Source organism: Salmo trutta, chromosome 29 (assembly GCF_901001165.1).
Source record: "Salmo trutta chromosome 29, fSalTru1.1, whole genome shotgun sequence".
In the NCBI taxonomy this organism is placed as follows: Eukaryota; Metazoa; Chordata; class Actinopteri; order Salmoniformes; family Salmonidae; genus Salmo; species Salmo trutta.
In genome coordinates, this window is record NC_042985.1 from 35,468,135 (window position 1) to 35,539,696 (window position 71,562).

The window sequence follows — 71,562 nt, forward strand, 5'->3', positions numbered from 1 at the left end:
AGCGTTGTCCCTCGTTGTCCCTCCCTGTCGTTTTTGTCAAATTGGTCAGTGTCGCCCACTCAGCCTGTGAGTCTAATTGGTCAGTGTCGCCCACTCAGCCTGTGAGTCTAATTGGTCAGTGTCGCCCACTCAGCCTGTGAGTCTAATTGGTCAGTGTCGCCCACTCAGCCTGTGGGTCTAATTGGTCAGTGTCGCCCACTCAGCCTGTGAGTCTAATTGGTCAGTGTCGCCCACTCAGCCTGTGAGTCTAATTGGTCAGTGTCGCCCACTCAGCCTGTGAGTCTAATTGGTCAGTGTCGCCCACTCAGCCTGTGAGTCTAATTGGTCAGTGTCGCCCACTCAGCCTGTGAGTCTAATTGGTCAGTGTCGCCCACTCAGCCTGTGGGTCTAATTGGTCAGTGTCGCCCACTCAGCCTGTGGGTCTAATTGGTCAGTGTCGCCCACTCAGCCTGTGAGTCTAATTGGTCAGTGTCACCCACTCAGCCTGTGAGTCTAATTGGTCAGTGTCGCCCACTCGGCCTGTGGGTCTAATTGGTCAGTGTCGCCCACTCAGCCTGTGAGTCTCATTGGTCAGTGTCGCCCACTCGGCCTGTGAGTCTAATTGGTCAGTGTCGCCCACTCAGCCTGTGGGTCTAATTGATCAGTGTCGCCCACTCAGCCTGTGGGTCTAATTGGTCAGTGTCGCCCACTCAGCCTGTGAGTCTAATTGGTCAGTGTCGCCCACTCAGCCTGTGAGTCTAATTGGTCAGTGTCGCCCACTCAGCCTGTGGGTCTAATTGGTCAGTGTCGCCCACTCAGCCTGTGAGTCTAATTGGTCAGTGTCGCCCACTCAGCCTGTGAGTCTAATTGGTCAGTGTCGCCCACTCAGCCTGTGAGTCTAATTGGTCAGTGTCGCCCACTCGGCCTGTGGGTCTAATTGGTCAGTGTCGCCCACTCGGCCTGTGGGTCTAATTGGTCAGTGTCGCCCACTCGGCCTGTGGGTCTAATTGGTCAGTGTCGCCCACTCGGCCTGTGGGTCTAATTGGTCAGTGTCGCCCACTCGGCCTGTGGGTCTAATTGGTCAGTGTCGCCCACTCGGCCTGTGGGTCTAATTGGTCAGTGTCGCCCACTCGGCCTGTGGGTCTAATTGGTCAGTGTCGCCCACTCAGCCTGTGAGGTGCAGTCAGTGTGCTATATAGAGCATCACTGTGAATCATACACCCGCATCGCGCTGATAATGATACATTCCAGGGACACACTGTCTTGTCTCTGTTACCTCTCTCTCCTGCACCCCCCCCTTCTGTCTGTCTCTCTCTCTCTCTCTCACACAAAATGGTCACTTAACCCCTTGTTTATTTCCAAAGTGTTCATTATTTCCACCACTATTCTGTCTGGACATCCCTTTTCAAGCACCCGTCTCGGGTACCTGTAAATGAACTAATAGTGAACCCCCCTCCCAGCTCTGTTGTGCGCGACTGGCTCCACAGAGAAGACGAGCCTCTAAGTGTTCCCTTTCTTCTTCTTTACTCCTCAAACATATAAACACACACTTGCTGACAACAGTACAGCGTAAAATAAATTCCTGCTGGCGGAGGGTGGCTGTGTGACACGCTGTCACTCCCTAACGTAGCGACAAATACTGCCCTCTCCCCCCTACTCATTCAGCCCCCCCTCCCGCCTCCCACTCCGTTCCACTCCCATCTCCTGTGTACTACCTCTCTATTTACGAGGCCTTGTCTTTTGCTGCCGATAGAGGATCATAACTCCCCCCGGCTCCCTCTGCAAATGAGATAAGGGCCCTAATGTGATTGAGTGGGACTCTCTCACAGCATAGGGCAGAGAGGGGGCCTGGGACTGAGTGAGCATCCAGAGAGAGAGAGAGAGAGAGAGAGACAGAGAGAGAGAGAGCGAGAGAGAGAGAGCCCTACAGGCTAATTTAATAAAAAACCCATCAGCCTAATGGAGCCTGGGCCCGAAGGACTCAAGGACCACCCACCCTCCTCCCTCGTCCCTCGTCCCTCCTCCCCCTAATCTCCTCCACTCCACTTCCGCGGCGTGGGAATCCATTGGCATTCATCACCATGCGCTCAGACGTCCAACACATGCCAAAGGAGAGACGGAGAGTGGGAGAAGGAGAAAGAGGGGGATGTGGACGACAGGGACATTGGGGTGGGTGAAAGACAGAGGAGGAGAGAGGCACAGAAGCCTAGTCTAGTAATAAAGGATAATAGGATTTAGAGAACAATAGGTTATCATACAGAAAGGGTTGGGGGACTCAAGGGGACTCAACAATGCAGCAACGTGCCTTTCATGAAAGTCAGAACTTCTGCAAAGGATCAGCCTCTCATGACCAGGTACCCATTTCAGCAGGTCCACGGTCTTTGCATTAATAAAAGTATCTTCAAAGAAAAGTGAGATAGGAACTTTCTACACAGTAAGGTTTGTATTCTAGTGTCTGATGTTACAGTACAGAACATATTTTATACAATCACACACCACCCCCCCATCCCCTCTCTCCTTTGTTATCTGTGATATATTTCCACTTGCTTAACCAAGTGAGGAAATTTGGACCAGCGTCAAAAAGTCCGAAGAGGACGTGTCCCTGAGCAGTAAAACCTTTCCTCTTCTCTCTCTCTCCAAATTTCCTCCGATCTCGCTCACACTGTGAGAATGACTATCCTCTATGTGTTCCTCCATCCCAAAATACACTTTAATCTTGTTATTTATTCCCTTCCCTGCTTACTATCTATCGCTATCTTTCCCTCTGGGGGGTTTACAGAGATCACAGTTTATGGACGGTGATTTAAGAATGTGAGGATTTCATGTACAGGGGCTCGCTGAGAACTCAAATGATACCTGATTGACAGGTGGGCTCACTGTTTATAGTGGTCTGTGTTACATGACGGACACAGGATGAGAGGAGTGACGGAATTGATTGGTCAGAGGGTTGTTGCATCATTGTGAACAGGAATTAGGTGCGAGGCACTCCAATCAGGCTCTGCTCTATTCTGGACGTGTGAGTCTGCATGCCTGGCCCTGGGCAGAGGGGCCACACGCTTTCCTACGGAACCGGGAAATGAGGAAGAGGTTAATCTCTTCACTTTTGCCTGGGAATTTTTTTCCTTCGTGCTTTTCTTGGCTTGGAGCTATAAAGGCAGATAAGCATGCATGGTTCGTCCAGAGCTTACGGAAGAAGAGGCAGGGGACTATCATAACAACGTTGTGAGGATAGAGAGGTAGAAAGGGATTTTCTGAAAAGTTGAGTTAGAAAAGTTTAGGCAGTCCTATGTTCTGCTCCAGAGAGGACAGAGAAAGAGAGAAAAACTCGAACGGAGTGATATAAAAGCAGAACATTGAATTAAGCACCTCATAAAACACAATGATGAGCAGTCATGGGCAAAGCTAATGGTTTGGCTTCGCTGTGTGGAGAGACTGAGAGGGTGACGGCAGTGGAGATTCCCTCCAGCCACACACCCACAGCCACACCCTGCTGCTGTGTCCATTTACCCTCTCAGGGACCCACACTACAATACATTACAGCCAGGTCCAGTCCAAACACCAGGAGACAGAAGTCTGGGGTGGAACACATCGCTATGGTAAATCCCAGCCTCTGAGGCGTCCCACCCCATAAGGCTAAGCTAGGCAGGGTGTGATGTGTTTTCCATGGCTGTCCCCATCATCGCAGCTCTGAGATGGCCCATGCAGAGCTAATTATGGTCTTGTTTGTTAGGCGGAGGGTGGCCCTAGTAACAAACCCTACTGTAGCACTCTCCGTGCATCAGGAATTCCACCGAGCTAGCAGCCAAGTTTTATAAAAAGGGATTCAGAAACACAGCAGGCAAACACTCATGTACTTATAGATGTTATTGGGGGATAATGTTGCTCGGCCAAACCCACATATAGTAACAAACACATATGTCAATGCCACACTAGCATCTAGTATTACAGCTTTGAAATATCTCTTTAATACCATACAAAGATAGACAACACATCTCTCACAGACCAGTAATGCTGCCTGTCAAACGGAGAGCGAGAAAGAGAGAGAGTTTAGAGCTCCTGCAGCTCACAGAGTCAGTCAGTTAATCTAGTACACAGCGAGGACTCTGCCTAGTCTGGCAGTGAGCCGCAGCCAGCAGCATCTCTGGCTTGTGATTGGATAAGAAGAGGTTCTGGACTCAGTCAGGCCGCCAGGCTCTCCTCCTCTTTTACTGTCAGCAGTTCACTTTTCCTATACAGGGTATTTGGAAAGAATTCAGACCCCTTCCCTTTTTCCACATTTTGTTACGTTACAGCATTATTCTAAAATGGATTAAATAAAACATTTTCTTCGTCAATCTACACACAATAGCCCATAATGACAAAGCGAAAACAAGTTTTGGGAAATTTGTGCAAATTCAAAATAAAAACAGAAATACCTTATTTACATAAGTAGTCAGACCCTTTGCTATTAGACTCGATATTTAGCTCAGGTGCATCCTGTTTCCATTGATCATGCTTGAGATGTTTCTACTACTTGATTGGAGTCCACCTATGGTAACTTCAATTGATTAGACAAGGTCTCACAGTTGATAGTGCCTGTCAGAGCAAAAACCAAGCCATGAGGTCGAAGAAACTGTCCGCAGAGCTCCGAGACAGGATTGTGTCGAGGCACAGATCTGGAGAAGGGTACCAAAACATTTCTGCAGCACTGAAGGTTCCCAAGAACACAGTGGACTCCATCATTCTTAAATGGAAGAAGTTTGGAACCACCAAGACTCTTCTTAGAGCTGGCCGCTCGGCCAAACTGAGCAATCGGGGGAGAAGGGCCTTGGTCAGGGAGGTGACCAAGAACGCGATGGTCACTCTGACAGAGCTCCAGAGTTCCTCTGTGGAGATGGGAGTACCTTCAGAAGGACAACCATCTCTGCAGCATTCCAACAATCAGGCCTTTATGGTAGAGTGGCCAGACGGAAGCCACACTTCAGTAAAAGGCACATGACAGCCAGCTTGGAGTTTGCCAAAAGGCACCTAAAGGACTCTCAAACCATGAGAAACAAGATTCTCTGGTCTGATGAAACCAAGATTGAACTCTTCAGCCTGGAAGTCAAGCGTCACGTCTGGAGGTGTCACGTCCTGGCCAGTATAAGGGTTAATTACTATTGTAGTTTGGTCAGGACGTGGCAGAGGGTATTTGTTTTATGTGGTTCTGGGTGTTGTATGAGTTAGGAGGGCATTTGATTTAGTATTCCGGGGGTTTTGGGCACTGGGTGAGTTTCATGAATTCTATGTTGAGTCTAGTGTGTCTGTTTCTATGTTTGGATTCATTGGGGTTGGGACTCTCAATTGAAGGCAGGTGTTGTCTATTTGCCTTTGATTGAGAGTCCCATATATGTGGGTGTGTTTGTGTTTGTCTTTTGTGGGAGATTGTTCTGTGTTTAGCCTTGTGCCTTACCAGACTGTTTTTTGATCGTTCGTGTTTTGTTATTTTTGTACGTTCAGTTTGAAAGCAAATAAACATCAAGATGAGCCTGCACATACCTGCTGCGTTTTGGTCCTCCTTAACCGACGACAACCGTGACAGGAGGAAACCTGGCACCGCTCAATCACTTGGCCAATACCATCCCTACGGTGAAGCATGATGGTGACAGCGTCATGCTGTGGGGATGTTTTTCAACGGCACGGACTGGGAGACTAGTCAGGACCTGAAAATAGCTGTGCAGCGACGTCCCCATCCAACCTCACAGAGCTTGAGAGGATCTGCAGAGAAGAATGGGAGAAACTCCCCAAATACAGGTGTGCCAAGCTTGTAGCGTCGTACCCAAGAAAACTCAAGGCTGTAATCGCGACCACAGTTGCTTCAACAAAGTTCTGAGTAAAGGGTCTGAATACTTATGAATGCTAATGAAATATTGATATTTCATTTTTTTGTTGTACAAACATTTCTAAAAATCTGTTTGTGCTTCTTCATTATGGGGTTTTGTGTGTAGATTGATGAGGGGGAAAAAACAATTGAATTAATTTTAGAATAAGGCTGTAACGTAACAAAATGTGGAAAAAGTCAGGGGTCTGAATACTTTCTCAATGCACTGTACACACACTTTCACACACACTTATCCACACACATGGTCCATGCAGTGTGTACAGTATCCAGCTTAACAGCAGGGCACCAGGGGAAGCTTGGACGGAGAATGTGTGGTCATGAAATTACCCAGAATACTGGCAGCCATCCGTTAAAAGAGAGGCCCAGAGAGCATTCTCTGAGGCACTTAGAAAAACACACATAAACCCACACATCCATGTGGGTTGTTCCACCAATTAGGTGCCTTTTGAGCAGTTTACCTTGGGGATTTTTTAACGTTTATTTCACCTAGTTTTAACATTCTGTCATAAAGAGCTTATGTTCAACTTAATAAAAAACATGTTTTCCCATCTGAAGAGTTACAACAACAACAGAAAATACTATAGTAAGTGCCTATTAAGTGCAAAATAAGGTAAGTGGGTTGACCGTAACAGGATTGACCGTAACAGGGTTGACCGTAACAGGGTTGACCGTAACAGGGTTGACGACTTCATCTCAAATCATCCATAAATCCCCTTGTGACAGGGGGAACGGAAGCTGGTGTGTGCAACATGGAAGGGCAATTGAATGCAAGCTTCACAAAAACGTTTCAATTGTTTAAACATTTCCAGCCTGTCTATCTATGGATAACAGGGTTGATGTGTAATTACTAGGGCTTTACAATGATGGTGAAAACTTGGATAAATGTAATGTTGGGGTTAAGTTGGTTAATTGTTCCTAGAAGTCAAATAGGATGCATAGAGGTATAGAATTGTGTCACTTTAGCAAGTCTTTATTCATTTGTAAGTCGCTCTGGATAAGAGCGTCTGCTAAATGACTTAAATGTAAATGTAAATATAAAAAAAATCTGCTTTAATTAATTTTCCATGTGGTCTGTATTAAAGGGCACTACATATACAGTAACAGGCTTTTAAAATTCTATATTTGTGCAGAATTTCTACTTAAAATATCAAAGGGACGCAAAAGGCACTTATTTCATGGAATTACCCACGCACACATGTGCCCACACACATAAACACCCACGCACACACACACACACACACGCATACACACACACACAAATCCCACTCTTCTAGTTTTAATGCTGGTCTCATTAGTGATAGCTTTGCTTGGCTTTTCTCTCTGTTGGTCCTCAGACCCATCAATTCTCCTTATTGAATTTGCCTCATCACAGTACTGATATCCTTATCTGAATCACAACAAGCCTTTATTCTCATTGTCAGAGCGTTGTTTCACCCCCTTTTGGTCAACTTCCAGTCTCTGATCTACAATTTACGACTAAATCAGAAACATGCTTTGTTAGAAGTCCGCCAAATTCAATTTTACACACTAAGCAGGAAAGCTGAAGGCAGATGTTCCACCCTGTTACTGAGGCTTAATAATATTCGTACAAAACCTGAGGATATATTGCGGATCTATACAGTACCACATGCATGCAAAGCCAAAGCACACAACTAAACATAGGCCTGTTGCAAAATGCTGTCATTAAAAGTCTGGATGCAGCTTTAGTCCATGAGTCGGATGTACCATGCTCAGGATAGGATGGCATAGAACTGTAGAACAATAGAGTAGAGTGGCCCACAGAGAGGGAGAGATGGGGGGGGGAAAGGGGGTTTATGTACGTTTAGGGACCTTTCACAGGAAAGCCTGGGCTCTAGCCCTGTCTGTGTCTCTGTCTGGGAAAGGAGAGAGCAGCCGGGCACAAGCCTCGGTCCACTGGCACGGAGCCAAGTTGGAGAAAAGGGGGGAGGGGTCTTTCCAGGCACATATCATGACCACTAAGAGTCTGCTATTGGGGTGGGTGACTTGGATATTGTGTGTTCAGTATTTGAGTGCTTTGTGTCTGTGTATGTGTGATTATACATTGTCTGAATGTTTTTCTCCCTGTGTCTGTGTGCTTAGAGAGGTGAGCAGGGGGCTTTTGACTGTAGTGTATTAAAAGCTCCAGCTGCTTTGGTATCAGTCACAAAGCCAATGACATTCAGTATGGCTAAAAACAGCTCCCGTATAAAGTGAATATATCACATGTCACATTGACTGATGATATTTAAGAATTGGCTTTGCTCTGCCCAGACTGCCAACCGCCTTTCCCACCGGGGCTAAACAACATGCACAGATTTTAATCCCTGATAGATTGATGGGCAGTCGTGGCATCACTAGCCAGAAAGATTTTTATTTTATTTTAAAGTGTGACAATGAGTATATCTTTGATAGAGTCCCTGTTGTATCAGGACACTCATTCACTTCTCCCTCAGTCTTTTCCCCTCATCCTCCTGCCTTGTCGTTTTCTCCCCCCCAAAAACATTGTAAACAGTCCGTTTTAGATAGTTGACTCTTTTTTTCACTCGGCACATTTTTTTCTTCATTTTTTTCCTCCGTCAACCACAAGTGTAAAAGCAGCTTTCCCCCGTTCGACCTGGCCCACATTCACACACTCACATTACAGCTTAGTCAGAAGTGGGTCACATCAGCACTGGGAAGGGGAACAGAGGGGGAAAAAAATGTATGAACCATTTCCTGGAGATCAAAAATCCCCCCCCCCCCAAAAAAACTCTGCATGTCATTGAAAGCTTACAAAGCAGCACTGCCACTGCCGATGCTCCAGAGGAAGCAGGAACTGCGGCTGCTGACGACAATAGTAAAGAAGGTGTGTGTGCGTGTGTGGTGGCTGGGAAAGGGTGTGGAGGGCTGAATCTGGGAGATAGGCATTGTGTGTGCATGTGTTTTGGGTGTGTGTGTTGGGGGAGTTGGGTGGGCATCGGGGTTGGCCGCGTTACTTGCTAGTAATGGGCTTTTAGCATGTGAGCTGTAATAGTTCAAATCAATCAACTGGGGTGTGGCAGCGGGGGGGGGGGGGGGGGGGGGGGGGATCACGCAACAGATGTGATTACTCTAATGGCCTTTGTTAGATAGAAATATGTCACATTCAGACGAGTTCCTTTCTCTCCCTCGATCTTCAACGCTCCTTCACACGGACCACTGAATCCTCATCCGCATGACCAATTGTCAGCATGTCACGAAGAGGATGACGAAGGGGAATTCATGATACTATCATCCATCCATCATCAACCTCTTCCCTTACCAGTAGAGCAGCGCAGTGACGAACGTCATGTGAACAGAAGTCAATAAATGCTGATGAGGCAAGAAACTCTCACACCGGCCCAGGCTCCACCACATCTCATAATAAATAGATAGAGAAGAAGAGAACATGTAGGGGACCGGCAGAGAAAGGGAAAAATAATGAGGTTTAAAGTAAAGGAGCCTGAAAGAGAAAGAGTGGGAGAGGAAGAGGGACCCGAAAAACAAAAAAACAAACAGAAGTGGGAGAGCTGAAGAAAGAGAGGGGGTATAAATAAATGGATGACAGAGGATAAAAGAGTTAGCGACCGGCTAGGTGGGTGGAGAGATTGGGAGGTTACATGGTTAGGGAGTCTCTAAGGACCAGTTTCAGGCTCTTGAAGTAGAGAGAGCCTGAAACTAAGTATGTTTGCTCTTTATATCCAGCACTGATTCTGGCATGAGTTCTCTGGCTCTGTATCAAACCTCAAATGTTCACGCAAAAGGTCACTATCGATAGTATAGCAAGTCAAGAGGTTTTCTTAACCTAAGCCGTTATAAACGGTGTATGGTGTGCAGTATAATCGTCGGGATTCATTTCATGTGTGATTGAGTTTAATGGAAGAATGATCACCCCCCAATGATTTATTAAAGACAGGCCATTAAAGTTGTGCGCTCTTAGAAGCACTTTACTCTGTGGCTCGTTCGATAATGACATCCAGTACAGACCAGACCATTTAACCGCTGGACTGGGCTGAGCCCTGCATGTGGATCACTGGCCAGGTCTCTCTGCCCTGGGTATGGCTCAGTCCTGTCTGCCAGGGTTGAACTGGACGACGGGGTGACCTTGCTTCCTGGTCTCTGCCAAGTTTGGCAACGGGTCCGTGGGCTGTATTACCACTCAGCCCCCCTGGACAGCTGGCCACTGCCCACACACCCGCCCCACCCTTTCACACCCATTCCAGGCCAAATGTCCGCTAGTCTCCTCGATAACCAAACGTGTCGACCTCCTCCCACAGGAAACTCCCCCACCTGTTCCCTGCTGGGAGGAGAGTTATTCATTACGGGGTAAATGCTGCTGGACCAAGGGAGAGAATGGAGAAAAAAAACATCTGAGATAAAGCGAAGTATTGTAGCGTTGCATGTGAATGCAACACATGCTGACCACACGAATGTCAAGTAAGCCTCACATGGCAGAAGCCCATCCCTTGCACCCTCCATCAGAATTGAATGGACTATTTCAGACTGCAGGCCTCCCCAGAGAGGGATTTCGGGTAAGGTCAGTGTCAGGGTGTGTGCGTGCGTACGTACATGAACATGTTTGTGTATAAGGGTGTCTGCATACTGTCAGGATGGGAATGTCCAGGGAAAAATTAATTTGCCGCTCCTGTTGGATTTCTTCGTATTAGTAGAGATTCGGGAAATCTGTCCAGCTAATTATGTATTTCCACAGTAATGTTCTGCCTATAACTCCCAGACCACATGGGAAAGTTCTAATTACAGTATACAGCATGTATAGTTCTACAGCACTATCACATCCTATCAGTGTCAAATACTTCTCAACTACACTGAGCACAATGAGTTCCTCTCCACACCTCCATCTTCCTGGCTTACCCAGCAGCCTTCTCCTGGGATTATTAACACTGTCAGTGGTTAAGGGGATACAGCTGGTTCTATGGTTAGGATCAGAGAGTCAGGGGATGAACATGAGGTTGGAGATACAGTTGGTGCTAGGGTTAGACATGGGATAGGAGTTGGGGACAAGGCTGGGGCTGGGGTGTGTGTGTGTGTGTGTGTGTGTGTGTGTGTGTGTGTGTGTGTGTGTGTGTGTGTGTGTGTGTGTGTGTGTGTGTGTGTGTGTGTGTGTGTGTGTGTGTGTGTGTGTGTGTGTGTGTGTGTGTGTGTGTGTGTGTGTGTGTGTGTGTGGGTGTGTGGTTCTGTTGTACGGAAAGAGACTGAGGTCAGTGTCACTCTGAGGCTAGGTGTGTTTAGTCTGGTTTTTCTCTGGTCATCTCATCACTCCTCATGATGGCAGGGAAGGGCAGGAGAGGGCAGGGCAGGGATCAGAAGTGTAGAGGAGTCCTCAGCTCTTGGCTGTGACAAAGAGATGATCACAGGCTGAGGGGGGGGGGAATGAGAGAGACCTAGGGAGAATCTCAATTGCATACTCCTCGCGTCCTCTCTTCTCGCCCCTCTTTCTCAAAACCTATTGGAGGAGAAGGTCAGAAGGGAGGGACCTCTGGCTTTCTCATCTGATGGGTTTTGAGAAGGAGATGAGGAGAGAGGATGCGAGACGTATTCAATTGAGATTCTCCCACACGCTGTGAGACAAAGAGAAAGTACATTAGCGCTAAATACACCATAGTTCATTCCCAAGAGAAATATAGCAGCCCACTACTCAACATGTCTGCTCCATTAGCTCTTTCCACCAGATCAGTCAGTCAACCAACCCCAATGACCACAATCTGAGATCCTCTGTTCAGGGGCCCATACAGAGGCCTGCTAGAAGGTCACTGCTTTTCTCTGCTAACACACACATCAAGCCCACATCCACCCTCTGCCTCCAAACTCACCTAGAAAACTAATTTGGCCTCTTGGGAAATCATCCAGAGTTTATTCACAGTTGGCACTCAGTCCAAATATTTCCTTGTGCTTTTTGTATATCTTATTTCGTTCCACTCGCTCACACTCTCTCGCTCTTTCTCTTTGTCCGGCTGATCCCCAGTGCTTCGTAGATAAAACCATATTGTCTTTAAAGTCAGAATGAAAAACAGATAAAGAGGAAATGTCAAAAGATATAAAAATGTTCAGGCTGTTTGACAGTATGGTCATTTGGAAGGCATGTGTGGGGTGATATTTGGTTTAATTCTCACAAAACTATCCTTCATAGTTTTTTCTACTCCGTTTTGTAACGAGAATCACCAATGTATACTAGGACATTAGTAATAATGAGAATCAATAATGTATACTAGGACATTAGTAATAATGACAATAATATATACTAGGACATTAGTAATAATGAGAATCAGTAGTGTATACTTGTCACGATTCCTACCGACGGTGGCGCCCCCTCCTGCTCGGGTGGCGCTCGGCGGTCGTCGTCACCGGCCTATTAGTTACCACCGATTCCCTTTTTGGTTTTCCCTTTTTTTATGTTTTCTCACCTGCCCTGAGTTAGTCAATTAAGAGGGCTATTTAGTTCAGCTGGCCCGCTCCCTATTGTGCGGGATTGTCCTTCTGTGTGTCGACTGCGTTTTGTTCGACTGTGCTTGTCGATTGTATTTTCCCTGTTGTTGGGAGACCTTTTATTTTGTACATGTGGTTTTATTAAAATTACCACACAGTGTTCGCTGCTTCCTGCGCTTCTTTCCGCCACACCACAGACAAGCCGTTACAATACTAGGACATTAGTAATAATGAGAATCAATAATGTATACTAGGACATTAGTAATAATGAGAATCAATAATGTATACTAGGACATTAGTAATAATGAGAATCAATAATGTATACTAGGACATTAGTAATAATGAGAATCAATAATGTATACTAGGACATTAGTAATAATGAGAATCAATAATGTATACTAGGACATTAGTAATAATGAGAATCAATAATGTATACTAGGACATTAGTAATAATGACAATAATGTATACTAGGACATTAGTAATAATGAGAATCAATAATGTATACTAGGACATTAGTAATAATGACAATAATGTATACTAGGACATTAGTAATAATGAGAATCAATAATGTATACTAGGACATTAGTAATAATGACAATAATGTATACTAGGACATTAGTAATAATGAGAATCAATAATGTATACTAGGACATTAGTAATAATGACAATAATGTATACTAGGACATTAGTAATAATGACAATAATATATACTAGGACATTAGTAATAATGACAATAATGTATACTAGGACATTAGTAATAATGAGAATCAATAATGTATACTAGGACATTAGTAATAATGACAATAATATATACTAGGACATTAGTAATAATGACAATAATATATACTAGGACATTAGTAATAATGACAATAATATATACTAGGACATTAGTAATAATGACAATAATATATACTAGGACATTAGTAATAATGACAATAATATATACTAGGACATTAGTAATAATGACAATAATATATACTAGGACATTCGTAATAATGACAATAATATATACTAGGACATTAGTAATAATGTCATATTCAGTCTGGTGACGTGGCTTTATCTCTTCTTCTTCAGTTCAGTCATCCTCTAACTGGCATTCATTTAAAAAAAAGAAAAGCAATTTGGTTATATCTAAGGCAATGTAATGAATTTGCTGTACATTGCGTTAACTCTGAATAAAGACAGGGGAAATCGATGCATATTCCATTACCTTAACTGACTTACGTCCATTATTGTCCTTGTGAAGCATCTTATCAGTGGTGTGGTGCAGTCTCTGGGCAAGTGCTTACATTGTGTAATGGGCCATTTAGTCGAATGAGAAATACCCCCCCCCCCCTTCTCCCCCTTGGTTATCGTCATTGGTCATTGGTGTGTGAATGTCTATGTATGGTGTGTAGTTTCACGATTGGGAGTAGTTGTGTCGTTGTGTTTCCGTGGATAGGACATTAGGGTGCAGCGTTTGTTTATTTGTGTCAGTGTGAAAAGGGATGGGAGAGGTGATTGAGTATGTGTGTATGTGACCGACTGAAGAGGGAGTAGAAGAGAGCTCTATGTTTAGTTGTCTAGGTCTGTGTGAATAACGAGTAAAGAGACGTGTGTCTGGGTGAATCATTTGGATCTTTCGTGCTGTCTTTAATGTTCATGTTGATGACATATTCATCATTAGGTGTGCATGCTGAAGGCAAAGCACAACTCTAGATGTCTTACATACTCATGTTGTTATTTGGTTTCTTTAGCCCACTCTAAAGCTTAAGTGATTTACTCCGTGAACACCAAAACCAACAACAGAGCGTACAGACGGCCCCGACTGAGACTGCTTGAGAAAATATTTGTGATAGCATTTATACTTTTTGAACTATAACAATATGTAAATGAGCTACCAATACATTTCAATGGGGGGGAAAAGGGCCGTAGATTTGAATGGTAAAATAAATAAATTCAGGCATATTCTTACTTCAAATTCTTTAAGATCTTTATCAACTATAACTATATACATTTACATAAATGTGCATAAAAGAACTCACCAACAGTTACTCTTGAAACGTTCAAGCTAGGGACACTAAACCAACTCTCACATGTTCAGGCTCGCCTAACTTCCAATGCTTAAGAACTTTATCAACTGTAACTATACATTTGAATACATTAGCATCAATTACCTCACCAACAGTAACTCTTGAACCATTCAAGCTAGACACCAAACCAACTTTCACATGTTCAGGCTCTCCTAACTTCCAATTCTTAAAAAAATTGTATCAACTATAACTATATAAATAAGCATACATTAACTCTCCTAAAGTAACTCTTGAACCGTTCTCATGTTCAGGCTATCCTAACTTCACATTCTTAAGAACTTTATAAACTATAAACAGTGGTAATTAGCATCAGTTAGCATACCACTTCATGGAGTTAATGGAAAAATTAAGAACAGTGGTAAACATTTTAAATGCTACCGCTCTTTAACAATTTCAGCTAAAAACATTAAAACAACATTCATATTTTCAAAACCATAAATACTTTAAAACAAGCTAGCAAGCACACCACATTTTCTTCAGGAAATAGTTTGTTTCCATTGACATTACAAATATTTTCTCTGGGAGGATTAACTCTCTAGGATTGTTTTATTTCCGCTAGATTCTTTCACAACCTGTGTTCTACTGCCCCCTGCTGCTAAATGTCAGATTTGAGGTTACTTTAAATTCAAGTGGGAGGAAGGGATAGAAAGATGAGGATTAGGGAGACATAAGAACAGAGAATAGAGGAAGTAAATAGTAAATGAAGTGAAGGGTGCACTCTTGACGTTAATACAACCACCACCCTTACCAGTGAGTGATCACTGTTATACCCACTCCGAGGGTCTTTCCACCAGCCACCACTTCCACATCCACCTTCCTCTTGTCTGTCAGAGCCTAACATCAGCCTCACATCCAGCTCCAACCGTCTGTGTTTGTTTAACTCTTTTCCTGGCAGCTGTGATGATCAGAAGGGGTCAGGCAGGCCAGTGTGAGAGACAGGAGGCCTGATCAACCTCTTCAGTCACAGCAGGAGGAAATGGTGACCTTCCACAGGAACAACTCTGTGATGTTGCAATGACACCTCTGTCATTGTCATTTCCTCCACTCACACACACAATGCACAAACACGTACCAAAAAAATGTAATTGTTGGAATCAAAGTAAAGAAATCAGAAATGTATTCACCATGTTAGGTTTATTTACTTTTCTAAGTTATCACTTGAGGTAAGGCAGATGAGGTAAAAAAAAAAAAAAAAAGGCAAACAACTGAAATCAAAAGACTGTTGGCTAAAGTAAAAGCACTATTAGCACAAAACTTTAAAATAACAGGTACGGGGTACCTCAAACATATTGACAGGCATAAAGAAAAATGAATTTTAGCAGGAACAATCATTGTAGAGGTGTAGCTGCTTCTTGAACATAATATACTAGTCTGCTGCTAGCATTTCATGTAATGCTGGGCTGACCCCTAAGTAGAAGAAACATTTGTCAACGACAGTGCATTGTCAAAAGATATCTAGATTATTGCTCACTTGTAGCTGTAGTTACTTTACCAACGGCAACTAAGTGCTACTGTATGGTTATGTGATGTTCACGTTGCTACACTACAGTGCACTTCAATACAGATTTGAATTAGAAATCCATTTTGCAGAGTTTCTCATAGCATCTATGTACCATAGTACCAATATTTACGGAGAAATGCTCCTAGGCACCGGTGAGAGCAGTTCTGAGAGTAGCTGAGGATTGCTTCTTAGAGCACAATGCTGGCACTCTTCTGACTACAAGTGAAGATCTCACTCTGAGTACTATGTATTTTCAGACAGAGAAACATGGAAACACACATTGACATCCAAAGACACCATGGCACACACGCACACACGCACACCTTCTCCTTTCCCACGGAATGTGAACAGTCCATTTAAGAGACACCTCCTTCTTCTGTTAAACTTCTTTCAGGATGCAGGGATTCCTTCAACCTCTGTGTCGACTCTAGAAGATCCCAGGCAGCAGGCGATAGGGAACTGCATCCGTGTAGCGCTTCCAGTCTTTGCCGTACTTGCTGCTGCAGCGATGCTCGTCTCTCACACAGCGGTGCACCAGCAGGATGGTCATGTAGACGATGTAGAAGTAGGGATGAATGTGGCCGAAGCCGCAGGCTGCACAGTAGGCCAGCGAGCCCATCAGGTCGCCCGTGTAGTTGAGGTGGCGTGCCACGCCCCAGAAGCCGGAGGTCATGAGCTTGCTGTGGTGCAGGCCGCCGTCACCCGAGCGGTAGGCACACTCAATGAAGGTGGGCTTCTTGCCCCAGATGGAGCACTTCCCCTCGGTACTGCGGAACAGGTCCTTCTGGTGGTTGGTGGAGCGGAAGACGTAGTAACCCACTAGACCCAACAGGAGGACAGCAGCAGCATGGGCTGTGGAGAGCTGGACTGGGTTATAAACCAGGTACAGGCCCTGTAGAAAGAGACACGATGCCAAACATACAGTACGATGTCATGACTGTTGAATAGAAAACAAGAAAGACTGCATAATAGCTATATTTAACTCAGCCAGTATAATAGAAGCACGTCGATGCGTCTGTAATTCCCATTACTTATTCATATTTTTTGCAGTGGATTCTGTGTTGGGTGTCGGACTAGTCCTTTTATGATGATGTGACTTACCTGCAGCGTGTAGAGGAAGGGCAGCCACACACAGTCCCCCCAGCCCAGGTACCAGCCAAAGTGGTCATGGCAGATGTCAATCGTCTTCAGGTACCATGCCTCATTCCAGAAGAAGTCGAGAACATAGATTGCCTGGAGGAGTAGTTATTACATTAGTAGCCATTCATTGGAGGCCAAGCTTGCCTAAACTGGGTTCAGTCAAAGCTACCGCTCTAAGGTCTAATTTAGCTAGCTCACTCGCTAACGTACCCTGCCATCTAGTGGTAAAGGGAGAGGAGTGTCTCACCTGCAGCACATTAACCAGGATCATAGAGTTGGTCACATAGCCATAGAGCTCCTGCTGTTTGGCTGCATAGGAGAGGTTGATTAGAGTCCAGGCAACAATACCAGGTCTCCCGTTGAAGAAGAGCTTGAAGTCGAACCATTTGCCGATGCGGGGATTGAACTCAATGCCCATCATGTAGTTATAGAAGACGTTGCCTGTGAATTTGCTGGAAAATGACAAAGCCAATTCAGATTAACTATGCCCAAAGTGACAAGTTTTATGAAATATTACATATTATTGGATGCGAGTGACAAGTTTGAATATCCTAACATATTATTGGACGCATGTAATCCTCACCAGTCCTCTGCATTGGTGGGGAAGAGGTAGGCCTTGACAAAGGCAAAGGTGGACACAGCATAGCCCAGTATGTTGGTGCACCACAGCAGTGGGATCCAGTTGTCGAAGATTATGGTGGGGGAAAACCAGTGGAAGTATTGAGCGTTGGCATACCACAGGGCATGGGTGATCAGCCACGACTGTAAACCGTTGATCTCATACTTGTTTATGAGGCCTAGGAGAGAACAAACAATGGGGGGGGGGGGGGGGTGAAACAATGACTGCATATGGACAAAGCCATCGATCACGTGACACCATTCATTCCTATGTGAAGACTCAATAACGCATTGAAGCCAAATGAAGTCGTTTAAGACGGCGTCTCATGAAGACAACATGCGCAGTCTGAGCTACTCCAGGAAGTGACGTTGCAGGCCAGCTCAGCGCTGCTCCCTCTCATTGAGTAACTCTTGTTTAAGGCTGACCGGGGTACTGCAGACTGCCATTAGCAACTAAATTACCCTCATAACTTTGTCTGTGTGTGATTTAAAAAGAATCGGCTCAAGGACATACATCAAGTGTATTAGAAGCAATTATTGTTACCATAACGGTCTTCAAATATGATTATTTTTTACACGAAGATTGCCATTTCTTTATTCACTATAATGGGGATCCTGTTTTCTGCAAACCATGCCTGCAGTACCGCGGTCCGTGGCTTCAATGAGAGGGGGCAGTCGTTCTCCTGGGTGGAACAGAGGCCAAGGGTTTGCAGACAACTACATTTAACAGTATTGTGCACATACAATATCTGTAAATATTAATAGAAACCCAATCCTTCATGCTAGAAATCTCCAAAAACAACTTTTTCTTCTCGGGTGCCTTACCTGCCGGGGTGCGAGCTCCGTCCTGAACCCCACCTGCATAGCCAGGCAGGAACTTATGAGTGATATCAGGAACACACATGTAGAGCACTACCTGATGGAGAAACAGTGTCATTCCACAGAACTCCCATCTGTGAAATATTCTGACGCTATAAACCATAATAAAATGTCATTTACACCAACTTTAAAAAAAATACTGTGGCAGCCCAATTCTGATCTTTAGCCCAATTATTTGCTAAATATCTGTTCTGATTGGTCAAAAGACCAATAATCGGGCAAAAGAATTGGGCTGACTGTGTAAACACAGCCTATGTCCCTCTCTTCTCTGGCCCTACCTGGAAGGAGACCCAGATGGTGTAGATCTGAGCAGCGGTCCAGGTGAAGGAGGGGGCCTTTTCCCAGATGGAGCGCAGGGTGACCTCTCCACTGTAGAGCTCCACCAGGGGCTGGCTGACCGAGCACTGGTACTGGTCACACACCATGACGAAGAAGAATACCAGGAAGGGAGCTGTGCACAGTAGCAGGATCACAGCGCTCAGAGAGAACCAGTCCACCTCCCTAACAGAGTGGTAGGTGTGGAGGAGATGGGGGGGAAATAACATACAGAGTTGTAATGGTGCAAATGCATAATCATTGGAGCATTTACAATAATGAATAATTCCTTACATTTTTCCTTTAAAAAAAACACTTGATACTCAAATTTATTCGAGAGTTGTTATTATTAGGCTGTAGATCTAATCTAACATAAACGCTCTGGGCCGAGGACTTTGCATTGTGGTGTTCTGCCAACTTTGCTAGAGTTCACTTTAAAAGATAAGCATGACCGGGTTATCTTACAGGCTCATTTGAATAACACTGATTATATGACAAGAATGATATAGGCCAACATTTTAGTGACTGTCTGTCCATGTAGTGACTGTCCATCAGTGGAGACTGTTGAGGGGAGGACGGCTCATAACAATGGCTGGAACGGAGCAAATACAATGGTAGCAAACACATGGAAACCATGTGTTTGGCGTATTCGACACCATTCTACTTATTCTCCTCCAGCCATTACCACGAGCCCATCCACCCCCATGAAGGTGCCACCAGCCTCCTGTGCTGTCCATGTGCAGCACAAATCAACCGCATGAACAACATAAATCTTGAGAGCTTAGTTTTTCCTTTTTTTTAAAAATTCTGTAGTGAATCCATTCGCTAACCTGAGCTTTGTATGAGAGCTACAACAGCAAAAATATGTATGTCACTTTTTAACTTATTTCAGTGGCAGCGACCCATAACCCAATGACAACTGGAATAGACATATAATGGAAAGATAATGTGCGGAACGATGGAAGCTTGTGAACTGATTCAAACTGGTTGTTTATTTTCCGCAGTCAAATACTTTAGTTCCTTTCCATACTACCGTCGTTGACTGAAGATTGACAGGTCCCCACACACAATCTTGCCCAATGCTTTGAGCTGTTGCCCTCCTCAAAGTAATAGAAGGTCCCACTGTTCAGCAAGAATAGGAGCAGGGCAAATGTAATTCCCGACAGCCATCAGGCTGCTGAACAGCGGGACATAGGACAGATGTAGGCCCGATGGTCAGACAGTAGGCCACAGGGACTGTGATTATGTGTGCATTAACTATGAACTTTCCAGCGTTTTCTGTACTGTGTATTTGTACGCTGACTTGACAAAAATGAATTTCCATATAAAATGGAGATTAATAAAGATGGAATCCGCAGTTGGGGAAACAGCGCCACTCTCCGCCCCACGGCCGTTTCTGTTTTTGTTGACGAAGCAGACTACGTTGTTGTCGTGACATCACAAGCGGATGTGGCAGTTTCACCATTAAGGACAGCAGCTTTACAGTTTTTTCCAATTGCTAACACACTAAAATGACATGCACAGCACAATTATTTAAACTGACACACAGAGTGCAAAACCTCTTCTCAAGTCTCCAAAAGTCTAAACACATTTTCTGCTTTACACACATTTTGCAATTCAAAATGGCACTTTTTAAATGCACTGCACACGGTTCTCTGCATAAGACACAACAATCTGACATAAAGTCACATGTTTGCCATTTCAAAACACTGCCATTCAAAATGACACTACATGAGCTAATTGGCCAAAACATGTGCCACCTGGCCAAACACCTCAATGGTTAATTGTTACCACTTCAATCAGGAAGTAAGCACTATGAAAAGACCACAGGTGAGCACCTTTTGTTTTACAACAACAATGGAAGCCGTTGCAGAGAGAGGAAGAGGAAGAGGGAGGGTGAGAATGAGAGGGGGAGGAAGAGTGAGAGGTAGGGGTAGAGCTGGTAGAGGAGTTCATGGCCAAAGAAGACAACAACTTTCAAATGAAATCAGAGCAACCTTATTTGATCATGTCATCAACCATGGGCTGACAATGCGAGAGGCTGGACAGAGAGTGCAGCCCAACTTGAGCCGTTTTACTGTCGTCTGTGTCATCCGGACATTTAGACTGGAGTACAGGTATGTAACCAAAATTTCTTTCACACTATGTAGTACACCCCATGTCATAGTGTATCAGTTGGGTGACACCTGTTAACTTCATGAATGGCTGATGTCATACACTAACTGCACAAATTTCCTGTAGAATTTACTCTACTGTGGGGGAAATATCTTTAGGCTGCATTGTCCAAGCCCCATATTCTTGTTTTTTTTGTTTTTCTAAAGGCCTGAGAGACGCAACCATGGTGGAGGAAGGGGCCAAATGTTCACCGGGGTACAGGAAGCTGCCATTGTAAACTTGGTTTTGGAAAATAATGAAATCAGATTACGAGAAATTCAAAGCCACATCATCCAAGACAACACCATATTCAACAACATTCAACGAGTCAGTCTGTCCACATTGGCTCGCATTCTCAAGCGAAACCAAATCAGAATGAAACAACTTTATAAGGTGCCGTTTGAGAGAAACTCTCAAAGAAACAGAGGTCAGACGAGCATATGTGGATATAAGTACAATATTGACTGCAGTACACTACACGCAACATTGTTTCCCAGTGTACTGGATAACATCATATTGACTGCTTTTGTTCTTTGTTTTCAGGGAGTACTGGAAATGGATGCTCATGCAATCCCACATGAGTTCATCTTTATAGATGAGGCTGGGTTCAACCTAGCAAAGACCAGAAGAAGGGGGAGAAACGTCATTGGCCACAGAGCCATTATAGATGTTCCTGGCCAACGTGGTGGGAACATCACAATGTGCGGTGCCATCTCCAATACGCATGGTGTCCTCCACCGTCATGCCAACCTTGGACCATACAACACAGCCCATATTCTCACATTTCTGGAGAGACTCCACAACATTCTCATACCACCAGAGCGTATGAATGAACCATCAAAGAACCCGGTATGTTGTAGTATGGGACAACGTGAGCTTTCATCGTGCAGCCCCAGTCCAAAACGGGTTTGCTGACCACCCACCATTTCTCGTGCAATACCTCCCACCATACTCACCATTTCTGAACCCCATAGAAGAGTTATTTTCGGCATGGCGGTGGAAGGTATACGACCGGCAGCCCTTTGTGCGCATGCCTCTTGTGCAGGCTATGGAAGAGGCATGTGATGAGATTGATGTGGGTGCGATTCAGGGATGGATAAGGCACTCAAGGTGCTTCTTCCCTCGATGTCTGGCAAGGGAAGATATTGCCTGTGATGTGGACGAGGCGTTGTGGCCAGACCCAGCTGTGTGGCAAGATGCTAATTATTGTTCTTGACTCTTTTTTTCTATATATATTTTCTGCACATTTTTTCTGCAATTTTCTGTTTTTTTGTGAGCATATTTTTGTTCAGTTCAATGTAAATATATCTGCTGTGCATATGTTGCACTGACTTGTTTGGTGAAAAATAAAAAATTAAATGTTTCAACAGCATGTGTGTGTATCTGCAAATATTTCTGTGCATCTGAAGAATTTTCTACAATTTGAACTATTTTAGTATTATGGCAAAGCATACTAAAGATTAGAGTGCTTTTCATTATGCCCAACAGTGTGTAGTTGGTTAGACAAAAATCTGGTAATATGAATGAAGTGTGTGCCATTTCGTGCAAACGTTTGATTTTGATAATGCTTCATGTAGTTTTGGTTGCAGTGCTTCATTTTGCAGGATATATGAGGTATTGTGCAGTTTGGGTGTGTGGTTTTGTGTTAAGTATTTTGATAAAACCAGCCTAGCTTGCAAAACCGTGTTTTAGCAATTGGGAAAAACTAAGTATATCGTGTCATAAATCAGTCCTGAACCAACAGAGTGAAACCAGTTACCTGAGTAGAGGATTAATGACTATAGGGCTACAGCAGGTCACCTTCATCTTACCATGCTCTTCCCCACTGCCCTGCAGGTTCCTCTGTCGTCTCAGACGCCTCCCCGTTAGAGCTGAGCCTCTGGCGCCTCCGGGTGGCCTCCATGGTCACTGCAGAAGACATCTCTAGGGAAACTGAGAGAGAGTAGAGAGTCATGGTTGTGACCAGGACATAACAGGCCTACTGTACCTTATAAGGTAATGTGGGAAATCAAAGGACATCTGGTGTCCTTGAGGACCTGACATAACACACTCTGTGATGGTGCTGTACATGATGCCTGGTTTGTGAATAGACTTGAGCATGATAATTCTACAATGAGAGGTTTTAGCACAATACAGTTGTGTATGTTAGCAAATCCAATGCAAGTGTTCATTCATATCAAACACATTGGAAAAATGTGTACGTACACTTTAATAAGACCATAACTGTCTATGGTATATGATTACTACATGGGCATAGAACCATACAAGAACCAAACATAGAACCAAACAAACCTTTCCACCCCATTATTAAACTACCCATTAATAATGTTGCATTACTAAGTCGCTTTGATTAAAGTGTCTGCTAAATGGCATATATTATGTTATATTATTATATCATAAATCAAGAGGTAGGCCCTACATATGTACTGTAACAATCCACAGAAAACACTCCACACAGTGTCTGGAGCAGTAAAGCAGACTCACAAGGATAATAGCAGGTCTCAGTGCATAGGTTATGTCAGCTGATACGTTTTTGGACCAAATCCAACAGACAGATACAACGAGAATGCTGAGGGGAACAACAGTTGTACTGGTTGACAAGGACACTTTTGTCTGAGTGACAGCTGTCTCACATTCACACAGACCACTCAAATAATGTTGTGTACAAGACTGATTGAAGTATGGGTTTCATAAAAAGCATAGACTTCATTCTCCACCCTTTTAACGTTACTTAAAATTACCGATGGGCCTACAACAAGCGTCAACTGTTTATATACCCGATTATTGAATAAATATCCGCAAGTCTCTGAAATTGTACTGTCAATAATTCTGCACGACAACGGATCGAATGAATAAATAGACGATCGATAAAGGCTATCACAAAACAATTGATAACGAATTGCCTAACGCAGCCATAACGCACCTCCAGAAAAAGCCATAACTCATACTGACAATGGTCCATGCATAATGTCGAGGATCATAGACGGAAAAATGACATAAACATTATAGCAGACATTGAATTTCAATAGGTCTGTCTTAAAGATAATTTCGTAGGCTACTCACCAACTTCTAGGACCTATGGGAAAACTCTTGGCCCAGATGCTTACGATATAACGAATAAAAGGTTCTATATTAACAACAGCTCCGCCCAAATAATAAATGCGTGTAAGCGTACAGCCAATAACGTCTCAGTAGGGTGCGCCACACTGCCATATCGACCTCTGATTGGGTAACACGGACCTGAAGGCACTACCGCCTGATGAGCTCATGAATAGATGGGCCATTAAAAATGATTCATCTACAGTCAAGAGCCGACACATTACCTGGGTGTAAACCCAAATAACTCCTCAACATATTTTGAGTGGGGGAAAAGGTACCCAATTCTGATACTTGAGTAAAAGTTTTGATACCTTAATAGAAAACTACTCAAATAAAAGATAAAGTCAAACAGTAAAATACTACTTGAGCAAAAGCATTGATACCTTAATGGAAAACTACTCAAGTAAAAGATAAAGTCAAACAGCAAAATACTACTTGAGTAAAAGTCTAAAAGTATTTGGTTCTAAATATATTTAAGTATCAAAAGTAAATGTAATTGCTAAAATATACTTAAGTATCAAAAGTAAAAGTATAAATCACTTCAAATTCCTAGTATTAAGCAAAGCAGAAGGCACCATTTTATTGTTTTTAAAATGTACGGATAGCCAGGGGCACACTCCAACACATCATTTACAAATTAGGCATTTGTGTTAAGTGAATCTGCCAAATCAGAGGCAGTTCTCTTGATAAGTGCATGAATTGGATAATTTTCCTGTCCTGCAAGCATTCAAAATGTATTTACATTTACATTTACATTTAAGTCATTTAGCAGACGCTCTTATCCAGAGCGACTTACAAATTGGTGCATTCACCTTATGATATCCAGTGGAACAACCACTTTACAATAGTGCATCTAAATCTTTTAAGAGGGGGGGGGGGGGGGGGGTTAGAAGGATTACTTTATCCTATCCTAGGTATTCCTTAAAGAGATGGGGTTTCAGGTGTCTCCGGAAGGTGGTGATTGACTCCGCTGTCCTGGCGTCGTGAGGGAGCTTGTTCCACCATTGGGGTGCCAGAGCAGCGAACAGTTTTGACTGGGCTGAGCGGGAACTGTACTTCCTCAGAGGTAGGGAGGCGAGCAGGCCAGAGGTGGATGAACGCAGTGCCCTTGTATTGAGTACTTTTGGGTGTCAGGGAAAATGTATGGAGTAAAAAGTGCATTATATTCTTCAGGAATGTAACAAAGTAAAAGTAAAAGTTGTCAAAAAATAAATAGTAAAGTAAAGTACAGATACCCCAAAAAACGACTTAAGTAGTACTTTAAAGTGTTTTTACTTAATTACTTTACACCACTGCATATTTTGAAACAATAAGTGGACATCACACAGTTTGGATTGAGTAGTAGGATACTTTTATATTGTCATTTTTTTCATGAAGTCACAACTTTGAGACCTACTTTTCACCTTGGTTTTCGACAATATTTTTTATTTATGGAAGCATCACCATTTTTAAGTCTGAAATATGGACAATTTCTAAAACATATGAAGACTACCGGTACTCTCTACAGGTATACTAATTTTGTACAGCAGAGGCGCAAGCAGCTGGTTGTGTGAATGAGCTTCCTGTCTCTTTAATACGATATATGAAAAGGAGGGGCAGCAGTAGCAAAGATTTGTATAACTAACTGGCCAGAATAAGCGAGGTGGGCAGAGCCAAGCACGAGTTAGCGAGATCTTATTGTCGCGTTCTAGCAATGTTTTGAATCCACTCTGTTCGTAACATGTTCTAGGTTTGGGAACAGAAAGCAGTATTGATATCAAATGTTTCATCGATGAGAAAATTAGCAGAATGTGGTTACTTGCTCTGCAGGAATAGCATGCACATCTTGCAAATCAGGACTCTGGACATGCCATTAACATTAATAATGATATATTCTCATGACAAGGTATCGCGATAGCCAAGTCTCAGGGGCAAAATACAGATTGGGACCAGAACTGGAAATAACGTATTTATTATGTACATCTCCTTCATCGAAGTTGTGATTGTTGAGTACATTACTGTATACAGTGAGTAGCCTACAGCACACATTTAGCTTATTAGACAAATGTATGTCTTTGTTTATTTGACTCCTACAAAGCTCTGTGCATTTGCATCTAATAAGCATCCTACATGGCCATGCCTGCTCTGAATTTCCATGAACTTACCCTCAACCTCCTCTCTTTGTGTCCCTGGTCATCATGGCTGTGCAGACCACTTCTACGAGTCAGACACCCTGCTGCACTGCTTCTAGGTACTCAGGAAGCTGCTAGGGTCACCTGTCACCCAGGGCATCATCTGACAAGCACTTCAGCTATGTTGTGCCTCTCTTTGCCTCCTGGACTATCATACCCCACTAAACAGTGTATGTTGCACTAAAATTTCAGCAACCGGTGGCTAATGTTCTCTAAAGTGTTGGAAATAATCAATTCTGAATTGATGTAGTTTATGTGCATTGTCAATAACAAGTAGGTGTAATTGTTCACAATTTTTACCCTCTTTTTAAAGGAAGATCTTGTTGATTCGATCCAAGATGCTGCTGGCCAGCTATGGGAACAACCAGAAGTTCCACTGGTTTTCACCATGGAATAAACTCAGGTTAGTGATCAACATAGAATCTGCACAAGTACCTTCTGAACATAATGATAATGCTTTGATAAACAGGGTATTAAAGATTCTCCGGTACTTTTGTATACTTTTTAGCCAGTAGTTCTGAAAGTAGGGCTCATAAGCCAAAAGTAGTCTCAGAAAATGACATACTATGTCACAAATGTTCAGATATGTCCACCAAGTCATTGCTCTCTCTCTCTCGCTCTGCTGTGTGTGCATCTTGCTAGTTGACACTCAAATGGCGAGGGGCTGAAGCTCATTGGCTAGAACTCGAATTGCTACGGGGCTGGCCCACATAGGGGAAAATTTAGGGGAAGTGGCACAGCACAGCTTCTAGAAAAACAGTTGCTTTCAAACTAGGGATTTTGTGGCAAATTTAGGGAAGACAGTAATTTTGCTCATAGATTATGCATGTATGAACTACACATGGACACTATCCAGCCCAAAGCGGGAGGTTTAAAAAATACTTAGTATTCACCAAAGTTCCAGAGCATGTCTTTAAATGTTTTGATCTAAGGTCAAGGCAGATTTGGTAAGTGGAAAAGGACAATAATCCATTTATTTCACGTCACTCATAATAACATATATGCATTTAGCTGCACCCGCCATAACACCTGCAAATCTCTGTACGCGACCAATAAACTTTGATTTGATTTGAACATGGCATTATTGTGCTTGTCTGCCACAGACATGTGGAGGAGTACTTCCTGCCCAGGATGTGACAGGACAGGTAGGATCAATCTCTCTCCCTTCCTCTCTCTCTAATGGCGGGGTGTTGGTATGCACTAACAAGGATCAGTGATAAGAGGATTATTTGCATGTTTCTTCACTTAAAGGGAAACTGTACCATTAATATACAGTACCAGTCAAAAGTTTGGACACACCTACTTATTCAAAGATTTTTCTTTATTTTGACTATTTTCTACCTTGTAGAATAATAGTGAACACATAAAAACTATGAAATAACACATATGGAATCATGTAGTAACCCAAAAAGTGTTAAACAGATTAAAATATATTTTATATTTGAGATTCTTTAAAGTATCCACCAATTTGCCTTGATGACAGCTTTGCACACTCTTGGCATTCTCTCACCCAGCTTCACCTGGAATGCTTTTCCAACAGTCTTGAAGGAGTTCCCACATATGCTGAGCACTTGTTGGCTGCTTTTCCTTCACTCTGGGGTCCAACCAATTCCAAACCATCTCAATTTGTTTGAGGTCGGGTGATTGTGGAGGCCAGGTTATCTGATGCAGCCCTCCATCACTCTCCTTCTTGGTCAAATAGCCCTTACACAGCCTGGAGGTGTGTTGGGTCATTGTCCTGTTGAAAAACAAATTATAGTCCCACTGCTTTTTCAAACAGAAATTTGCTTCGTGCAACTCCAACTCTAAAAAGTTCTGGGACATTGTAAAGTCCATGGAGAATAAGAACACCTCCTCCCAACTGCCCACTGCACTGAAGATAGGAAACTCTGTCACCACCGATAAGCCCACTATAATTGAGAATTTCAATAAGCATTTTTCTACGGCTGGCCATGCTTTCCACCTAACTACCTCTACTGCATTCAACAGCACTGCACCCCCCACAGCTACTCGCCCAAGCCTCCCCCATTTCTCCTTCTCCCAAATCCATTCAGCTGATGTTCTGAAAGAGCTGCAAAATCTGGACCCCTACAAATCAGCTGGGCTTGACAATCTGGACCCTTTCTTTCTAAAATTATCTGCCGAAATTATTGCAACCCCTATTACTAGCCTGTTCAACCTCTCTTTCGTGTCGTCTGAGATTCCCATAGATTGGAAAGCAGCTGCTGTCATCCCCCTCTTCAAAGGAGGTGACACTCTTGACCCAAATTGCTACAGACCTATATCCATCCTACCCTGCCTTTCTAAGGTCTTCGAAAGCCAAGTCAAACAACAGATTACCGACCATTTCGAATCCCACCGCACCCTCTCCGCTATGCAATCTGGTTTCAGAGCTGGTCATGGGTGCACCTCAGCCATGCTCAAGGTCCTAAACGACATCGTAACCGCCATCGATAAGAAATAATACTGTGCTGCCGTATTCATTGACCTGGCCAAAGCTTTTGACTCTATTAATCACCACATCCTCATCGGCAGACTCAGTAGCCTTGGTTTCTCAAACGATTGCGTCGCCTGGTTTACCAACTACTTCTCTGACAGAGTTCAGTGTGTCAAATTGGAGGGCCTACTGTCTGGACCTCTGACAGTCTCTATGGGGGTACCACAGGGTTCAATTATTGGGCCAACTCTTTTCTCTGTATACATAAATGATGTCGCTCTTGCTGCTGGTGAATCTCTGATCCACCTCTACGCAGACGACACCATTCTGTATACTTCTGGCCCTTCTTTGGACACTGTGTTAACAACCCTCCAGACGAGCTACAATGCCATTCAACTCTCCTTCCGTGGTCTCCAACTGCTCCTAAACACAAGTGAAACTAAATGCATGCTCTTCAACCGATCGCTGCCTGCACCTGCCCGCCTGTCCAGCATCACTTCTCTGGACGGTTCTAACTTAGAATTTGTGGACAACTACAAATACCTAGGTGTCTGGTTAGACTGTAAACTCTCCTTCCAGACTCACATCAATCATCTCCAATCCAAAGTGAAATCTAGAATTGGCTTCCTATTTCGCAACAAAGCATCCTTCACTCATGCTGCCAAACATACCCTCGTAAAACTGACCATCCTACCAATCCTCGACTTCGGCGATGTCATTTACAAAATAGCCTCCAATACCCTACTCAACAAGCTGGATGCAGTCTATCACAGTGCCATCCGTTTTGTCACCAAAGCCCCATATACTACCCACCACTGCGACCTGTACGCTCTCGTTGGCTGGCCTTCGCTTCATAATCGTCGCCAAACACATTGGCTCCAGGTCATCTACAAGACCCTGCTAGGTAAAGTCCCCCCTTATCTCCGCTCACTGGTCACCATAGCAGCACCCACCTGTAGCACGCGCTCCAACAGGTATATCTCTCTGGTCACCCCTAAAGCCAACTCCTCCTTTGGTCGTCTCTCCTTCCAGTTCTCTGCTGCCAATGACTGGAACGAACTACAAAAATCTCTGAAACTGGAAACACTTATCTCCCTCACTAGCTTTAAGCACCAGCTGTCAGAGCAGCTCACAGATCACTGCACCTGTACATAGCCCATCAATAATTTAGCCCAAACTACTACCTCTTCCCCTACTGTATTTATTTTATTTATTTTGCTCCTTTGCACCATATTATTTATATTTTAACTTTGAACTTTCTTCAAACTACAAATCTACCATTCCAGTGTTTTTCTTGCTATACTTTATTTACTTTGCCACCATGGCATTTTTTTGCCTTTACCTCCCTTATCTCACATCATTTGCTCACATTGTATATAGTCTTATTTTTTTCTACTGCATCATTGATTGTATGTTGTTTTACTCCATGTGTAACTCTGTGTTTTTGTATGTTGTCGAACTGCTTTGCTTTATCTTGGCCAGGTCGCAATTGTAAATGAGAACTTGTTCTCAACTTGCCTACCTGGTTAAATAAAGGTGAAATAAATAAAAATAAATAAATAAAATAAATAAGCGCAAACCAGATGGGATGTCTTATCGCTGCAGAATGCTGTGGTAGCCATGCTGGTTAAGTGTGCCTTGAATTCTAAATAAATCACAGACAGTGTCACCAACAAAGCTTCATCACACCTTCTCTTCCACGCTTCACTGTGGGAACTACACATGCAGAGATAATCCGTTCATCTACTCCGCGTCTCACAAAGACATGGCGGTTGGAACCAAAAATCTAAAAATTAGACTCATCAAAGCAAAGGAAAGATTTCCACCGGTCTAATGTCCATTGCTCGTGTTTCTTGGCACAAGCAAGTCTCTTCTTCTTATTGGTGTCCTTTAGTAGTTGTTTCTTTGCAGCAATTCGACCATGATGGCTTGATTCACGCAGTCTCCTCTGAACAGTTGATGTTGAGATGTGTCTGTTACTTGAACTCCGTGAAGCATTTACTTGGGCTGCAATTTCTGAAGCTGGCAACTCTAATGAACTTATCTTCTGCAGCAGAGGTAACTCTGGGTCTTCCTTTCCTGTGGCAGTCCTCATGAGAGACAGTTTCATCATAGCGCTTGATGGTTTCTGTGGTTGCCCTTGAATAAACTTTAAAAGTTCTTGACCTTGTCTTAAAGTAATGATGGACTGTCAGTTCTCTTTGCTTATTTGAGCTGTTCTTGCCATAATATGGACTTGGTATTTTACCAAATAGGGCTTTCTTCTGTATACCACTCCTACCTTGTCACAACACAACTGATTGGCTCAAACGCATTAAGAAGGAAAGAAATTCCACAGATTAACTTTTAACAAGGCACACCTGTTAATTGAAATGCATTCCAGGTGACTACCTCATGAAGCTAGTTGAGAGAATGCCAAGAGTGTGCAAAGCTGTCATCAAGGCAAAGGGTGGCTACTTTAAAGAATATATTTGTTTAACACTTTTTGGTTTACTACATGATTCCATATGTGTTATTTAATAGTTTTGATGTCTTCACTATTATTCTACAATGTGGAAAATAGTAAAAATAAAGAAAAACCCTTGAATGAGTAGGTGTGTCCAAACTTTTGACAGGTACTGCAGATGTGCAGCAATCAATAGTATCATCCATTTAATGGGATCGTTAATGAAATTATTTTCCATTGTTCTGTCTCTTGAAGGACACTGTCCCCTTTGGTGACTGCGTCCTCTCAACCAAAGACACCTGCATCAGGAGAGAGGTCTGTGCTGAGCTGTGGAACCCTAGGAGGTACATTCAATTAAGAGCCTCAAATGAAGGTCTTTTCTTTCCACACCTTTACTCAATTTCTGTAATGAGTTGTGTAATACTGTGTGTCGTTAGTCATTTGTGTAATGGATTGAAAGAGAGCTCAAATGTTTTTGAGAGATTAAGTGAGATTGCATATGTGAATAAATATATGTGTGTGTGTGTGTGTGTATTTCTAGTAAGCTACAGTATGTAATGATGCATGTGGGAATGCCATGTGCTTGGCAGCCCCCATGTGGACATGGTTCTGGACAGTGTGGAGATCTTCACCAACTCCTCAGCCAGCTACCACGAGCTACGCAAGGCAGACCACAGAGTCAACCTGGTTATATCAGCCACCACGAAGGTGATCATACACACACGAACGGACGGACGGACACATGCACGGACACGTGCACATGTTCCACAGCCCTCAAACTCAACTCTGGACCTCGAAGCCGGTTCCACTGCATTTTTTATTGTTCCCCTCTAATCAGGGACCGGTTTAGACCTGGGACAATAGGTGTGCGCAATTAATTATAAGATCGAACAGAAAACCAGCGGGCTCCGGACCACATAGGCTAAGAGTTGAGTACCCCTGTTATACAGCATGTTTAGTTAGAACAGAGGTACTGCATGTTGCCTGCCCAGTAACCACTTGGAGGTACTGTTTTGTCATTAAAGCACTGCTCCATTTCATACAGTGTTTTGCCTACATGTATATTTTGATTAGTATTAGTTTGGGTAACACTTATCATCACATTGATCCTAGACGTGTGTAATAACTCTGTAATTACTACATAACAACATTGTTGTTACATGTTATTTGAGTTCATTGTTATTGCATAGTAATGAAGGTGGGCAGTTTCTGATATTACAAGTGGAATAAGGACAAGTGTGTTGTTTTGCACAGAGTGGGGGGATCTACATGTTTGCCAATCAGAAGGGTTGTGATGGAGACTGTGCCATGGTGGCCATCAACGAGGACATAGTGGCCCAGGGAAGAAAGTTCTCCCTGGACGACTTGGTAAAGACAGGCTAAACATAACAGAAAGCAAATGTGAGAAGAATATCTTGCAGCCTATTCTTTAACCCTCACTTCCCTCTCACTTCACACACCAGGGTGAGCTGTGTTTGATTACATGGCCTGCCAAGTCAGCATGTCTTGTAATGTTATTGTTAATGTTAGCCGTTCCCAAAGTGAACTCTTGGACAATGTGTGTGTGTGTGTGTGTGTGTGTGTGTGTGTGTGTGTGTGTGTGTGTGTGTGTGTGTGTGTGTGTGTGTGTGTGTGTGTGTGTGTGTGTGTGTGTGTGTGCGTGTGTTGCAGGAGGTTTTGACTGCCACTCTGGGTCTGGAGGATGTCCACAGCTACAGAGGAGAGCATTGCCACCCACACGTGGTGAGCTGACATCTCTCTTCAAAACAGGGCACTTTTTACTTCTCATAAATGGTAGGTGTGATTCAGAAACACCTTACTCCCCTAGTGAAACTAGCCAGAGGTAATTCTGTTCAACATTCAACTCCCCAACCCAAGGCTCTGTCTCTGTCCGGTGTCGTCTTTCCTCCCTATACAGGGTACACACTCAAGAGAGTCACTTTAACTTCTCCCTTCAGTTATTGACTCAGACTCAAAATAGCATGCCCATTACATTTAAAATGTCACATGGTTTGCTGTTATGTCCTCTACTGTGTCCAGGAGTATGAGCACCAGCCGTGCCATCGAGTCAGTGGACTTCTCCCTGTCTGATTGTGAAGATGTCTACCTCCCCCCACTCACCAGCCCATTGAGTGGCAGTTCCACAGCCCTGAGGAGGAGATTAGGTATGGCACCCCCTGACAAAGACTGTGATCACAAGAGTGTTGTGTGGCTAAAATGCTGCCTAAAATAAAAAGTAGCTATTTTTGACTGTGTCTCCTTGTATTTCGTTTTTTCACCATGGAAACATTGGAAACAGACAGAGATGGCAGCCTACTATATCGCTACACAGAGGATTCCCGAGGCACGGAGTGTGACATTCATTTACCCTGACTGCTCCCGTTGTGTCTGAAACTGAGCTGCCTGTCTTTGATGGAGACAATCCCTGTCTGAGAGAAGTTCAAACTTAAAAGACACGTTTAAAAAAAAAAGCTACTTTCCAGATCATGTGACTGCCCAACTCTTTACAGTTTACAGTGTACACATACAGACCCTTCCATTCATGTGACAAACAAGCACAGGGCCTTCATTCTAACCTGCAATTTGACCCATGTCAAATACATGCACATGTGTGTCTCTGTGTTCTTGTCTTTGGTGTCTTCAGCCTGGGTCCAGCATGTTGGCTTTGGGACTACCTAAGGAGAAGGGGTCAGATGAGTAGTGCTATATTTGGTTTGAATGATGTGTAAATGTGCTTACGCTTACTTGCTTATTACTGAATATTTGTACTGAATATACAAAGGATATACAAAATGTACTGAATATTTATATTGTCTGTCTATCTCTGTCCATAAACACCCCTGTTATTCCCTGCTTCAGGCTGGTTTCCTCCTGCCCCTCAGTGGTGGTGTGGACACTTCCTCTACAGCCTGCGTTGTCTACCCCATGTGTGTGCTGGTCTGCCAGGCAGTCAGAGATGGCAGTGAGTACTGTACTGGATACTGTACAGGCCCATAATGGTTTGTTGTGTCCCACAAGTGACACACAAGCACATGGCTCCTATTCTAAAGTTTGACGTTGCATTCAAAGTTTGTCACTACAGCTTCTGACAGCTACAGCTTCAGCTTCTTTCCTTCCCTCCCTCTCCCTGTATCAGACTCCCAGGTGCTGGAGGATGTTCAACAGGTAGTGATGTGATGTGTCCTACACCCCACTGGACCCACGGGAGCTGTGTGGACGCATCTTCACCACCTGCTACATGGCCAGTGAGAACTCCTCGGTGGGAACCTGTAACAGGGCCAAAGAGCTGGCTGCTCAGATTGGCAGGTGAGCGTCACTGGCCCCATCATAGTTGGGCAGTTACAGAATAACAAATTAGAACACAATAAGTCTTGCATCTGCTATAAATCTCACCTTGTGCTTTTCTTCAAAGTTCTTTTTTTATTTGTATTTTTCTTGTTTATTCAGTTCACACATGAACCTCAACATCAACATGGCAGTAAAAGGCATGCTGGGAATCTTCTCCATGGTTACGGGAAAGTGTCCCCAGTTCCGTGCTAATGGTGGAAGCACCAGAGAAAACCTTGCCCTACAGAATGTGCAAGTGGGTTAAGTGTAAAGGGTCAAGGAACACTCCAATACATTGTTCAGGTGATACCTGAAACACTACAACAAAGCAGAGACCAGTTTTTTGCAAAGTGAATAAAAAAACTAATCTAAGATGAGCAGGGCTTTTGCCCTCGCTTGCACTTTTCTTTTATTGCACCATTTACTTGCATATTCACACATGCTCACCACAATCCTCACACCATCGTGTTTCAGTTGAACAGTAGTCATTTGTGTAATGGATTGAAAGAGAGCTCAAATGCTGAGCTGAGGAAACAATTGTGTGGTGTGTGAATTTGATGATCCTTTATCTACTGTTTTGGGGCGGCAGGTAGCCTAGTGGTTAGAGCTTTGGGCCAGTTGCTGGATCAAATCCCCGAGCTGACAAGGTAAAAATCTGCCCCTGAACAAGTCAGATTCCCCGGCTGTTCCCCGGCAGGCCTGTCCCACCCAGGCCTGTATCAGGATGATTCTGGCCTACCTCTTTGCTCAGCTCAGTCAGTGGGCTGAGGGGAAACCTGGTGGCCTTCTAGTCCTTGGCTCAGCCAATGTGGATGAGAGGTTAGTGAGTACTAGAGAATGTCAATGTTTCTTTGAAATATTTAGAATTTTCTGTCACTTAAAAAAACTTGATGTGTTGTCTGCTTCAGTCCAACAGAAAATAACAAAAATAGTATGGACCACTCTCTCTATTTGACCTTCACCTCAATACCCCTCTATTCTGTAGCCTCGCTGGCTACTTCACTAAGTAAGTATGTGTAATGGGCGTCATATAGAGGGGACCAAAACGCAGCGTGTTGAGTGCTCATTATGATATTTATTAACCCCAAATCACTAAAGACAAAATGGCAAACGATCAGAATACAGTTCTGTCAGGTACAGAGACTTAACAGAAAATAACTGCCCACAAACACAGGTGGAAGAAAAAAAAAACTACTTAAATATGATCTCCAATTAGAGGCAACGAGGACCAGCTGCCTCCAATTGGAGATCAACCCCAAAAAAATCAACATAGAAATAGAAAACATAGAAAACCACCCAAAACACCCCATGTCACGCCCTGACCTACTCTACTATAGAAAATGACATCTTACTAGGGTCAGGACGTGACAGTATGACTGCTCAGTAAGGCAGACCTGACAAGCTTCCTGCAGTACTGGGTCGAACAGTTCCAGCTCACCGCCCTCAGAAGGTGAAGCACGCTGCTCTGCAAACCCATCTTCTTCCCTGGGACAATACAAAACAGTCAGTATAATGTCAGGAGACTCACCGTGTTGGAAACTGTCTTTATGTCCTCTTTAGTATCATGGCTGCACCTCCCACTGCAGAGCTGGAGCCCCTGACGGACGGCCAGGTGTTGCAGACTGATGAGGTAACAAGTCAACATGTCACCTCTAGTGGAGCCAGATGTGGCCTTGGGCCCTCTGACTATGTTGATCGTTGTGTGTGTGGGCCAACCACATATGAAGTGACAACTTTTTTTTTTCTTCTCACATACTGTACACACACTGCTGGGATTGACCTTTCTTTATACGTATTAAGAAAAGTTGACATTTAAGACTAACAGGTTTAAGTCATATCATATACCATAAATAAAAACCCTCAGCTCTATTCAGCTTGACTACTGTTGTTATTGTCCCGCCGTGTTTTTCCTCTGTGGCTGTGTTGACTGTGTGGCTCAACTTTCCCTTGTCCGTGACTGCTGTCTATATATACCACCTCACAAGCTTGGAAGATGAATGTCTCTTCAGGGATGTCATCTGTGCACAAAGCTTGTTCTGTTATGGTGTAATCTGACCTCTTCCTTATCCCTTGCTGTCGTCCTCTCTCTTGCTCTCTCTGTGTCCCCCTCTCGTCAGCCTAATATAGGGATGACATACTCGGAGCTGTCTGTGATTGGCCGGATCAGGAAGATTTCCAAGTGCGGCCCGTACAGCATGTCCTGGAAACTCATCCACACGTGGAGGGAGGCCCTATCCCCTCTACAGGTCACTCTACACCCCTGTATCGCACACCATTTACTATTTTCATACTGTTAGATGCCTACCGTGTAAAAACGAGGAAAAATCTCAATGATAGAGTGTTATGTTTCACACAAAGTCATGTTCACACTGAGTATACAAAACATTAAGAACACCTTCCTAATATTGAGTTGCATGGACTCTACAAGGTGTCAAAAGCATTCCACAGGGATGGTGGCCCATGTTTTAAATTTTTTAAAATGTTAAATTTATTTTATTTTTTTACCCCTTTTTTCTCCCCAATTGGTAGTAGTTACAGTCTTGTCTCATCGCTGCAACTCCCGTACGGACTCGGGAGAGGTGAAGGTCGAGAGCCATGCATCCTCCGAAACCCAACCCAACCTAGCTGGGTTGCGTAATGTTTATGTCCAATGGCCGATGAGCACTGATACGTTTTATCTATCATTTATTTGAATTATTTCTCTTCATATGACAAGGATTAAAAAGGATTTCCCAGCAGATTGTTGACTTGATTCATGATGATGACTGCTAGCTAAGATTTTGAAAGTATGATGTTATCATGATCAGTCCAATCAAAGCTACTGTAGACATAACATGATTTGACGTCATTTTATCCGTGACCTTGAGCCTTCTTGGATGGGCACTTCTAATGTAACTCTATGTTAGTACCCAAGGGGCTAGAATTTTCTAGGTCTACCCTTAGACTTGGCAGTGACGTAGTGTCCCCATGAGTGACAGAACACTGAGCCAATCACGGCTCAACGCTCCGTATTTTCTGCTGGCTTGCCCCACCACCATAGAAAGCACTGAGCTAGGCTGAAACACCTGCATTTTGGAGCTGCCTTACTCAAGAAAAGAAAAAGAGACCATGTTTGTATGCAGCTTTATTAACTCAATTATATATATTGTTTTATATTGTTTGCAAACTGATATGTGGCATGTATTAATGCCAAAATAACAGGCGAGCACAAAAAAAACGATTGCTATTTTTTTGTTGCTAAAAATGTGGGTCAAACTTGCCTTGGACATCGGGTCGCCACTGCTGTACAGTATACCAATTTCTGAAAATAGACCTAGACTATTGATTGATATTGTAGACTCTAACAATGAAGGGTATTCAAAATGAGTATTTTGGGTTAGTGGTTCAGCATTATGTGCATTATGTTGTCATTCTTCATGCTCTACGCCAGCTTAAACTGGAGGTCAAAAGTAGTAACAATGTCTTTAAAAAAATATTCACAACAATCTATTCTCTCAGGTTCAAATACAATACACTTGTTCATTGAAATATTGATGTTCAGCTTTACTATTAAACACGTTTTATATTGTTTTTTTTCTGTTGTCATCAATTATGTGTATAACATGAGCCTAAGTGGTCATTTTACAAAGGAAGTGGAAAACTGATGGTTAAAACGAGTAAGTGTGAAACGTATTTTACGTACCACTTTGATTGGCGCGTAAAAGGCTGCTGAAAAACAAAATAGAAAGTACACTACCACTAGACCGTGCAAGTAGACCGTGACAAAGTAGACTACCATTGTTTTACATGAAGACCTACTAGAGGCATTTTTTGGGGGGGACAGGCTGAACTCTTTGAGTTTCGCGCGGTGTAGGTCAGTGGCGCAGTGAGTCACCCGCTGGTGAAAAGTGATACTTGAGGACGAGGACACAGCTAGTTCGTTTCCTAAAAAACATATTTCCCGTACTGTCGTAGCTAAGTGGATAAACTGTCTGTAAAAAGAAAACGATGGGTTTAACGAATTTAAACGTTTTTGACAGCATAACATGTTTTCTGTCTCTCTGACAGTTACAGTATAGTTCTCATTCTCTTTACTAAAACTGTCAATTTACACTTGGCGGACTTTGAGGTTGTTTTACCCGAGTTACAGGTGCTGCATAAACAAGTTTACACTCGCTTAGTTAGGTCAATTTTACTAAATGGAATCGAAACAACTGCTGACTGGAAGCATTAACTACGGCTCCCACCCTCACAACATCGACCACCTTGAAAAGGGATCCCCAACGACGAGACGTCTGTCCTCCTCGGTTGCTGCAGAGTGTTGCTGTGTCGAAGGGGGTAAGCGTTTCAGTAGTTCACACTAGTAGAAGCATAGCTTCATAACATGTTATAACACGGTCATAACCATTCAATGTCATAACAGCGGACATAACACTGTCATGACACATATATTTACACCTGTTGTGACATATGACATGATAAGGTCATCTACCCTTTCGCCGAAGTATAATATCAGGCCACTGATCACCCAGTCTCTTCTGTTCTGGACGGTGTTGCATTGACACGAGAAGTAATTCAAATGGTTGTATATACTACAGTCAATCAAATTAACAAAGTTGTCACAATGTAATTATTGACTGTTATGTGACTGTATCATGAGCACATACCCCGTAGCACTTCCAGAATGCTCTGCATCTCATTTAAAAATATAAATACATCTTGAACAAGGTCAACAGTTTTTTAATGGTCCAGCTTCTCCATGAAGGTGGACTGAAGCCGGTCGGGTTGTAAATCCTTCAGAATTCCTTCTCAATCTGTGAGAGAAAGACACAGAGAGAGATTTGTGACTGATGCTGTGATGAGTATCTCAGGTCAAGACAACACAGGATAATGATCAAGCATTACATTCATTATTGGCTATTGTCATTCAACTGTAATTTTGACGTGACTGGGCTGAAACATCTGTCTTTAGGTCAGTTAGACTTAAGTTAGACTCGAAGTTTGTTTATGGCAGCCTCCCTCAAAGTCTTCACCTCCACCATGGATACAGATGCATGAGCTAGCTACTTTCTCTGAAAAATACAAGTCAAGAACAGAAATCAGAGTAGAGTATACAACATGCGGTAATACCGCTACAGAAAGTTACACTAAAATCTAAGACGAATAGCTAACACATTAAAATCCCAATTTCTCAATAACATATAGCTAACGTTAGCTCTCAACTATTCATGTACAATAGCTTGCTAGCTACCTAGCTATTTATTTGAACCTTTATTTAACTAGGCAAGTCAGTTAAGAACACATTCTTATTTGCAATGACGGCCCACCCCGGCCAAACAACTCTGGGCCACTACAACCAGATTGTGTGTCATCACTCATTGTGGCTGTCTCTGACATGGCAACTTTTCTCAAAAGCAGTCCACAATTTTCTGCCCAAAACTTCCTGTCAATGATTTCTACTGTCACCAAGCACCTTAAAGATTTTTTATAAACACATTGTGGACCACTCAAATAGAGTTTTGAGACATTAAAAACAATTGGTAACACTTAACTTGAAGCATAGGGTCATAACACCTTATAACACGGTCATAACCATGTCATAACATGTTATAACAGTTGGCGTAACATATCATAACCTGTCATAACATTGTCATAACACTGTCATGACACATATTTATATGTGTTGTGACATATTATGCAATGTTTTATGACTGGTTATGACACCTACATAAGAGTGTCAAAACCCACAAAACCACACAAGGCAAACCATCCATTCCAGCATAGCCTTCTTGTAAATAGTATGTTATATAACTTTTCCTGAAATTGGCCATTTTATTACCATGGAAATTGCGCATACATTGATGTCAAACATGTGCCTACCCCAATGCTCTGTTGCTGATGACTGGGATGATTGCAGGAGCAGGACAGCATTTGTGTCTTATGACTGATATATGGTGATGTAGATGATAGACCTCAGGACAGTAGTATGCTCTTTAAAAAGTTTATTGTTTGTTTTTAAATGTACTTTGTCTGGAGCCCATGTGTCAAATGTAATTCATAATATTTTACTTTAAAAGGCATACTTGACATAAATTCTATAGATCATGAAATTATATATATATAATATATATAATTATATATATACAGTATATATAGTGGGGTCTGAAATTATTGACACCCTTGATAAAATGAGCAAAAATGACTGTTTAAAATAAATAATTTAAATAGTGAGCTATATTGTATGCTCAACAAAGGGGTAAATTATATAATTTTATACTAATACAATTGCTCATAGAAAAATATTTTGTTGAACAAAAAGGTAGGGGTAAAACTTATTGACACCCCTGTTTTCAATACCTCTCAATTCCTCACCTTGCTGGGATAACAGCTGTACTGGTGACGCCTATAATGTTACAATGCATGGGTGAATATTTAGCTAGTAGTTTTGCACAACACCATCTGTAGAGATTTACAAACACTAGCGGCAGGTAGCCTAGTGGTTAGCGCGTCGAGCCAGTAACCGAAAGGGTGCTGGATCGAAACCCCGAGATGACAAGGTAAAAATCTGTCGTTCTGCCCCTGAACAAGGCAGTTAACCCACTGTGCACCGGTAGGCCATCGTTGTAAATAAGAATTTGTTCTTAACTGACTTGCCTAGTTAAATAAAGGTTAAATAAAAACGTACAGAATTGTCAGCAGTGGTAGTGTGGAGGGAAACAAAGACTAATATGAGTCCAGTCTGGGCTACTAACAACTGCTCTATGGGCAGGACATGTTCTTTCAAAATATGGGGAGAAAAGAATAGTCATCTGGAAAGGAAAACTATCAAACATGCATCTGACCATGTATTATGACTGGAAAATGTACCTTTAAAAATTAGACCAGTGGAGGGACATTGCAGAGGCAGTGGGATTCTGGGTAAACGGTTCAACTGTGTGTCGAGAATTTGAATGAAGCCTATCATTCTTGTCGTACTAAATGGAGGGAAACAATAAACATCCCAAATCCTATGAATTGCCCTGAAGCCAGGTTGAAATGCCAAGCTCCACATTGTGATATGTCCTGTTGAACAAGGATGGCTCTGCCCTAGATTACTCTGTCCTTTTATGACATCACTTCTTACTTATGATGTACAGTACAGTAGCTCTTCTTTACACCCCACACAAAGCTTTTGAAAGACAGTCATGTAATGAAATACACTACATGGCCAAAAGTGGCCTGCTCGTCGAACATCTCATTCCAATATCATAGGCATTCATTTGGAGTTGGTCCCCCATTTGCTGCTATAACAGCCTCCACTCTTCTGGGAAGGCTTTCCACTAGATGTTGGAACATTACTGCGGGGACTTGCACCCATTCAGCTACAAGAGCATTAGTGAGGTCGGGCTCTGATGTTGGCCGATTAGGCCTGGCTCACAGTCAGTGTTCCAATTAATCCCAAAGGTGTTCAATGGGGTTGAGGGCAGGGCTCTGTGCAGGCCAGTCAAGTTCTTCCACACTGATCTCGACAAACCATTTCTGTATGGACCTCACTTTGTGCACGGGGGCATTGTCATGCTGAAACAGAAAAGGGCTTTCCCCAAACTGTTGCCACAAAGTTGGAAGCACAGAATCGTCTAGAATGTCATTGTATGCTATAGCGTTGATTTCCCTTCACTGGAACTAAAAACCTCTTCCACCAAACTTTACAGTTGCCACTATGCATTCGGGCAGGTAGCGTTCTCCTGGCATCCGCCACACCCAGATTTGTCCACTGGACTGCCAGATGGTGAAGCGTGATTCATCACTCCAGAGAATGCTTTTCCACTGCTCCAGAGTCAAAAGGCGGCAAGCTTTACACCACTCCACCCAAATTTGGCATTGTGCATGGTGAACTTAGGCTTGTATGCGGCTGCTCGGCCATGGAAATCAATTTCATGAAGCTCCGGACAAACAGTTCTTTCGTTGCTTTCAAAGGCAGTTTGGAACTCGGTACTGAGTGATGCAACCGAGGAAAGACAATTTTTACGGGCTACGCGCTTCAGCACTCGGTGGTCCCATTCTGTGTGCTTGTGTGGACTACCACTTCGCGGCTGAGCCGTTGTTGCTCCTAGACGTTTCCACTTCATAATAACAGCACTGTCCAGGGAAGCTCTAGCAGAGCAGAAATTTGACGAACTGACTTGTTCGAAAGGTGGCATCCTATGACGGTGCCACGTTGAAAGTCACTGAGCTCTTCAGTACAGGCCATTCTACTACCAATGTTTGTCTATGGAGATTGCATGGTTGTGTGCTCGGTTTTGTACACCTGTCTGCAACGGGTGTGGCTGAAATGGCCCAATTCACTAATTTGAAGGGGGACAAATGGGGGCAAAGACAAATCCAGGAGATGATATGGCTTCTTAACACAGATCAGAATAGCTTCGTGAATTGGATTAAACTGAAAATGATAATTGAATTCAAGTGACAGTCCAGTCCAGTAAGTGAAAGAGGGTTCAGTTGACATTTAGATGTGTGATCAGCTCTGTGGAAAAATGCCTGGAATTAGTAGCTAATTTAATCTGACCTGGCGAGGGATGTTTGGAGCACACTATTCATCCAGACTTGGGTATAATTCAATTGGAATATTTGAACGACTAAGATGAATTCAGACATGCTCGTGTTGAACTTTATTGCATACACATGCACGCAGGCCTACTGTAGGATTAGGACGTGGGCTCAGACTTTGACCTCTGTGGAACTGACTGCGCTGTTTTTGTTGTCGAATCAGTGGCCACTGATAAAAGGTGATCACGAGATGCACGTTTTCTTTGGTTGGGGTTTATTCATTTGCTTGAGAAAAGCTACAGATAGGTAGACGGGTTCGTTTTCAATGTTTTGTTTTCAATCAATACAGAGTACGACTTTATTTGCTTGAGAACAACTTGTTTCACAGCACTTGCTTTTGACAATGTACATGCGGAATCACTTCCCTCTCCTCTTACACAGGCGATGAGGATCTCTACCTCCAGCAAGCTGCTGTGTTTATCGAGGACGCCATACAGGTGAAACATATGAACTGTCGCCGTAACTGATTGACACATATTATTTGTATGACTCGTGTTGGTTATGAACTGCCCCTAAACAATGAAATGTGTTTCTCGTTCTACAGTACCGATCCATCAATCATAGAGTGGATGCAAACTCGTTACGTCTGTACAGGTGGTACTACTCCAGGATATGGCAATGGTAAATCACTACTGTCACGAGTCAAAGTATATTGTTTTGGATTGTTCTGCACGTTTCTATTACTTAAATTTGTCCTATCCTCTGAAGGATGTCATTATATCCCCTCTGCACTGTATCTCACTGCAATGTGTGACCACACTCAGCATCGCTATGTCTTAATTCTGTCCTGTCTTAGCTTCCTCTGTGGTTAAGTGTAGTGAGAAAAGCACTTTATGACAGTGAAGCCAACCATCACCCTTCTCGTTCTCAGTCAGATGTTTGAACCCCCCCCCCCACGGGTTTTGTGTCATTGTTAAATGACTGTCTGTGTTGCTCAGGGGGCTGGGCCTGACTATTGCGGTCGTCTTGACGCTGGCTTTCATCGAGAGGCCCTCGTCCTTCTCCTACACATCAGACCCTCGCTTCAGACCTCCCCCCTGGGAGCCCCCCTGTGGCCTGACAGAGGGCATAGAGATAGTCTGCCTCGTCATCTTTGCCATTGACCTCGCTACCAAGGTAACCATCAGACCATGTTTCTGCCAATGCCAATGGGGACAAGACAGTAGATGGGCAACAAGAAATCTGCATGAAAATCCATTTTGTGTCTTTATTTGCAATAAAAAATAGACATGACTCTAACTGAATATATTGTTCTTAGAGCTACTTGATTGGTTGGGAGGAGTTTCGGCAGTGCAAGTGGTTGATTGTCTACATCTTGGCCGTCTCAGCGTCTGTAATTGATTGGGCGTTGACGTTGAGCATGTATTGTGATCAGGTGAGAGGATATTCAAAATGTTGGTTTAAACACCCTCTGTAATATTCAACAGTTCATAAAGACATGGTTTGCAATGCAAAGATTCGAATGGAATGTCGCTCTTTCCCTTTGTTGTCGACGGCAGAACTTACGAGTTAGGAGACTCATTCGGCCCTTCTTCCTCCTTCAAAACTCCTCCCTGATGAAGAAAACCTTGAAGTGCATCAAGAGGACCCTCCCAGAGATAGCCAGGTAGTTGTGTTTGCCACCGACACTTTGTTCAATCTCATACCTTCCCTTCACAGCTTTACAATGATCGTCAACCTCAAAATGCTCTCACTTCTGTGATCACACACATAGTTCCCTAAAACTGCACGGTAGGGTTTATTTCAGGTTATATACATACATGATTCACTCTTGTTTCAGTCCATGTGAGACCCACAGAGGGCACCCTAATATACTTGCATATGTATCTAGGCCTGACTGTCATTGCAGAGGTGTGTGTCTAATGCACCACTCCTCTCTCTCTCTCTCTTACCTCCCAGTGTTATCCTGCTCCTGGCTCTCCACCTCTGCCTCTTCACCATGATTGGCATGCTGCTCTTTGCTAAAGGAGAGGTGCGCTCTGTTCCACCCTGCTGGCCGTACTGTTGACGCCCAGTTCTCAAGCCTGAATATGCCCTTTTACCTTACCTCACCACTGTTTTATTCACCCTGGTGGTACAGGCTTTATCAGAGCTTTAACGCCAACTAGTGGTAGATGTGTCATATTACACTTGTCTAAATAGAGACCAGTACAGAAACTCGACCTCACGTGACCAATAAGACCAGGATAAAGCACAGTGAACGTCCATTTAGCATTGTTGTTATAAGGGACTTAAACATCTCCGTATTACCTCTGTTTTGTCCCTAGAACCCGAAGCAAAATGGGGAGTGGGAGGCCTACTTCAGAGACTTGCCCACGTCTCTCTCCTCTCTCTTGGTGCTCCTCACTACAGCCAATAACCCCGATGGTAAGTTCACTGTGTAGGTCATAGTGAATGAAACATATCTTTTCTGCTGCATAACGTCTTCTCCATCTAAACCTGTCTTCGTGTGTTTTTTTTTAAACAGTGATGATTCCGGCCTATTCCTTAAACCGAGGATACTCCATCTTCTTCATTCTCTTCAGTGGTTTTGGTAAGAACTAGCCACCAAATGAACTGTTACGAGATGAGGAAAATATGAAACGGATTGAGTGGTCACAGTCTGTTGATCATTTGTCTTATTTACTGCTCCCAGGAACCTACTTCTTGATGAACTTGCTAACTGCCATCGTTTACAACCAGTTCAGGGGATACCTGCTGGTGAGTTTAAGACTGGCCCTGGACTGATATGATTTAAATATCAGACCATTTTAAGGTACAGTGTAAACCCCATAGGTAATCATGATGAAACGGTTCTCTTGTGGCAGATGTCTGTCCAAGCATCCATCCTAAGGAGGAGACTGGGCGTCAGAGCTGCCTTTGAGGTCATGTCCTGCCAGGGGCGGGGTCAGGACGCTACACACTCAGAGGAGCATGTGTAAGACTGCTCATTCTCTTACCCTTAAGCCCTACACACACGAAGACACACACACACACACACACACACACACACACTGAATGGCCTTACATCTTGTCCCTCCCAGAGAGCGTGTGCGGGTGGATGCCTCTTTGCAGGTCATGGCGAGGGTACAAATGAAGTCCTACTACAGACAAGCCATCATCAAGGTGAGAAAAGACTACGGTGCAAATCTTTAGAACGTGTTGGATAAACATTTGAATATAGCTCCCTTTGAATGTGCCTCTCTCTCTCTCTCTCTTTCTCTCTCTCTGTGTAGAGAGTGCAGCAGTTGTCAGATGGCTTTATCCAGTGGGAGGCCTTCCGGAGGCTTTTTGACGAGCTGGACAAGGACCGCATCAAAGAGGTGGGGCCACATCTCATTAACTGCTTTGTGCTTCTCCACTGGATCAATGTTACTGGAATGGATTTAACTTCAATGTCGGTTCTAAACTGACCTTATTTTACTTATCTAAATGATAGCTAGAATGCTCCTGTATGATTTGACGAGTCTTCATTGTCTTTTCTGCTGCAGCACCCTCCAAAGCCAGAGTACAACTCCTCACTCCTCCAGAGGCTTCAGTTGATTTTCAGCCACTACTATGTTACGGTAGTGGGAAACGCCATGGCCCTGACCAATGTCATGTGCATCTGTGTAAGTCCAGGACCTTCTTACAGACAGGATGTCGGGCCTGTTGTTTGCGCGTCCATCATATTAGACAGAGGCTCAACTTGTTTGGTCTCTCTGTTTCTCTCTGTGTGTTGCAGACCATACTGGTGCTTGACTCCGAGAAGTCCATTGCAGAGCGGGATGACTACTACATGGAAGTTATCAACTGTTTCTTTATTCTATACTACCTGATGGAGATGAGTCTAAAAATATTAGCCTTTGGGTGGAGAGGCTACTTGTCATACAGAAACAATATATTTGATGGACTTCTCACAGTTTGCCTTCTGGTAAGATATTCTGTAAATGAAAGGAAACATATTAAAGGTGCAATATGTAGAAATCACTCGACCGTTTCAATGCTTCTCCTTATTTCAGTTTAACAATGTATAGTGTGTAGAGAATCATCGTGCAATCTAAACTGCGCTGAAATGTATTTTCATTAACCAAATATCTTGTATTTTCAGCTGTTTGAAGCTGGTGTACAAAACTGAAAGAGAAAAGACGCTCGCTAAAACGTAACTTAACGGGGAGCATAGAAAAAGTGCACATCGAATGGATCTACCGCTTCTCAGATCTATAACTCACATTTCTATGTGAATTTGGTCGAGTCACCCCCAAAAAGCTACATACTGCCCCTTTAAGCATATTTCTGTCTTGGTAAAATAACTCAAAGTATTTGATTTTTTTTTTTTTTTTAACAGGTCCTTCAGATCACCATTTTTGCCACCTACAGGCTTCCCTTTCCTAAATGGTTGGTGTCTTCACTTCGGTCATATTTCTCGCTCAACAAGTATATTCTGTATCAGGAAATTGTCTTGAAGGATGGTGCTCATTTGTATATACAGTAACAATAGTGATGAACGAGTAACTTTGTTTACGCACACACACACACACACACACACACACACACACACACACACACACACACACACACACACACACACAGGTACATGGGGATGGTCGAAAAAACAGGAATAGAAACATGGACGTATAGATATGGTACATGGTGATGCACATGATAAACATAGCAGAGGAAGAGTGTTACTGAATAAAACACAACAAATGGATGAACGATAAGTAACTAAGTAGCACTGTGAGATTGAATAAACCTTTGTGTGGTGTGGTTGTCCCAGGAACCCAGCGTCGCGTGGTCTGATGTCTCTGTGGGAGATGGTACGTCTGGTCAACATGCTCATCGTCGTCCGTTTCCTCCGAATCATCCCTGATATCAAGGTGAGGAAGTGGTGCCGCTGGGTAGAAGTAGTGCCTTCGTTTTGGGCCTCCCGAGTGCCGCGGCGGTCTAAGGCACTGCATCTCAGTGCAAGAGGCGTCACTACAGTCCCCGGTTCAAATCCACGCTGTATCACATCCGGCCGTGATTGGGAGTCCCATAGGGCGCCGCACTATTGGCCCAGCATCGTCTGGGTTTGGCCGGGGTAGGCCGTCATTGTAAATAAGAATTTGTTCTTAACTGATTTGCCTAGTTAAATAAAGGAAAAATAAACAAATAATAATAATTCAACGTATGTGATGAGATGTTGTATTTGGCTCCACCTAATGGTGGAAATGGTTTATTGCTTGACTTTTGCTCTATTCTGGTGTACCGTTATGTCAATAGATTTGTATTGTTGTAAGTTCATGCCGGTACAGCTAATGTCTTTATCATCTCTGGTTATGCATGTTGGTATTACACTATAGAAATAGTCTTCCTTGTGTTTTAATGCCTCTTTTAGCTGATGGCCCTCATAGCGAGTACTTTGGTTGACCTGGTGAAAAACCTCCGAGCTTTTGCAGGAATACTAGTGGTGAGTGACTCAACGGCACTTGTTTTTGTTCACTTTTGTTCTCTCATCCAACTAGTCATTTGAAATGCATGTCTGTACACTAGGCGTCTGTTTGCTGGACGTCATGGATTCCCTATCACAGCTAACATCTATCTGTGTTTTTGCGCCTCGTTGTTCTTTAGGTGGTGTTCTATGTGTTTGCTGTCCTTGGCATCTGGCTGTTCCAGGGAGCCATTACAGCTCCAAGGCCGATGAGGTACGGTTTGACAATGATGTATTTGAACGCTTGTACACTATTCACAAACATCAAAGTAGCAATGGCCTCATACAGTAGCTAATGTGGCTGTTTTAATGTGTTTACTGTGTGAGGTAATTTAAGTTGTTTTATATGTATTCCTCTACAGTGTGATGTCCAATTCCAGTATGGAGAACATCACTGTGGAGTGTGGTTCCTACGAGCAGCTGGGCTACTGGCCAAACAACTTTGACGACTTTGCTGTGGGTGCCCTTCTCTTGTCTCTCACTCTGCCAGGCCATGAAGCCGAGTCGTAGGCAGAGAACACAGAGGCTTAGCTCAAGGCGAACATTCTGACTTTAACGATAGCATTCTCTGCATAGCCCTGTCTACTGTCATAAGAGACTGGTTTAATGAGAATAGGCTTTTGGAGGGAATGGAACCGTAAAACACATGGTTGGCATGGTCTGTTTTCGTTCTCCTCTCTCCCTCTGTTTTGCTCAGTCTTCCCTCGTCCTCCTTTACAACGTCATGGTGGTGAATAACTGGCAAGTGTTCATGGATGCCTACACCAGATACACCACAGAGTAAGCCAACCCTAATACAAATCAATACATGAGTCTTATGATCCGACTGTCAGATGCTTCACTTTGTTTCCCTATCCACTAGAGGGCAGCAGTTGACGCTGAAGCACATCAGTCCTTTTCATTTTTGGGGCCATGCCTTACTTTAATGAGCTCCCGCTTCATAATATTTATCTCATTTCAGTTGTTCCCAAAAAAATTGCAACTGTTTAGTTGGTTAAACGAGCATTTGTACCCAACTCAGGACAAGGCTAGCAACGGTGAAAATGCATGCAGGAGTGGGGGCATAGTCATTATTTGTCCTGCTTAAAGAGGACGAAGACAAGTTAATTGTGCATGGGGCTCTGTTTGTAAAACAGTGATTATGGGTAATGGTGATGTGTCCATGTAAACAGTTGATCTGGTTACTTTTCTCCTCCCAGGTGGTCCAAGGTCTACTTTGTCTCCTGGTGGCTTACCTCCTCTGTCATGTGGGTCAACTTGTTTGTGGCTCTCATCTTGGAGGTATGTATGAACTTATGCTGGCCTGATCTGTACTTACTTTGTTTTAAGTGCAAGATGTTTCTGAGAAAAAAAAAAGTCAACTCCACGATACCTCTGTTTTATGTAACAGAACTTCATCTATAAGTGGGACCGGAGTGTCATGTGTTCAGTGGCGGACGTTGAGCGAACAGGTTATGAGACTACCGTCCAGCTCATGTTCAGGTATGTTGCTGCAACTCTGAAGCTGCTTTTTAACTCTGCTCTGGCTCTGGCTTTTTTTGCTTCTGTTTGTTGTCTGAGTGGTTGCATATTCCTACTTTCTGGTGTTGGTTTTAGGCCTAGAGGTCAGTCACGAACTGGGATACCCTCACTGTCAGCGGTTCTGTCAGTTCTCTGTGAACTGCCTAAAACCATGCTCTTTGGCTACTCACGTTTCAATACTGAATCACTTTTCCCCAAAAAATCTTCAGAAATGCTTTTGTCTGGGCAATTGTGTCTGGTGAGCTTTCTGATAGCAAACTGTAAAATGGCATGTATTTCTTCATGACCTTGCTTGCAGATAATGCATTATATAATTTAGGGCTGGGAATTACCAGGGACCTGACGATATGATATTATCACAATACTTAGATGCCGATTCGATATGTATTGCAATTCTCGCGATTTTATTGCGATACTGCGATCTTGTTGCGATTCCATGTTCCAAACATATTGCTCACCATGTCTGCTGCAGAGTGACAAGAGAGAGCCTTGATCAGTCAAGGATATAAAAGCGCTGAAAACATCTTGGCTCACTATTTATAGGATAGGCGCAGGCACAGCTTAGGTGTTTAGGTGCAGGTACAGCTGACTAGCACTTTGTTTTGTAAAAATCGTCAAAAATAATATTGCGATATGTAACTGTATCAATTTTTACCCCATCACTAACATAATTGGTAGCAAAAACATCCGCCCACCCTTTTCTCGATCAACTAAACGCATGTCGCTGAAATATTTGCTGAAGGTGTGGTTGATATGTTTAGCAGGGACAAGTCAGAAGAGCAAACCCTAAATGCCCATCCCTAAATGCACGCTGTGGACTACAGCAGCCGCCTGCATGAGCACGCTTCGCTTCAACTCGTTGTGTGTCTCTTGACACAGTTTCTTGTCCTGTCTTTAAAACTCCACTGTACCTTCCAGAGAACAAATTCAGGAGCCTACAGAGGAAGAACTGGTCACCCAACTCCACCAGCACCCTCACCTGCATCTCAGCTGATGACCCTTCACCCCTCACACACCATTGGGACCCTATGTCCGACCAAGCTTGTACAGTACCAATCCAAAATAAACAGGGCCTTTACTGGCTATCACGTATGTCTGTGTGAATGGCAGGGACTCAAAAGCACAAAATGGACAATATTGTTAGGGCTCTCTCAATTCCGATCAGTCCTATGTTGTCACATTTTGTATGTTTTTGCACTCAAACCACTGGACAACTGCCTCACTTCCTGCATCTGTTACTTTAAAAGTGAGTTTGAAAGATTAAGTTGCTAAATGTTTTGTTCATGTTAAGACTGTTATTATATATTTGTTTTAACCTTAATTTAACTAGGCAGTCAGTTAAGAACAAATTCTTATTTTACCATGATGGCCCACCCCGGCCAAACCTTCCCCTAACCCGGACGACGCTGGGCCAATTGTGCGCCGCCCTATGGGACTCCCGATCACGGCCGATTGTGATACATCCCGGGATCAAACCAGGGTCTGTAGTGACGCCTCTAGCACTGAGATGCAGTGCAGTGCCTTAGACCGCTGTGCCACTCGGGAGCTCCCATTATTACTTTCGTTTGATGGCAATCACTGTATGCTATCAAACAAAACACACCACTGTTCTTAATGAAATTATTTAAGGGAGTAAAAAGGGGAAAGGACTAGTTTTTATTCGTAAATTTGTCATGAAAGCTGTTTCTTTTGCTTACCTGCCTTGCAATGTAAATAGGATTTTGCCTTTAGCTAAATAAAGAAATATGGGTTTTATCTCAGTGACTGTTATATAAATTATGAAATATGTGTTTAGCATGGCTGGAAATTATTCTCTTAAATGTGTAAAACACATTTTTTAGACAAGGCCTGCCCTTGTGTTTTTTGTTGTTGCATTGGGTCAATTCTCTCCTGAATAGCTATAGCTACAATTTCATCTCGAAGTTACATAATTACCTGACTGTTGCAATCAGTCGGAAGGTGACGAGGTTGTGTGTTTTCTGAGACCCTCTGGTCTTCCGGCCATAACCACCAACCGATATCTCCGTCCTCCTCACTCATCGGGTCGGGCTGGTTGGTGATAAGCGTGAATGAAGATTTCCTGCTGGTGCATCCTGGAGATGCTCATTTCAGATAAGGGTTATTAACTCTCCCCGGGGCATGCAAGTCTTGACTGAGGAACCCTGCTCACACTGCGGAATGGCATGGTATAGAATGGAATGGAGAACTGTTATTCTACCTTAAGGGCAGCGGGAGAAACGTGTTTTTGAGAATAATAAAAAATGGCATGTTTTACAACATCATAATAAAATGTTATCAGAAAGATAATTACGAGGATCAAGGCATGGCACCATTCTAGGCATTGCCCCCGGGTTTGTTCTGTGGTTCTATGCTAATAGAGTACACAGACACACACACACACACACACACACACACTGGTGTTGACACTCCACACCCCACACACTCAAGCATCATGTTTACTGGAAACAGACTAGGGCAAACAAGGCAACCTCCAGAGGGCCTGACATCAAAGCTCTGACCTCCTCCTCTCTTCCCACTATTTGTTTGCTTTTCCTCTTGGTGAGTTTGGGCTCGTGCAAAGGCCTTACCACAAACCCTGTCCACAACCACATAAGAAGGTAGGGACATGTCTGGTTAAAAGCCCATTTCATGACAACACGACAGACCATTGAGATATGATGTAGGCTAGCTAGCCTGTTTAGGGCTATCTGGACATTTTGAGTCTTTACTGAGTAGTGATTTCTAGATTCTAGAACAGGGATGGGTAACTGGCGGCCCCCATTTTTGTAGGCACACGGACCAATTTTAATGATTTTTTTTTTTGGGGGGGGGGGAACTCAGTCAGGGTCTCAACTTACTGTTGAGAGTTAGAATAATAAAATACACAATTTCAATATTTGGTTGTGCATCAGAAGTCACACAATTAGCCCATGACATGCATTTTCTTATTGGTAGGTTAGTCTTGCGGCCAGCTATCTAAAGTTGTAGTAAGCATGGTCGAATTACCAAACAGCTTGGGGCCCGTTGATCATCAGTTATCATATTAAAAACTGCAAACATTTTCCTCCACCCTATGGCAAAATGTGTAAAAAAAAAAAAATCTGCCCAATGGCAAATTGGCGTCCAAGACGAGGCATGATTGGCGATAATTAGAAGCAGGTGGTTAATGAGTTGGGCAGACTAATGAACACCACACACTAGTGTTTACCCAGCTTGATGAGGACAGATTAGGTCAACATAGCCTGGCTGCCTGGAATGCCAACACTAGCAGGAGGGATAGGCCTAGGTGATGTGTGATAGAGCAGGGCTTCCCAAACTCTTTTACTCGGGCCCCCTTTCCAGCATTGGGGAACATCCCCTCCCCACTTTATATTGGCACAAGCACTGTTCATGACACAAACTGTTCACACTCCTCTTGTTGGCGGAGAGAAAATGTTGCAGGTTTAAAGCTTATTTCCTGCTATTCTATACATTTTGCCATGGGATGGAGACTTTTTAATTAAATGTTAAAGCTAATTTCCTGCAATTTTCCACATTTTGTCATGGTGTGGTGCAGAGAACATTTAGCGGTTTTAAAGTACGTTTCCTGGAATTCTCCACATTTCCCTATGTCTTATGTGTTTATGTGATATTTGAGTGACTCAAACATTGACAACAAAATCAATGGGCTAAAAAAAACTAGCAAAAAAATGTTTTGCTGACATGGGCTAATTGATCTGTACATTTCTGACAAGTTATAAATAGCTCTAAGGTATGCAATGACTAACATGACAAGAGGAACTGATGATGCACTACCCAATTTCGAAATTGCACCCTGTGCATTCCACTATTACTACAACGTTCAGGGGTAAGTTGAAAGCCGGATTGAGTTCCTTGAAAATCCAACAAAATGAGGCCCTTCACAGGCTAGCTCTGGGGCCACAGTTTGGGAACCACTGTGCTAGAGGAATGCAGGCTGGGCAGATGTATGTATGCAGGCATTAATAGTCATTACATCCCCTAGGAACCTACTATATCACTGCAGTGTGTTTCTTTACCAGACCATCGTTTGTTGACCCTGTTGTTTGTTCAGTCACTGAGCTTGGCTGGGTTTGTTTCCGCTACCTCTGTGTTGGTCAGCCTCACTTCTCACTAGACACTCAGTTACATCAACGTCTAGGCCAGTGTTTCCCAAACTCAGTCCTGGGGACCCAAAAGTTTTTGGGGTTTTGCCCTAGCGCCAAAGTGCTGATTCAAATTGAAAGCTTGATGATGAGTTGGTTAATTAAAGATTGTTAATGACTTGATTATTGGAATCAGCTGTGTAGTGCTAGGGGGGGGGGGGGGGGGGGAAATCTTGGGTCCCCAGGACCGAGTTTTGGAAACGCTGGTCTCTAGGCCTACCAAACAGCATGAGGAATCAGGGTTATAGTAATTGGTTGAATAAGTCAAGTGTCTCTCTATCTGATCACAGGGCCTGTCTGATCTCCAGCTGTCAGTGCCTCCCTCCCCACCACACACATTCCCTGCAGAAGATGCTCATGGGAAGCTAGCAGTCTGTGTTACCTGCCAAACTAAATGATGTCATAGCCTGGTGACCTTTTGCTCTGTGTGCTGAAATGCCAGTGATGAGAGATGTCAGTTCTCCAAGCATGTGAAGAATGCAGCTGCCGACAGGGGAGGTGACCCAACAGGGTTCGCTCTCTCTCTTGTCTCTCTCTCTTTACTAAGAGGATATTGGAAACAAAGTGAGGCATTCACATGCAGTTGCAAACAGAGACTAGTTGGCCTTGCCTCCTACTGCTTGAAGAAGGTGTTGTTGTTTGCTCATTGTGGGTTTCGGTTGATCTTTCCCTATGTTTGTGTTATTCCATGTGTGAAGCCGTTGGCAAGACTACCAGCGCTAGTTACAGCACGTGGGACTGACCTCTGGTAACCCTTTTTGTTTCTGGAGTAGCAGAAAAGATCATGATTCAAACTGCTTCTGAACCTGTATTTCCCTGCTAGTGACCTCATAATGGCGGTCGCCAGTCCTTCCAGAATTTTCCTGATAACATCTTGTCATTCTCACTGCCCTGAAAGGGTTCTGTGCAGCTGCGCCATGTTCTCACTGATTACCGAGGGGAGTATTTCTCTCTCTCTCTCTCGTTCTGTAATAAGGGAATTACTGCTCTTTGGGTTCCTGAGCAATATGCTTCACCCGATCAGTCAGACGGTTTGACTGTATCTCAAAAGTTGTATTTTATTTGGGTGAATAGGCCTAATACCAACACATATGCTATTGAAAATCCAATTGAACAGCCGATTCTGTCCCTCTATTGAACCTCAAGCTGTCACCCGTGTAAGTAGTGTGGCGTCTAGAAAGTTGAAGAATATTGAACAAAAAGATTCCGTTCACCATCCAGCTGCTGATTGTGGATCATCTTTCACGTCTTAAAGTCTCGCCACCATAGTTACTAGAGCAGGAGCGAGGAAACTGATCCAGGAGCTACTGTCCAGGGGCAGGTTTAGCCGCCACCTACTTCTCCACCCTTCCCTTGTTCACCTGAAGGCTTTAGCTAACCTGCCTCTATAAGCCCTAATGATACCTGTTGGCCCCGGTCCGTTCTCTCACCCCTTTCACCAAATGCGGGAGGCCTGCTTTTACAGGACCTTTTGAAGCTGCCGCACCTGGTTGTGATCTTATATTTCGCTCAGGGGAAAAAAACGTTGATTTATATAATTAAAGGAATTGGGCTGGGAAAAAAAGAGCCTTGCGACTCCACAGGTCTTTATTGTGAGGTATTGGGCCATTCTCACCCTCTGTGAAGCCACAGGAAGAGAATAGAAGGAGATGTCCCTACGCCACCATATAGCCTTTACCCTTTACTTTGAGACCAGAAGACCCATATCTGGACACGGGAGAGGTATGACCTACACCACATATCACCTCCCCTTCACCACCTACTGCCTCACCACTCTGTCACCACATCTTCCAGGTCCTATCTGAGGTCTCCCTGACTGTAATTACTCAGCCGCCCACCAAACGGACAGGCCAGCCTGGCCGACTTGGCTCCTTTCTTCTGTTCAATGGCTGCCTGTCTGCCCTACTCTGAGTGGGAGCAGATGCACCTGTCTGTCAGGCCCTGCCCAGCTCCTTTCTCTGCCTGGTGGAGAGGCGGAGCTGGGGCTGGTGCCCACTCAGGTGAGAGGGGCCGTTGATCTGGGGCATGGTGCACCCTGGCAGCCTCCTCCAACACCTGCCAGCCAGGTGCCACTTTATCGCCTCGCCGCCCCCTCCCTCTCGCCTCTGTTTGTCCGGTTTCACTCCCCATACAGGATAAGGAGGGCTGTAAACAATACGGGAGAAAAGTTCAGGACATTCCACTTTCAGCCTGTCTCACGACCCAGCCCATCTTTAGCAAGCAGCAGCTGGTTCTCACTCGCCCACTTTCTCTCTCTGTCCCTCTCCCTCTCTCTCTCTCTCTCTCTCTCTCTCTCTCTCTCTCTCTCTCTCCCACTCTGGGTGTGTGAGGGAGAGAGAGAGGTGCATTGCTTTGATCAATACTCCCAAGTTGCATAACACCATAAGAAGCATTTTAGTTGAAATGACTAAGCATTAGCTACAGATATGTTTATTGAAGTGCCCTTTTCAGTGATTGAATACTCAGTCCAAAAACTCACAAGAGTACTTTCGTCAAATTTCTTCCACACTTTATGGCAGAGCAGACTTCAGAAAAAAAATAGATGCTGCTCAAAGCACTTTTGGTTGCCAGCCTAACGACATGAAAAGAGATTTCTGCAAACACTCCTCTCTGTGTCTGGCACTGTAACTCTCCAGTAATAAATTAACTTGTGGCCAAAGTGCGGAATGCATTCTTCAGCAGCGGAAGCAATCAGTCTGCCTGTACTGCCCTTTCTCTCCTGCTCAATACACTTAGAGAGCAGGCTCATTAGCATACAGGTGAGAAGAAGAAAGCAGGTCTTTAGAAAGGAAACGGGGAACAACCAGGGCGACGATTGTCGAGTAAGAAGCAAAGGTGTTTTTTTCTTCTGGAGACCGAATGTGGGGGATTTTCACTCAAAAAAAGGTTTAGGTCAACATTGGCATGTAGACAGAAGCCAGCAGCTGTCCTCTGGGCTCTGTCTGTAGGAGGCAAGGCAGCCATTAGTCTCTGTCAGAGCAGAGCTGCTCTGGGGAACTTCCATAATGAGAGGGATCTCACCGCTAGATGGCAGTAGTTGCTTCCTAGATGGGACAAGTCCTAGATGCAACAGGTGGTGAATTCTATGAGACTATCTCACCCCCGCTTTTTCTATGAAGAGAAAACAAAGGGCTTGTAGTTTATGGAAGTTTTTAAGACCTAGGCCTACAGTGTTACCAGTTTTATCAGGCATGGTGTGCAAACATGAACATGAAAAAAGTCCAGTTCCCTGTTGTTGGACATAGCTGGCTGTTTAGTCATGCTGTTTGCTGGACCCTGGTTAAATAGAAGGACTGCTCTGCATTGCTATGATAATGATGAGGTTATCATATGATGTCCATTATGGCCCAGCTCTTATCACCCCTACATCAGCGGCCCCCTACTCCCATCCCAATGTTGTTCTGATTTCTCAGTGATCCACCATGTCAAACTGTCTCATGTTTTTATTAATGCTGATTGACCCCTATTTGGATATAATACCTATCTACCTACTCTCCCTATAAGGGCCTATTGTTCATCGTCCACATTCTTGTGTTTGTGTGTGTGTGTGTGTGTGTGTGTGTGTGTGTGTGTGTGTGTGTGTGTGTGTGTGTGTGTGTGTGTGTGTGCGTGCGCCCGTGTGTGTGCGCCTGTAGAGATAAGGGGGAGCCATCTCCTGTGGGCAGAGTTGTACTTAGTTGCGGTGAACGTGAGAAGGGTCACTGATGTGGCGTCTTAAGTTTCCTGGTAATCGCTCTTGAAGGAAGTGTTCAGAGTTTCCCACAGAGACAGGACAATGAGTCTAGTCTTGCTTGGTGGAACGCTGCTACCTGCCACCCCTCTCCCTCACTCGCTCTCCCTCCCAATCTCTCAAATCATTCTCCACTGAAAGGGAGCCTACATATGATCAAAGATCAAGTCTCTTCGCAGACGGTATGTAGTGGATACCGCTAGAATGGAACTGTTTCTATTGGCTTTAATAGATCTACAACCTTACCTTGAAAATGTCCGAAGCTGTTTCAGGGATTTTTAGGGAATGCGATTTCTTAGTCATGTTTTTGCACTGGTTGTACGGTAGGTGGGGAGAGTTCCAGGTCGTGAATTCAGGTGTGTTTCAAAACGTGGCGTCGCAGTCCTTAACGAACCACATTTATTGTTCGGAGTGCGGTGTCGTTTTGCCACGACTGTAGCCTACCCAAGTGCCTTGAGGAAATGTGGCGGGATTGGCCCGGATGGACGTGTGTGTTTTTTGGCATATTAGCGGGCCCATCCTGTTAAAGCGAAGGATTATTCTCTGCTTTAAGCCCATGTCACCACTATTAATGACTGTTAGTGGTTTAGATGCGCTCCAGTACGTTTTCTTAGAAGCTGACGGAACCACCTAAGCTCATTACAGTCCCGTGGGCAGCGGTGTGGTGTCTAGTGGTTGACCCTGTTGACCCCTGATGGTCTTGGGGTCAACGGAGGGGGTGCCATACAATGAGGCTGACATGATAAACATGAGCTCCCAAGGGACAATGCTAACAGTTCTCTATTCTGGGTCTATACCCCTGTGCTATAAATTGAATGCATCCATCCAACTTGATTTCATTGATGACCCTGAGAAGGAGGGAGTCTATGGGAATCAGGGGTGAAGTCGGGCGAATGGTTGGTGTGGAGATGGGGAGCTAAGGAACAGACATCCTCACTGCAATGTCCAAGCTGAGCTCCATGCTCTGCTTACAGCCCTCTGATATGACTTGGCTGCAAAGTCCAAACATTGTCCTGGCCTCCAACCTTAACCCTTGTGAACGATAGTCTTCATGGCTCTCCCAGGCAGGGAAGACCACCACCACGCCAGGGATGTGAGAAGTGAAGTGGGGAAAGCAATGAACTTGGACGTCTCGGTGCGAGATGTTCTGGCGTGGATCTCGGATGGATGCGGACTCGTCGGATGAAGGGAGAGCTGGAAATCAAAGAGGGTGAAAATGATGTCAATGAAACAAATGAGAATAATGAAGAGGAATAATCTCATGGAAAAGAAAGCTCCTCGTAGTCTGGATGGATGAGCGAGGGAGGCGGGAGGGGAGAGGAGGGCAGAGAGACAGGGTGCTGAAGAGAAGGGGGCTCCTCACTTCGCTCGTCTGCTCGATTAGCACGGTGTGCAGTATTTTAGCGCCCCCCCCCCTCGCGCATGCCTCACACAGTTGCCATCGTTAGCGGCGGCAGTAGCCTGTCAGGCGCTCTGGTGTTCAGTGCAGGGCCTCCTTTGTGCCAAGGTGGGGAGGGTGCTGGAGGGAGGGATGGGGGGGGGAAGCAGGGCCAGCCGGCGGGGCCTTGCAGCTGTCGCGAGGGTCGGCCCATGGACGCCTGTGATCAGCCAGCCGTGAAATCTGCCCTGAACAGCTCTGCATTCAGGGCACAGGCAGACCCTGACCCAACCACACACACACACACACAGAACACACACACCCTCTCTTTGACTAAACCTACCCTTTACTAGTGGGGCTCGAATGGCGCCGACTATTAGTTGCCCCTTTTCTGTCAATAACCCTACCCCCCTTCCTATTCTTGATTCCCTTTAACTTGGCCAAAACAGGCAGCTAAATACACTAGTAACAAGTTAAAGGAATGTAACTTCACTTCTCACTGAGGGAATGACTTGTTCAGACACACTTTTTGAAAGTTTAAAAAGGATGAGACTGGTCTGTGCAGTGCATTTCATAACTTGTGCTAGATATCACGTTTCTCTTTACAGAGAGATCAGATCCTAGTTAAGATAAGGATTATTCCCCCTCTCACCCTACTATCACCAGACTGATCGTCAATGGCCCAACTGTTGCATGGTATGCTGGGAAGTCTGGTAGTGGAAATTTACTGTGACCTCAGCAGGCAAATGTTGGAGTTGCATAATGGGTGTCGGATGGTGATTGGGGGGGGGCAATCCCTAAAGGTATGGAAAGAATTGGATGTCTGAATAGAAGCAAATACATTTATGTTTGGACCACTTTCATTACGGTTGCGCGACAGTCGCGCAACAGCCTTTGTAATTGTTGATCAATTATTTATGTTTGTTCATTTATTACGTTGATGATCATGATGATTATGACCGCGCAACGCTTGAGAATGATGTAATGTGTTGCCATTGGCATAGGTATGAATTATCCTTAGGAACCGTAACCCTTTTTCTTTCAAATTGCTAGACTCTCCGTACCCATAGCAAGCAGAAGTCGTGACGCTCTCAACAGGACCTGGTGTATAGTAGGTGGGTGTGACATCTCAGGATTCCATCAATATGATGTAGCTTAACAATGTTGTGATCTGCACTGGCCTGTGTATCTGGAAGGCACCCATCAGACTCCGGTCTGAATGGAAGAGAGGGAGGCTAGCCCACCCAGGCTGCAGAATGGTTCACGGGTGAGTCCTGTGCCCTGGTGGGCCCTGTGACCTGGCTTCTTGGCTCTAAGTTGGAGGTTGGATCTTGGATGGGAACCCAGACGGCTGCTCCTGCCATAGCAATGGAGGACGCCCCCCTCCCTCCCCACCTCCGTCCTCTCCTCTCCTCTTACCCCCATCCAACCCCGTTCATCCTTTCAAGTTGTGCCAGAGCAGAAGTCTGCCCTCTGCACTTGGGGTTGTTGTCTGCCACTTCCACTTCCTCTTTTCTCTCTCTTCTCCTGTCCTGGAGACACCACTGTGTGTTTAGTGACTACACACACACACCACCTGTACTGCTTCTCCACTTGCGTGGTTCAACACGTGCCTTCAATTAAAGCCATTGCATTTACTGCAGTGATCACCGTAAGACTGTGACATTTCATAGTGTTGCATTTATTCTATACAGTATGTGTGGTCGTTGATCATGTTGATAAAGTCTGAGATGAAAGAAGGATTCCCTAAGGTCAGTGGACATCTGTGTAGGTAGGAAAGATCGGCCAGTGATAGAGAACATGTCTCTGCAGGCAAGAGAACTCGACCTGGAGCTTCGAGAGAGAAGTGGATGGACCAGTGGGCTACACAAGTCATATTTAGTTCTGGAAGTTCTTTAGTAGACTCAACTCCCAGACAGGCTTATAATGATTTTCTTTCTGAAATTCATATTTTTACTCCTTGTTGATACTTACTTAGTATCCCCTGTGCATCTCTATGGAACTAAACAAACACAGCTAGTTAACCTCCACATCATAATGAGGCTGGCTGTCCTGCTTCCCGGATGCCCTGTTGCTCTGCACTTTGTCTGTTTCACCTCTGAATCAGTCGCACATGAAGAACCTTTTGACCGGTGACCTTTTACAATGACATTCCAATCTCTCCCAGAGCCCCTGGCCAGGTCTACATCAGTCCTGAGCAATAGGACTGCCGGTCATGGGTTATCTGTTTTGTGTGTTTGGTGAGTGGGCGGTTGCTGGTGTTTATTTACTGTTGACTCCGTTTATTTACTGCCCGCCGGGCAGAGAGAGCAGAGGCCCCTGGTTCTCACCCTAAACCCCTACACCCCTACACTATCCCAGCCCTGTGTCAGGTACTCAGCCCCCAGGCAATTCCGCTTTGCTCTCCATGACTGAGTGAAATTAGGTGGGGGGAGGGTTTGGAGGGGGAGGGGGGGGGGAGGGGGGGAGGGGGGGGGGGGTGAGAAAATAATGGTTAGCCGTCCCCCGGCTTGTGGTTTACCTCACACTGCCCATGGGTCAAACGGGTCAGTGGAATGCTGGGATAGGTGTTTTTTTCTCAGATCGTCATAGAGATAGCAGAGAAACTAAAAAAAAGGAGTCCCAGTCTATATGTTTGTTTTCCTGGAGCTTTGCGCCCTGCATGCGGTCACATTGACAAGGCAGTGTTAAGCTTACAATTTATGTAACGGTAACTATGTTCTGGAAGCCATTCTGGATGGATCCCTCATGACTAAGTATATACTCCGCTTAGCTCTCCCTTCTGTTGCTATGTGGTAGAGCAGAGGTAGTCACATTTAAGCGTGAAGGTCTGGAGTATTGAGGGTTGTCTTTCCACCCTGGGAGTTAATTTATTGATCCATGTTACCGATTGGCCAGCCAGTTCCTTCACCTGAAGCCCCAGGGTTGGATCAATTCCTGATTAGGATGAAAGAATGTAAACCAGCATGAGTCAGACCTCCAGGCCTGGAACTGAGAGAGGGGCTAGCATGACCTCCAGGCCTGGAACTGAGAGAGAGGCTAGCATGACCTCCATGCCTGGAACTGAGAGAGGGGCTAGCATGACCTCCAGGCCTGGAACTGAGAAAGGAGCTAGCATGGCCTCCAGGCCTGGAACTGAGAAAGGAGCTAGCATGACCTCCAGGTCTGGAACTGAGAAAGGGGCTAGCATGACCTCCAGGTCTGGAACTGAGAGAGGGGCTAGCATGACCTCCAGGCCTGGAACTGAGAAAGGAGCTAGCATGACCTCCAGGTCTGGAACTGAGAAAGGGGCTAGCATGACCTCCATGTCTGGAACTGAGAGAGGGGCTAGCATGACCTCCAGGCCTGGAACTGAGAGAGAGGCTAGCATGGCCTCCAGGCCTGGAACTGAGAAAGGAGCTAGCATGACCTCCAGGTCTGGAACTGAGAAAGGGGCTAGCATGACCTCCAGGTCTGGAACTGAGAGAGGGGCTAGCATGACCTCCAGGCCTGGAACTGAGAAAGGGGCTAGCATGACCTCCAGGTCTGGAACTGAGAGAAGGGCTAGCATGACCTCCAGGCCTGGAACTGAGAAAGGGGCTAGCTGGTGATTTGACAGACAATGTCATTTTTGGAAGCATCTTTGTGTATGGGCTTCACATGACAGCTCTGAAACTGAAAAAAACATCTGAATATGTATACCATGAACTGATCTGAGTAAAGAATCTCAATGTCGAACAGGCTGTTTTCCCTTACCACTATCAGGAAAGTCAAAAACAAGGACTTTAAATCACACCCCCATGGGTAAACTCTATGTACTAGTGCTATATTATATTCAAGATAAGGCTGTTCTTCACACTACTGGCAGATTAGTGCACTCAACACCTTTCACAGCAGACGGTTATGACTCGTCTCCCCTCAGACGGAAAAGCCAGTCATGCAAGGTGGGATTCTTTTGTGATATTTACACAGTATACTTAGAAAGTATACTTAGACTACAACATCTGTTGGAGAAAGGCTTTGGTGGCCCAATAGGGAGATAGCTACAGTTGATTTTCCAGTTGTGTGTTTGTTTAACAAACACACAACAGTCTGTCCCTCGGGCTGTTCCGAACCCGGACACCTCTTCACACAGGATACAGTGGTGGACAGAAAAGGGGATTTGAAGTGATAGAGGAGAGAAAGGACCCAATTGTCTCTGCAGGCCTCTTCTCCTTCCCTGTGACAGCCCGGCGCGCCTCTGGAAAGAGAAAGGAAAGAGATATAGAGAGTGCGAGCGAGGGAGAGAGCGCAGTTTCGCTGTGCAGCTGCTCCTCTGGATGATTTTGGATTACATCAGCAGCCGAGAAGAAAGGAGAGAAGGAGGGATCGAAAAGGGGGCACAGGGAGAAGGGTGTGAGGCACACTCCACAAATCAGGGCTCCTTTCTGAAGGGAGCAGGAGATTGCTCCGGAGTTCCTCTTGACAGAGCTATCATTGTTAGCAGGCTGAAGTGGCAGCGATGAATAGTGCTGTGGACTGTGCCCCCCCCGCCCACAACACCACCACTGCACCCCATTCCACTGCCTCTGAGTAGTCTCTATAGGCTGGGTTTGTGAGCAGCATACAATCACATTCCTTAGCAGGACTGGCTGTATTTCTCCTCTAGGATTAATAGATTCACATGTTTGAGGGAGAGGGAGAGAAATGTCAATAAAGTTAAATATTGGAGTAGTTGATAGGAGTTCATCCGTATCTTAGACTAGTAGGGATTACATAATATCTTGGTGACAGACAGAGACATCTGAGGTTAGTGGTTCCATTGCTGTTATTTCTACCATGTTCTCCGGTGCTCTCATGGTAGTGCTGGTGGCCCTGATTCTCTTTAGGAGGATCATATGGCATACTGTCTGCCTTATTATCGGGGACAAGATGCTTAACAGGGCCGCTAAGTCCAGAGCAGCCACACCGGCTCTTCGTCGTATGAATAATAATAATAATAGGCAGTTGAGCCATGATGAAGATGAGGAGGAGGAGGATCTGTTCTCATAACTACTATGGCTTTGCTGGAAGGCTTTCAATGTCACTCACTGACATATGTGGATATTCTGTGTGCATTAGCCTATGTATTCTCACAGTGAGGTAATAAACATGTCTTAATTGTTGAATGGTGTGTTTTTTCTCTCTCATTGGTGTGACTGACTGTGTGTGTGTGAGAGCGACTTGGGCGACTCACTCTTTGTTTCGTCATTGTGTGGACACTATTTAATTGCAGCCCAAAAACTATTTGTTGAGTAAAAAAAAAAAAATTCAGAGGAAATAAAATGTGTCGTGGTGTTTTCCCTAGCAGAAAAAAATGCTCCCTGAAACAGAACGTTAGCTTGTGCAGTATAGTACAATAACGGAGAGTTGAATTACACACGCTGGTCTTTTTTTCCCATGCTCTCACTTAATGGCCATCTCAAGGGAAGGTTTGCTGTGATCACAGAGCTATGTGTCATTGAAGACTATTTATATTGGTGAAAAGCACCAGTAATGTATTCTGGGCTTTGTTTGCTGAAAACAAGACCATTGCATCACTGTGGAATCATTTATTTTATTGTTACTTTATTTGGGGATATTTTTAGAAGGTCAACTGGTCGCAAGGTCTCTGCTTTGTTGAAGTCTAGCAGGAACCAGCTAACAATGCAGTGCCGTTTCAGACAACCTAGAAATAGTCAAATAACAATGGTGCAAAAGAATGGCGTTCTGACACCTAGCCAAAATAAAGATGATTTAATTGACTTCCCTGGTGCGTCTGAGAAATAAAATGGTGCTGTAATACATTGGCATCCCGTTGAGCATCCAGTGGGCCTGTGGTTCTGGGTGTGTGGCCACTCCTGAAGCCCAATTACCAGCACAAGCTTCGTCAACTGGAATCATATACGAACCCTGACATTCTGTTCAATCTCTGAACACTCACACAGTGGAGCTGGGATGTTTTGTAAGGCTGGTTTATGATGAGGAAAATGGATGTTTGATTGTTCGGGCCCTGTGAAGCAAGAGCTGGAAAAAGACGTGAATCAACGCATGAGCGGAATGTTATACGTGACACAAAGAGAAGTGACACATTTATGAGGAGGTGACTGGGAAAGAATGACCCTTTTCTACTAGAAGGGTCCTCTGCCTTAAATCGGCTCTTGGCCCGCATTTCTTTCTCATTTGTGCTGAAATGGCACCATTGTGTTAGTCCCCTTGTTTATGACTCTTTTTTTGTGACTGTTGTTTTGTTACTTGTAAATGAGGGCACAGCCCCTCTTTGTGTGATAGCTCTGCCCCGAACGAACAACACAGTGGGGTTGGGGATTGTGATGTGGAGGGTGTGACTACATACAACCTCTCCCTCAGCAGATCCTTGTTGTTGATAGAGGTTTAATGGCACGTTTATTAGCCCTCAAAGTCAAGGGCAGGGAGATTATATCTCTGCAATATGGGGTGGTCCATCTGTACACTTGCGCTCATTGTTCCTGATGTTCTGTCTCTCAGCTTGGTAAGTAATGTTCCCACTGTTCAGTTGTAGAAGAGGAGGGGGACTTCCTCCACTAGCTGGTAGTGTGTTAGGTATACGGAAAGGCTGCGACACGCATGCACGCACACACACACACACACACACAGTGTGAATGCATCTGGGCCCCATGATCAACCTGTGTGACCCCTATGAATTCCTGCCAATGTTTGTCTTGCCAGAGGTGCGTGGACACAGGGATGGCGGCTATCAGCACAAAGTCACACACCATGTTTACAGAGTTTCGCTTCTGCTCCAGCCCAGGATGAAAGCAGGTAGGGGAGGGAGAGGGGATGGATTTACCAGTCTGCAGGGACATAGGCCTTCCCATTGGAATACCAAAGGCATGTCCGTTGACCACTCCAGCCATATTCCAGCTGAAGGACATTGTCAACTTTCTTCTCGTCTACATTCCCACATTGAACATATGCGCGATGAATACATTTATTGTATCAAAACGTCTTGCAAGGTGACACTTTTTTTTACACTGCTGCTACTTGCTGTTTCTTATCTATGCATAGTCCCTTCACCTCTACCTAGAGTACATGTACATATTACCTCAATTACCTCGACTAACCTGTACCCCCGCACATTGACTCGGTACCAGTACCCCCTGTATATTGCCTCGTTATTGTTATTTTATTGTTGTTCTTTTATTTTTTTAACTTTAGTTTATTTAGTAAATCATTTTTATTAACTCTTATTTTTGTTAAAACTGCATTGTTGGTTAAAGGCTTGTAAGTAAGCATTTCACGGTATTCGGCGCATGTGACAAATATAATTTGATTTGATGCTATATTTAAGCAAATAAAGTTAACTAGGGCTGTCAAATGACACATTTGTTTTATCTAGTTAATCGCAGGAATTGCTGTAATTAATCACGATTGACCGCAAGTTCTGAATTTGCCCAAATGAAGCTGTAATTTAAGATTTTTTTTATACAACAATATTGGCGTTTTAATTTTGTCCAAAGTAACGTCTAGAAAAGTCAGGTAGATTGATAAAGCACACTTTCTTTAACCTCAATGTCAACATGTTTTAACATCTCATTGTTGTTTTTAGCAGTGTAGATTATGTATTTTGGATGTTTTCAGTGCATTTTCAACGATTTCAGACAATACGATTCATTACGGAAAATGTAATAATTTGAGCACAAAAATTACAGAAAGTTATCTTGAGTCAACTGATTAACTATGACAGCCCTAAAGGAGACGTTGAGAATGGTCTGAGCTCTTTGAAAGAGAGTTTCCTCCCCTGCAGGCAAAACACCGCGAGGCCCTTCAATGTTAAAGACTGCTACAAATGGTTGTAGATACGGCTGGGTAGCCCGTAGCCCCGGGAGAGAGGGGGTTGGGAGACTGACTGACTGAAACCACTACACTCCATTTTTGTGGGTTTGGAGGATTGAGTTGTGCAGATGGGATCAACCAGGATATGGATCTGGGTAGGGATGGTGGAGGGAGAGGGGGAGGAGAGGTGGGGGGTTGGAAGGGGTTAAGGCGCCAGCCTGCTTCAGTTTGGCCGAAGTCGGCTAGGCGAACCAAACGAGTGTGCTCGCATACTCCCTTGACATTAGCTTGGAAAATGAGGGGGAAAAGCAGCAATAATACTGTTTGTCCATTTTGAGACGCCATAGCCAGTATACACTTTTTCAAAATAGTCAGATTTATTGTAAGGTAATTCAATTAATCTGTCATTGACTTTTGACGTTTTTGCTGAGATCTTAGTCGTATAATTTTACATCTAACAGATGTTTTGGTGCAGTATTTCTAAATGAAAATAATGTGCATGAAAACGAGTCGTCTCTCGTTGAAAGACTACAAGGACTTTACTGAAGAATCCCTACTGTTGACCAATCACCGATGAAGGGGCGTAGAATTCAGCTACTGACATCGGCTTGCCTCACAAAAAAATGTTGTGTGCCCGAACAACCCAAAAAACCTTTAGCAAAGTCCAAAATGAACAAAAAACGCCCTTCGCGTAGCAGAGGGGTGGGTGTGTAGAGGAATGCGGGTGTTGCCTGGAACTCTGGGGTGTTGGATAACAAATCAAGGTTCAACACAACCCACACAGGAGATATGGTTAAAGGAGATATGGTGTCAGGAACCAGGAGAGATACAACACTCAGTTTCAAGAGCCACATGCTGTTTTTGTTTGTTTGTTTTGCTTTATGGAACATTTTCTTTATGTATAGACCAAAAAAAATAAAACATTTTCAAATGATGATGAACTTCTTCGATACTGTATGCCTGTTGTTATTCTCTGTGAATATAATGAAAGTATAAATACCAATTAAAACATGAAACAGCAGAAAAGATGTGATAGCGTGCAATAGTAGAATGGGCTGGTGTGCTCATACTGTGTTCGTCAGTTCATTGGCAATGTGTTGTAGGCATCATCCTGGCACCTAATATTGTATCTTAGTTGGGAAGCGTTTTAATTGATCAATCGACTTGACCATCAGCGGTGGTGATACGCAGACTAGCCTCTCTACCTCTAGAGTTCTCTGAATGTCTCCTTGATGTCTTTGTCATGTCACTGACCGGATCGTAAAGACACCATTAGGATTCCTGAGATGCCAGGGGAGGGGGGCAGGTCAGGATGAACTTTCCCCAGCACCGTGCTGGTGATAATGGTGCTACTTTGTGATGCATTTCAAACTACTTCCTTCCTGACGAGCCGCATCTCCAGCCCCTGACTTGGAATGGTGCTCTCCAGTGGAGGGTTAAGCTGTGGGTCAGCTGGGATGCCAAGGCCTTAAAAAATGTCAATAAAACGAATGGCCCCTAATCGGACCACCAGTGATGGCAGGATCCCTATAGCATAGCAGGCCCATAAATGCTGCCTTTACTTCCCCTCCACTCACAGTAAGGGAAGGCTGTGAAATGCTTTAACATGCTCATAGCTTTACAAGACAAATGTCTCAATGGTATAGGGACCTCTTTTATTGGGGAATAAGATCATGTAGCCAGACGTCTCTAGGAACGTCCTTGTTGTTACTCGGCCTCTCTGCTTCTTCTGCTTCTTCTGTTTACTTACCATTGGAAAAAAAATGTGAGTTCTCAGAATTGGCTTGCAACTGCATACATGGTATTAAGCATTGCTCTTCTTGTTGGAATGTTTTGAAGTTTGTATTATTTGGACTTGTAACTCGTTTACATGGAGGCAGTTGCAAAAAATTTTGTGGAAAGGACACTTCAAGGATCTAGGAGAGATGGCCATATGCACTAAAACCAGTAAAACCTCCATGAGGACAAAACCAGTCTCTTCTCTCGTCTGTCTGTCTGTCTGTCTGTCTGTCTGTCTGTCTGTCTGTCTGTCTGTCTGTCTGTCTGTCTGTCTGTCTGTCTGTCTGTCTGTCTGTCTGTCTGTCTGACACCAGGGATCCTTCAGCTCAGGCGGCACCCATCACCCAGTGGCCACATAGCTGGGCTATCATGACTTCAAACAGATTGTGGAGCGGCTAGGAGCAAGTCACTGTGAAGAGAGTGTTATCCGTCCACAATCCACTCTTACTAAAAGAGCTGTTGTTACTCGCTGTCATCTGACACTGGAAGTGTCAGCTCATCACCTGGCTGGAGATGTTATTGAGATTCTTAGTGACCTGAAACGGATTTATGAACTGAGAAAGTGAAACATTGATTCAGTAACAGGATAAACAGCAGTTATCTCACCTCAGCCTCCTCTATGCCATTATATTTTGAATGGCTGAAGTGGATCAGACTTCTGATATATTGGACTGAACCAAACAGCATGTTCAGTATGTGGCAATAGAACCCACAACCCAGATGTTTCCAGCACCATACCCTAACCCACTGAGCCATTAAAACCACAGATCCATTCAGTGCCCAGATATTCATGACCTGTACTAACCACGGCTCTCCTTCACCCAGAAATATCCCCTTCTCTCTGTATAAATCCTCTCCCATAGAATAGGCTTCCCCTCCTCACCCCTTCTCCATAACCCTCAACCCTTCTCAACCCCCAACCCTTTTCCAATCCTCTCACCCCTTCTCCAACCCCTTCACCCCTTTCTCAATCTCCCTCACCCGTGCCGCCCCTGGAGACCTTCACACATCAGTGCAGAATGCGGATTTCCCCCTCCCATCCTCCGATGCTTGTCTTTAGACTCATGAACCAACCAGTGCTTAACCCAGAGACATTTATTTTCAGTTCTGTGGTTTCCCCACCCAGTGCAGCAAGGGGCCATAGTGGGCCCCAGCCGCAGGGTTCTCTGTGTGATGCTATTTAGAGCCACATCTGTTTGTGGCCCCCATTTTTCATCACTGAATGCATACATTCTGAGGGCTACACCCACTCAGATTAGCCTCTCTGTGTAGGCTACCCATCTGTTAAAAAAAGAGAAGAAGAAAAACATGTACACTCCCTAAACCAACTCCATCTGCCATTGGTGTACAGCAGTGGTTCCCAAACTTTTTATAGTCCCGTACCCCTTCAAACATTCAACCTCCTGCTGCGTACCCCCTCTAGCACCAGGGTCAGCACACTCTCAAATGTTGTTTTTTGACATCATTGTAAGCCTACCACACACTATACGATACATTTATTAAACATAAGAGTGAGTGTGAGTTTTTGTCACAACCCGGCTCATGGGAAGTGACAAAGAGCTCTTATAGGACCAGGGCACAAATAATAATATAATAATCAATAATTTTGCTTTTTATTTAACCATCTTACATATAAAACCTTATTTGTTCATCGAAAGTTGTGAATAACTCACCACAGGTTAATGAGAAGGGTGTGCTTGAAAGGATGCTCATAACTCTGCAATGTTGGGTTGTATTGGAGAGAGTCTCAGTCTTAAATCATTTTCCACACACAGTCTGTGCCTGTATTTAGTTTTCATGCTAGTGAGGGCTGAGAACACATACAGTTGTAGTCGGAAGTTTACATACACTTAGGTTGGAGTCATTAAAACTCGTTTTTCAACCACTCCACACATTTCTTGTTAACAAACTATAGTTTTGGCAAGTTGGTTAGGACATCTACTTTGTGCATGACACAAGTAATTTTTCCAACAATTGTTTACAGACAGATTATTTCACTTATAATTCACTGTATCACAATTCCAGTGGGTCAGTTTACATACACTAAGTTGACTGTGCATTTAAACAGCTTGGAAAATTCCAGAAAATGATATCATGGCTTTAGAAGCTTCTGATAAGCTAATTGACATAATTTGAGTCAATTGGAGGTGTACCTGTGGATGTATTTCAAGGCCTACCTTCAAACTCAGTGCCTCTTTGCTTGACATCATGGGAAAATCAAAAGAAATCAACCAAGACCTCAGAAAAAAATGTGTAGACCTCCACAAGTCTGGTTCATCCATGGGGGCAATTTCCAAATGCCTGAAGGTACCACGTTCATCTGTACAAACAATAGTATGCAAGTAAAAACACCATGGGACCACGCAGCCATCATACCGCTCAGGAAGGAGACGCATTCTGTCTCCTAGAGATTAACGTACTGGTGCGAAAAGTGCAACTCAATCCCAGAACAACAGCAAAGGACCTTGTGAAGATGCTGGAGGAAACAGGTACAAAAGTATCTATATCCACAGTAAAACGAGTCCTATATCGACATAACCTGAAAGGCTGCTCAGCAAGGAAGAAGCCACTGCTCCAAAACCAGACTACGGTTTGCAACTGCACATGGGGACAAAGATCGTACTTTTTGGAGAAATGTCCTCTGGGCTGATTATACAAAAATAGAACTGTTTGGCCATAATGACCATCATTATGTTTGGAGGAAAAAGGGGGAGGCTTGCAAGCCGAAGAGCAGCATCCCAACCATGAAGCACGGGGGTGGCAG

At 44.1% G+C, this 71,562-nt stretch overlaps 3 protein-coding genes and 1 pseudogene across 5 annotated transcripts; 3 read left to right on the forward strand and 1 right to left on the reverse strand.

Moving 5' to 3' along the window:
• Positions 1–15,468: 15,468 nt before the first annotated feature.
• Positions 15,469–24,116, reverse strand: LOC115167486 (7-dehydrocholesterol reductase). Its single transcript, XM_029721932.1, has 8 exons — positions 24,024–24,116; positions 22,772–22,892; positions 18,770–18,992; positions 18,438–18,528; positions 17,578–17,791; positions 17,242–17,446; positions 16,956–17,087; positions 15,469–16,746 (listed from the first exon to the last, which is right to left on the reverse strand). Exons 2-8 carry the CDS (start codon positions 22,879–22,881, stop codon positions 16,282–16,284), a joined length of 1,440 nt encoding a protein of 479 aa, XP_029577792.1. The 5' UTR covers positions 22,882–22,892; positions 24,024–24,116; the 3' UTR covers positions 15,469–16,281.
• Positions 24,117–26,236: 2,120 nt separating this feature from the next.
• Positions 26,237–34,812, forward strand: LOC115167712 (glutamine-dependent NAD(+) synthetase-like; annotated as a pseudogene).
• Positions 34,813–35,053: 241 nt separating this feature from the next.
• On the forward strand, positions 35,054–36,843 carry LOC115167487 (glutamine-dependent NAD(+) synthetase-like). Of its 3 annotated transcripts, XR_003870494.1 has the most exons (4): positions 35,054–35,259; positions 35,349–35,446; positions 36,001–36,070; positions 36,558–36,843. XR_003870494.1 is itself a non-coding variant. In XM_029721933.1 (2 exons), the coding sequence occupies exons 1-2, from the start codon at positions 36,005–36,007 to the stop codon at positions 36,735–36,737; spliced, it is 246 nt and encodes an 81-aa protein (XP_029577793.1). In that variant the 5' UTR covers positions 35,823–36,004; the 3' UTR covers positions 36,738–36,843. The 3 variants fall into 3 exon arrangements, 1 of the variants encoding a protein (XP_029577793.1); XR_003870493.1 differs by having other exon boundaries at positions 35,054–35,446; XM_029721933.1 differs by lacking the exons at positions 35,054–35,259; positions 35,349–35,446 and having other exon boundaries at positions 35,823–36,070.
• Positions 36,844–38,203: 1,360 nt separating this feature from the next.
• LOC115167488 (two pore calcium channel protein 2) lies at positions 38,204–51,799 on the forward strand. The gene is made up of 24 exons (XM_029721934.1): positions 38,204–38,757; positions 43,387–43,442; positions 43,550–43,626; positions 43,944–44,121; positions 44,264–44,380; positions 44,505–44,611; positions 44,905–44,977; positions 45,273–45,372; positions 45,473–45,538; positions 45,641–45,705; positions 45,813–45,922; positions 46,029–46,110; positions 46,221–46,307; positions 46,476–46,595; positions 46,709–46,897; positions 47,312–47,361; positions 47,744–47,843; positions 48,344–48,415; positions 48,577–48,650; positions 48,799–48,892; positions 49,134–49,216; positions 49,636–49,717; positions 49,827–49,918; positions 50,876–51,799. Exons 1-24 carry the CDS (start codon positions 38,619–38,621, stop codon positions 50,949–50,951), a joined length of 2,289 nt encoding a protein of 762 aa, XP_029577794.1. The 5' UTR covers positions 38,204–38,618; the 3' UTR covers positions 50,952–51,799.
• Positions 51,800–71,562: the final 19,763 nt, after the last annotated feature.

What these genes read in the sequence shown, in the direction of transcription:
- LOC115167486 (XM_029721932.1), bottom strand. Translation starts at nt 22,881, where the DNA reads ATGTCTTCTGCAGTGACCATGGAGGCCACCCGGAGGCGCCAGAGGCTC. An exon ending in CGGAGCTCGCACCCCGGCAG is followed by an intron (nt 17,792 to 18,437) that starts GTAAGGCACCCG and finishes GTTCTCTCCTAG; the next exon opens with GCCTCATAAACAAGTATGAG. An exon ending in TCCTGGTTAATGTGCTGCAG is followed by an intron (nt 17,088 to 17,241) that starts GTGAGACACTCC and finishes CTACTCCTCCAG; the next exon opens with GCAATCTATGTTCTCGACTT.
- LOC115167487 (XM_029721933.1), top strand. Translation starts at nt 36,005, where the DNA reads ATGGCTGCACCTCCCACTGCAGAGCTGGAGCCCCTGACGGACGGCCAG. An exon ending in AGGTGTTGCAGACTGATGAG is followed by an intron (nt 36,071 to 36,557) that starts GTAACAAGTCAA and finishes CCCTCTCGTCAG; the next exon opens with CCTAATATAGGGATGACATA.
- LOC115167488 (XM_029721934.1), top strand. Translation starts at nt 38,619, where the DNA reads ATGGAATCGAAACAACTGCTGACTGGAAGCATTAACTACGGCTCCCAC. An exon ending in TGCTCTTTGCTAAAGGAGAG is followed by an intron (nt 44,978 to 45,272) that starts GTGCGCTCTGTT and finishes TTTTGTCCCTAG; the next exon opens with AACCCGAAGCAAAATGGGGA. An exon ending in ACAGACAAGCCATCATCAAG is followed by an intron (nt 46,111 to 46,220) that starts GTGAGAAAAGAC and finishes CTCTCTGTGTAG; the next exon opens with AGAGTGCAGCAGTTGTCAGA.